A 72,089-nucleotide genomic window follows, 5' to 3' on the forward strand; every position below is an offset into this window, starting at 1 on the left:
CTGCCATTCCCACTGCCTAGCTACCCCCTTCTGGGATGCAAAGACACATGGAGAGTATGGTGGGAAACAGTCAACACATGTTCAGTAATGATGACTTTCTAAATTTTTCTTAGAGAATGAAAGAGAAAGTGAGAAAAAAGGAACCAAAACAGAGGCTTGGGAACCACAAGGTAATCTAAAGGGGTTCATGGGAAATCAAACTCCTGAGGCTTCACTGAAGACCCCAGGTTTTACCAGAAATTGTAACTTCTGTTTCAGCTTTAATACTATTTCATGACTCAACCAAAGTTGTCAGGAAATTGTTTACCATTGCATATGCAGGTGGGTTTACACAATAAAGCCTCACGTTAGCAAATGCTTATCACAGAATAAAAAACTGTATTTGACTTGTGAATGCTATATTGTTTCAAAGCTGTTGCTTTATAAATAAATGTTTTACTTCCGCATTTTACATTAGCTAACATGCCTTGGTTGCATCTGAAGAAATGTGAAATTTAAAGAAATGACAAGCACTTCAACTGAACAAAAAATCACTCCCACGGGGTATCTTAAATGGCAGTTCATACTGAGTCACTTGATTGATGTGACTCTGCCTATTGCCCTTCAAGTGCTATAAACAGATATTTATCCACTCCACATCCAGCACATTAGTTTGTGGAAAGGTACAATTATTTCTGCAAGTAAATCTACCAAATGTTAGAAATGAGTTAGGAGGCAGCAACATGGAGATTGAGTTCTGAAAGTTTTAGGATGGAAAAAGTTGGTAAAGAAAACAGCAGAGAGAAATAGAGAAGGAGCATTAAAAAATCTTCAACCTAAATCGTGATAGGCTCAGGGTTGGGGAGAAAAGCTGGGTTTTGCATTTTTCTGATAGCTCCTGGTTCTGATGCTGTCATTTGCATATCAGCTCACTTTTCCATTAGATCTCAGGACCCTGACAGGTCAGCACTGACGGTACAGGAGATGCAGCTGAACAAATATCCATTTTTTAAACAAGGTAAAAGAAATCTTTTAAACTGAAACTGCTGCCACTAATATCTAGCTGTGTTTCCACCAATCTGTGTGGTTACATCTTAATGCTTTCCTGTATTAATAGCCTTTCCTGAAATCCCCTGATGGGCTCTGTTTGGTTAATTCATTCTCCTTGGCCATCAGTGATCTAGAGAATTCCTGAAAGGTCATCTTGCCATTCAATGATGCTGTGACACAGACTGGTGCAGCGTCATTTGATGAATAGGAAGAGTCTTAGCCTCCATTGGTAGTACACCTATGGCTGCAGTGAAACCACAATTTTGCAAATGAAGCATATTTTTGCCTCTGGGAAAATGCAGGCATCAGCTGTCAGTTCATTTTGAGTTTACAAAATGAGCTAAGATTCAGGAAATTGTTTTATACCCTTCAGAAATGATCACAAAGGTGTTATCTTTGTCTCTTACATACTCAGGAAGACTTGTAAATGTCTTCCCCATCTAATCTTGTCCAATTATGTCTCTTTATGATAACCAGTGGGAAGGAAAAGTATTGCCCATCAGCACTTAGTGCTGAAATATGACTCAGCAAATTATCCTCAGTTGAATGATTCATTTCAATATCTCCTCAATTCATTTGAGTGATATTACATCATATGTGCACAACTGCAGGGTTAACTAGGTATTATTTGTTAAGCATTTATTATGTACCATGCACAGGACTAAACATTTTACATTCATTGACTCATTTAAGCCTCATAAATACAATTTGAGGTAAATACTATTATTATCTCACTTTATGGATATTCAAGAACAATATTTAGTAGAAGAATTAAAACACAAATTTGTCTTACTCCAGGCAGATATATAACTATTGTAGAATGATTCTAGGAGAGGCTAAGACTACAGATTCTAGGTCATCTCAACCACTGTAATGATGGGGTACAGGATATGCTACCCCAAACTATGATAACTTGGCATGTTGAATATTTTAAACTGAAGGAGTTTGGTAAAATCAAAGAGGCAGGAAGTTCACTCTGACCTTCTCCCTGTCCTTACCCCCTGAAACAGATCATATATCCCTTATGAGACGTACCCTCCCTATACCCAGAGGAAAGGAGAATCCTTTTCTTTGAAGACATAGGGACACAAAGAAGAATCCTAATGAGCAGGCCTTGATAAGTTCCCCGTATTTATTACAGTACCTCATACTCCTTAACCTGTACTATTTTCCCCTCACTGTCCACTCATTATCAAACCAAGCACAAAAATGCTCATGGCCAACTGTTTCTGTGGGTCATCACTTCCTTGTGAAGTCTGCCATATCACACAAAACTTATAAATAAGTGGGTGTACTTTTCTCTGGTTAGACTGTCTGTCAGTTTAGTTTTCAGACCCAGCAACCCTAAGATGGTCAAGAATAATGCCCCACTTCCTGCAGTGGTCCCATTTGATGCTAAGCACAGCACTCTACAGTGGACATCATACTATCATTTATATAAGGAAACTGAAGCCCCAAGCATTTACATGACTGGCCTAAGTTAGGGCTGTTAAATGGGGTGAAAACACAGGATATAGTTCAGATGATAGCAAAAAATATTTTAATATAGATATGTCCAAAAAATAATTACTTCTCTGAAATTCAAATTTAACTTCTGTTTGTGTGGCAACTTTAGGCTGAAGTACCAGTTCTGGTGTAACACGGGCTTCTCCTCAGAGCCCAGGGCTCTTTCCACTACACCATGGGAGGGGTCTACCCTCCCAACCCAGAGCTGCAAATGGACAGGTATAGAAACTGCCTCAGTCAGACCATCACATAGCCGTGGAAGCTAACATTTGGCACTAGAGCCACATCAACTTTGTAGATGGAATCTAATGCATACACCTTGGGGTCAAACATTACAACTTTTTTAAATAAGTCAACTTAGCTTTTGTTGTAAATCCTCCTTCTCCTAGGATAGTGGAAATACAGCTTTCTGACCCTCTCCCTGGATGTGCCAACATGAACACAGAAATACAATAGAAAGTGTATATTGGTCTGGGCCTCATTCCTGACACTGGGTTCCTAAAGCCCTGGGAATTTCCTGGATAATAGCAGCATCTTTTATTGTAAGTAGGTGGTTCTGGGAGGGCTCTGCTTGGGTGCCTGAGAGGCAGAAAGCCCAAGCCATGACTAGAAGCTTGGAATTTTCAGCCTCACCCCTCCATTCTGCAGAGAAAGGGTAACAGATAAAAACAGAGTTAATAATAGGTCATACCTGTATCTCAACAATTGGAGTTTGGAGAGATTCAAGGTTGGTAAACACATCCATGTGGTGTACTGGGAGTGTGATGAGTCCCAAACCCACAGGGATGAATGAAGCCTTCTGCTGGCCCAAGGGAGATCCCTCACAGTAACAAAAAAGTGTTAGAAACCATTTCTCACATGGGGTAGACCTTCTGTAACCTCCATTGATCATGGCACCAGCTTCACTGGGCAAATCGTGGAAGTCTTAATGAAAGGTAATGGATGTACCCCAGTTGGCTAATGCATTCATCTACTGAAGCACATCCTGATTTCCTTAGGTTTTTAGCCATTATGAATAGAGGTACTGTGTAAAATTGCATGGTGAATTTTGTTGAGACACAGTTTTTCAAAGCAGTTGTCTAAATAACAGCGATGCAATTCTTGGATCCTAAAGTGAGACTTATCTTTTCAATGGTAAGATAGTTTTTAATGGTTCTTTTTTGTTTTATGGATTTTTGTGTATCTTGAGTACAAATACTTTATAAAATATGTATTTGCCAACATTTTCTCCCAGTGCGTAATTTGTGTTTGGGTTCTTTGAACAAGATTTTATAGAGTAGAAATCTTAATTCTATAAATCCCACATGATGTATCCTTTTTCTTTTTTGTATAGGATTTTGGTGTTGGTGGTTAAAAGTCATCAGCAAGAGTGTATAGATTTTCTTGCTTTTACATAGAATTTTTATAATTTTGCACCTAAAAATTGTCTATTGAGAATGTTGAGTGAATTTTGGTGTAAGCTGTAAAGCTTGTGCGTACCTTCATTGCATTCTGTATGTTCTCCAACAAATTATACAAGTCATGGGAAATTCCTGCAAATTGGGGTTTGATTTTCCAAAATTTTGTGATTCATCAATCGAGCCACGAGGGGGCGACACCTTCCTCGAGCTGTGAGCCCTCGTCCTATATCACATCAAACTTAGAAATAAGTGGGTGTACTCCGCCCACCGTGGCCCTCAGGCGACGCCTTTGCCCTGTCTGTGGACCTGCGTGGCGCATGCGCGGTCAGGCCCCAGGACATCCTTCTGGCTCTGGCGGCAGCCGGGATTAGTCACGCTCCCGTGCAGCACCGTCCAGGACACTGCCGTCCGCGGCCGCCGTGAAAGCTCGGTTTTCTAAGGAGCCACGGGACAGAAAGGTGAGGAGAGGCTCCCCGTGCGTCGCCTGCAGAGCGCTCCCCTTCACGGGCCTGGGGAGGAAGGCCTGCGGCAGGGAAAGGGGTCTCAGTTGAATTTGGGGGAGCGGCTGACGCGACGGGTGGAGTTGAGGGGGCGGGTGAGTCCGGGACACAGCTGAGTCCGTGCCTGGGCGAGTGAGCCTCGCCCAGCTCGTCCCCGGGAGCCCGTGCGGTGGGTGGATTGGCCACACCGGCGGGAGGCCCTCCAGGCTCCAGGCGTCCTTCCTGACAAGGCTCTGAGATGGTAATGGGGCAGAGGGGACTTGGTTGCTGAATGCCCTGCTTACCTGGGGTTCAGGTCTTGCGGTGTGCTGAGCACACAGGGTGTTTTTCTGAGAAGAGTCCCCAGTGTGGGGTCCGCCTGGGAGGCTCCCCCCATCCTCAGCACGGCACTGACACAGCCCAGCTTCCCCAGGGCTGCCCCCCATCCGTGGCATGTGCCCGGGCCTCGTGTGCTGCCTCCAAGGGAAGAGCTGGATTGGTGAAGCAGAGGGCGCCCCATGTTCTGTTACCACACCCGCTTCTGCTTGGGAGCCACACGGGGTCTCGGTTGCTGCAGCACAGCATTGTAATGGGATGAAAGGGTGCCATGCTCCTGCTCCGCTTTCCCAGGACGGCTGTTTGGATGGGGTCCCGTGCAGTTCCACCAAGCCTGCAGGGTGTTTGCTTAGTTTCTGTGAGAAGTGCGATGGAATTTTGGTGAGGGTCGCAGGGGTTGTGCACATTGCTGTGTGTGGAGGGACTTGTAACAACCTAACTCTTCCCATCCACGTCTGCAGGGTCCACAATTTTCAGGTCTCCCACCTCCTCGGTTGTTTGTTCTTAGGTACCTGTAACTTCTGGAGAAAATTCCTGAACTAAATACCTTTGAGCCGAAATCAGTCAAAGGGAGAAATAAAGTGGGAGAAACCCATTTGTTACTTACTAGTAGTCATCCACTTCAGCTTGCCCGTGTCTGTCACAACCAGGCTTCAGAAGAAGGGGCCCCACCGAACTTCTCCAGTCCAAATATGCCCTCGCTCGCCCTCGTAATTACCTGTTGATAGAGAGATGGACTATTTCTCTCCACTTCTTGGAAGCACCTACTGATGTGGAGATGCACGAAGGCTAGGTGAGATACTTTGGAAATACTACAGTTTTTTCCACAGCACTTTAGTCTTATTTATTTATTTCCTTGTTATCATTAATCTACAATGACATGAGCAACATTAAGGTTACTAGTTTCCCCCCATTATCAAGTCCTCAGCACACACCCCATTACAGTCACTGACCATCAGTGTAGTAAGATGCTGTAGAATCACTAGTCTTCTCTGTGTTGGACAGCCCTCCCGATACCTCTCCTGGCACATTATGTGTGCTAATCATAATGCCTTTCCCCGCTTACCCTCCCTTCCCACCCTCCCTCCCCAGGGCCTTTCTCTTTGGTAACTGTTAGTCCATTCTTGTGTTCTGTGAATCTGCTGCTGGTTTGTTTCTTCCGTTTTCTTTCTTTATTCTTACACTCCACGTATGAGTGAAATCATTTGGTACTTGACTTTTTCCGTCTTTCTTACTTCACTGAGCATAATACCCTCTAGCTCCATCCAAGTTGTTGCAAATGGTAGGAATTGTTTTATTCTTACACAACACTTACTTCTTTATGATGCACTTGTAAAGGGCATTATTTTCTTAATCTCTGATGGTTCGTTATTAGTGAATACAAGCAAATGACTTTTATAAGTTGGTTTGGAATCTTAAAAGTTTACTGAATTCATTTTTAGTTCTAACAGGACTTTGTTGAAGTAGGGAGGGAAATTGGAATTCTAAAATTCCACTCTTTATACCCCAGGTCTTCCCAAAATCCAAGGCCAAGTGGCTGCAGGGGAACCTCCCACAGGCCTTCTAATGAGTCCTGGACCCCTGCAAGGTGCCATTTGTTTGAACTGGATGGAAGGGCTTGGCCTCTCTTGACAGGGTGTTATGTCTGCTGTGTTTTCTTATGGTTATTTTGCAAACTAATTTACTTTCCAGCAATTTAAAACCTACAGTAAACTTGTAGTGTCAGTACAGATTCACTTTATACTGAATTTCCTAGCATCTCACTTTACCACAGTTTCCACTTCACACGAAATTTCTGTGGTGTCTACCCCAAACAGGGACACGCTTCCAGGGAAACAACATCTGACTGCAAATGAGGGAAGTATTAGGGTCTCCACATGATAATCCAATGTACAGAACCACCACAGCTGTCACCATCCGCTCCAGCTGTGTGCACATGTCTTACTATCCTGATGCAGTTTCCTTTTTCTGGAACTGTTCCCGAGACTTTACCTCAGTTGGTTTCTCTGGGACCTTGAATAAGCAGGATCACATAATATTTGTCCTTCTTGGAGGGGCGCATTTCCATGAGCATAATGGCTTTGTGGGTCCATCTGTGCAGCAGGTTCTAGGACTCCTTGTTTACTCCACTGTGTAGTGACCACATTGCTTTCATCTGTCTGTGGACACCCGGGTCGTCTCCACCTTTTGGCTGTTGTGACTCATGCAGCTGTAAACAGAGGTGTGCAATATCTACGTCCCTGCTTTCCTGTCATTTGTGCAAATGCCCTGAAATGGAATTGCTAATTATATGTTAACTATGCTCGAGTTTTGGGGGACACTCTTCACACACAGTGTTTTCAAATCAGCTTTGGACCATTTTTCTTTATTTCTATATTTGGCAGAATAATGTAGTCTATGGATCAACCCTGTTTTGTTCATCTGTTCATCCCTTGATGGGCATTTGAGTTGTTTCTACCTTTTTACTGTGGTGAGCAGTGCTGCTAAGAACTCTTGGGCCAGTTTCTGTTTGAACAGCATTTTCATTTCTCTGTGGTATTTACCTAGGATCGGTTCTTTACCCACAATTAGGTAACTGTATTATATATTATGAGGAAATGCCAAGCTGTTGTATACAAGCTGCATGTTTTATATTTCCACAAGCCAAGGTTAGGGGCTTTAATTCCTATGCATCCTTGGTAACATGTGATTTTGAATTTTCCTGAGTATGGCCAATGCCATGTGCTTGCATTGGGTGGGGGTCTCTGTGGTCTAATTTGCATTTCCATAGCAACTGATGCTGTGTGAGACCTCTTCATGGGCTTGTTGAACATTTGTATGTCTTACTTGGAAACTTAATCCACTTTAAACATTTGTCTTGTCTTGTTGCCTTGTACAAGTTTGTGGTCTTTCCTGGTTTACAGGCTCTTTATAGATGTACAACGTGGAGATATTTCCTTTCCTTCTGTGACTGTTTTTCACTTTCTGGTTGGTGACTTTTAACGCAGAAAAGTTTTTAATTTTATGCTCTCTTCTGTTGCTTGTCCTTTGGTGTCAGATCTGAGAAATCATGGCTAAATCCAAGGTCATGAACGTTTATCCTCATGTTTTCTTCTAGACTCTGTTGTTTTTTAAATATTATGTAAGCCCTTTGTCTGTTCTGAGTTAATTTTTGTATGTGATACGAGTTAAGGGTTCAGTTTCATTAATTTGCATATGGACAGCTATTTGCCCAGCACCGTTTGCAAGGAAGACAATTCTTTCCCTAATTTAATTTTGTCCACCCTTGTCAGAAAGCAAGTGACTGTATATGGTTTGGGTCACTTCTGGGCTTTCCACTCACTTCTGTTGATCTGTGCATACAGTTGACCCTTGAACAAAATGGGGGGTTGTGTAGCTGACATCCCACAGAGTCAGAATATACATAAAACATCTCACTCCCCAAAAACTTAAGTATTATCCTAATCTCATTGCTTATTTTTACTGGAAGACTTACCAATAATATAAACAGTTAACACATACTTTGTACATTACACATGTTTTGTGCTGTATTATAACTGTAAGGTAAGCTAGAAAAATCAAGTGTTTCTAATTGTCTTAAGTCTTATGTGAGAGGTACCCTCCCTATACCAAGAGGAAAGGAAAATCCTTTTCTTTGAAGACAAAGGGACAGAAAGAGGAATCTTAATGAGCAGGCCTTGATAAGTTCCCCCTATTTACGACACTATTTCATACTCCTGAACCTGTCATATTTCTCCACAAATGTCCACTCCTTATCAAACCCAGCACAAATTGCTCAAGGCCAACTGCTTCTCTGGGTCTTCACTTCCTTGCGAAGTCTCCCATATCACATAAAACCTATTAATAAATAGGTGTGCTTTTCTCTGGTTAAACTTTGTCAGTTTCATTTTCAGACCCAGCAACCCTAATACGGTCAAGAACAACTCCCCCAGCCCTTGCAGTGTTCCCAGTTGATACTAAGCACAGCACTCTACAGTGGGCATTATTCTATCTCTCAAATAAGTAAATTGAAGCTCCAAGCATTTAGATGACTGGCCTAAGATAGGGCTGCCAGTCTTGGGGTAAAAACACAAGATATAGTTCAGATGATAGCAAGAATTATGTTAATATAAGTATGTCCAAAAAATTATTTGTTCTCTGAAATTCAAATTTAACTTGTGTTTCTATGGCAACTTTAGACCAAAGTCCCAGTTCTTTTGTAAGATAGGCTTTTTCTCTGAGCCCAGGGCTCTTTCTACCACTACAAGGGAGGGGCCTACACTCCCCACCCAGACCTGCGAATGGACAGTCATAGAAACTGCCTCGGTCAGACCCTCAAATAGCTGTGGAAGCTAATACTTGTCACTACAGCCATATCAGCCTTTTAGTTGGAATCTAATCCATACACGTTTGGGTAAAACATTATAACATTTTAAAGAAATAAACAGTTTTTGTTGTAAATCCTCCTTATCCTAGGATAGCAGAAGCAGAACTTCCTGACCCTATTCCTGGGATGTGCCACTGTGAACACAGAAATACAACAGAAAACATATTCTGGTCTTTGCCTCATTACTGATCCTGGGCTCCTAAATCCCTGGGAATTTCCTGGGTAAGAGAGTCTTTTATACTAAGTAGGTGGTTCTGGGTTGGTTCTGCTCGGGTGTCTGAATGGCAGAAAGCCCATGCCATGATTAGAAACTTGGAATTTTCATCCTCAACCCTCCATTCTCCAGAGAAAGGGGAAGAGATAACAATGGAGTTAATAATACATCATACAAGTGTCTCAAAATATGGATTTTGGAGAGCTTCCAGGTTGGCAAACACATCCATGTCATGTACTGGGAGGGCGATGTGTTCCCACCCCACAGGGAAGAATGAAGCCTTCTCCTGGCCCAAGGCCGAAGCCTTCATAATTACAAAGAAGCTGTTAGAAACCATTTTTCATGTGGGGTACACCTGTGAGCCCCAGTGATCAAGGCACCAGTTTCACTGGGCCAATCACTGTACATTTCACTGTACAAATTGTAGTGAAATATAATGGATATACCCCAATTTGCCAAAGCATTCATCTGCTGAAACGCATCCTGATTTCTTTAAGTTTTTAGCCTTTATGAATAGAGCTATTATGTAAAACTGCATGGTGGCTTTTGTTGGGACATAGTTTTTCAAAGCAGTTGTATAAATACTGGTGATGCAATTCTTGAATGTCATGTTGAGACCTTTTTTAATTGTAAAATATTTTTAATGGCTCATTTTTGTTTTATGTATCTTTGTATATCTTGAGTACAAATCCTTTATCAAAAATGTATTTTGCAAATATTTTCTTTTAGTTTGTGTCTTGTGTTTGGGTTCTCTGAGCAACGTCTTTTAGAGTAGAAATTATAACTCTATAAAGCACATGTGATTATTTTTCTTTTGTGGATAGGCCTTTGGTGTTGGTTTCAGCAAGGTTGTGTAGATTTTCTTGCTTTACCTAAAAATTTTATAATTTTGCATCTAAAATTTGACTATGAAAAATTTTTTTATGAGTGTACCACTAAAAATTTTTTTAAATTAAAGTATTATTGACATACACTCTTATGAAGGTTTCACATGAAAGAACACTGCAGTCACTACATCCGCCCATATTATCAAGTCCCCTCCATGCCTCATTGCAGTCACTGTCCATCAGTGTAGTAAGATGCCGCAGAGTCACTACCTGTCTTCTCTGTTCTACACTGTCTTCTCTGTGGTCCCCCACACCATGTGTGCCAATCATAATACCCCTCAATCCCCTTCTCCCTCCATTCTCACCTGCCCTCCCACACCCCTCCCCTTTGGTAACTGCTAGTCCCTTCTTGGTGTCTGTGAGTCAGCTGCTGTTTTGGTCCTTCATTTTTACTTTGCTGTTATACTCCACAAATGAGGGAAATCATTTGGCATTTGTCTTTCTCCACCTTGCTTATTTCACTGAGCATAATATCTTCCAGCTCCAACTATGTTGTTGCCTATGGTAGGATATCTTTTTTCCTATGACTAAGAAGTATTCCATTGTGTTTATGTACCACACCTTCTTTATTCATTGATCTCCTGATGGACACTTAGGTTGCTTCCATATCTTGGCTCTTGTAAAAAGTGCTGCAACAAATATAGTGGTGCATATGTCTTTTGGAATCTGAGAAACTATATTCTTTGGGTAAATTCCTAAGAGTGGAATTACCGGGTCAAATGGTATTACTATTTTTAGTTTTCTAAGGAACTTGCCTATGGGGAATTTCGAGTTAATTTTGGTGTAACTTGTAAAGCCTTTGCCTTCTTCATTTCATTCTTTTCACTCCCAATCAAAGTGGAGAAGACGCAAGAAATTTGTGCCCATTGTGGCTTGCATTTCCAAAGATTTGTGGTTCATCAGTTTAGCCACAAGGGGGCACCACCTGCCCTGAGCTGTAAGCACGCATCCTGCAATGCTCACCGTGACACGCAAGAGGCGCCTCTGCCCTCTTTGTGGACCAGCAGGGCTCATGCGCGGTCAGGACGCAGGCCTTTTCTCCCGGCTCTGACCGGTGCCGGTATTGCTCCGGATCCCCTTCAGCTCCGTGACACCGCGGGCCGCGTCCACAGGGGCACCTCGGTTTCCTCAGGAGCTGCAGTACGGAAAGGTAAGGAGAAGCTTTCCGTGCATCTCCTACTGAGCGCTCCTCTTTCCGTGCATCTCCTACTGAGCGCTCCTCTTCAGGGACCGGGAGAGGAAGGCCTGCGATGGTTAACTGAGTATTTGCGCAGTCTGGGCCACGACGGGTGCAGCTGAGTTCAGGGTGTGGCGTACGGCACTCAGGGAGAGTTCGGGCCCGGGCTGAGACCGGGCTGGGGCGGGTATGTGGTGTCCAGCGCTTCCCCGGCAGCCTGTGTCTCCACGCTGCGTGCCTCGGGCCCCTTGCAGTGGGTGGATTGTCCACACCTGCGGGACACCTTCCAGGCTGCAGGCATCCTTCCTAACAAGGCTCTGAAATGGGAGTGGGGGCGGAGGGGAGTTGGCTGCTTAAGCGGCTCGCTTACCTGTGCTTCAGCCTTTGATGAGCGCCCAGCACACAGGGTGGTTTCTTGCGAAGGGTCCCCGAGGTGGGGTCCTCCTGGGAGGCGCCCCTGGGCACAGCATGGCGCTGACCCAGCCTGGCTCCCTGAGGGTCGCCAACACCCACTGCCTGCGACCAGGGCCTCGTGAGCTGGTTCTTCATGCCGAGCAGGTTGGGGGATGAAGGGCACTTGGTGTTCTGTTTAGACTCCCGCTTCTGCTTGGGCTAAACATGGGGTCTCCGTTGCTACAGGTCCACAGTGTAGTGGGAGGTCAGGGCACGAAGCCCGGGCTCTGCTTTCTCTTGACGGCTGTGGGGATGGGGTCCTGTGTGGTTCTATCCAGCCTGTTGGGTGTTTGCTTCTTTGTGAACTGTGATGGAATTTTGATGGGGGGGTCCCACGGAGTCTGAAGGTTCCTGTTGGACAGGACTTGTAATAACCTAACCCACCCCCACCCCATCCTGGTCTGCAGTGTCCACAGTGTTTAGGCCTCAAGCTTCAAGTCTCCCGCCTCATTGGTTAGACTTCTCCTTAGGTACTTCATTCTTTACGATGCAGTTGTAAAGGGCATTGTTTTCTTAATGTCTCTTCCTGACGGTTGGTTATTGGTGAACAGAAGCAAACAACTTCTGTATGTTGATTTTGTATCCTGCAAGATTATTGATTTTATTTTTAGCTGTAACAGGTTTTTGGTGGAGCAGTGTGGAAATTGGAATTTAAAAATCCCAGTGTTCCACTCCAGGTCGTCCCAACACCCAAGCCCCGTGTCTGCAAGGGAATTTTACCACGTGCCTTGTAGTGACTCCCGCAGGCTAAGTAGTGGTCCACTTCGGGTGAAATGAATGAGGAGGGCTTGGCCTCTGTGACAGGGTGTGATGTCTGCTCTGCTTTTCTGGTGCAGGACCGACATGGTTGTTCTGCAAAGTAATTTACTTTCCAGCAATTTCAAGCACACAGAAAACTTGCAGTGTCAGTACAAACACTCTTTACACTAAATGTCCCATGGTCCCACTTTACCACACCTGCCACTTCACACAAAATTATCTTGGCCTCTACCCTAAATAGGGACAAGTTTATAGGGAGCCACCACCTGACCCTAAATGAGGGAAGTATTAGGGTCTCCACATGATAATCCAGTGCACAGACCCAGCACAGCTGTTTCCATCTACCCCAGCTGTGTGCAAATGTCTTTCTATTCTGATCACATTTCCTTTTTCTGGAACTCTTCCAGGGACTTTAGCTCAGATGGGCTCCACCAGATCTCACGTAAGTGGGATCACATAGTATTCATCCTTCTGTGACTGGTGCATTTCACTGAGAAAATTGGCTTTAGGATCCATCCATGCAGCAGGTGCCAGGATGCCCTTGTTCACTCCACTGTGTGGAGACGACACTTTGTTCATCCATTTGTCTGTGGACACGTGGTTCTTCTCCACCTTTTAACCATTGTGAGTCATGCAGTTGTGAGCAAAGGTGTCCAAATATCTAAGTCCCTGCTTTTGGCAGATGCCCTGTGGTTTGGGCAGATGCCCTGAAATGGAATTGCTGCTCATATATTACCTGTATCTTCAAGTTTCTGGGGACACCTTCCCTACTCTCCACACCGTTTTCCAGGAGGCTGTGGACCATTTTCCTTTCTCTCTGTATATGGCAGAAAAAATCAGTTTATGGATCAACCCATTTTTATCCATTCATTCACCCCTTGATGGGCATTTGAGTTGTTTCTGACTTTTTGCTGTGCTGATCAATGCTGCCAAGAACTCGTTTGCCAGTTTCTGTTTGAACATCATAGTCATTTCTTTACTGTATTATCAAGGAGTGGATGTAGAACCACAATTAAGTAATTGTATTTTATCTTTATGAGGAAACAACAAGGTGTTGTACACAGGCTGCACGTTTTATATTTCCACAATCAAAGGTTAAGGGCTCCAGTTCTTCTGCATCCTTGGCAATGTGTGATTTTCAGTTTTCCTGAATATAGCCATTACCATGTGTGTGCAGGGAATTCTATGGGACACCTTTCCATGTGCTTGTTGGAGCATTTGTATGTCTGGGAGTCTCTCATCCATTTAAAAAGTTGGGATGTTGTCTTGTTGCACTGTACAAGTTCATGGTGTATTCTGGATAACAGGCTCTTGTCAGATGTGCAGTGTGCAGATATTTTCTTCTATTCCGTGACATTTTTCACTTCTTGGTTGGAATCTTTTGATGCAGAAAAGATTTTAATTTGGAGGAAATTAATTTATTCTTTCTCTTGTTGCTTGTACTTTGGTTTCAGATCTGAGAAACCATAGCTAAATCCAAGGTCATGAAGACTTATCCCCATGTTTTATCTATTACATGTAAGCCGTTATGTATTTTGAGTTAATTTTTGTATGTGATATAAGTTAGGATTCATTTTCATTCTTCTGCATGTGGACAGGAGGTTGCCAAGCACCATTTACTGGAAAGACACTTTCTCTCCATAAGTTAATGTTGTCCACCCTTGTCAGAAATCAACTGGATATTTCCATTCAGGTACGTTGATCTTTATATACAGTAGTCCCTTGTACAACATGGGGGCTAGTGGTGCTGACTCCCCCACAGAATCACAATCTACATAAAACATGTGACTCTGCCAAACCTTTGTTATCCTAAAACTGATTGCCTATTTTGACTGGAAGCCTTACCAATAATATAAACACTCGATTAACAATATTTTGTACATTATACCTACTATGTGCTACTTTCTTACAGTAAAGTAAGCTAGAGTAAATGTAACGTTTCAAATTGGTGACTTAACATTTTCCCAATATATTTGCGGGGAAAATCAGTTTAAGTGGACCTGTGGAGTTCACATGCCTACTGTCCAAAGGTTAACTGTGTATCTTTATGACAGTGTCACAGTGTTTCATTTACTGCTCACTTTGTACTAAGATTAGATTTTGGGAAGCCTGTGCCTCCAGCTTTGATTTTCTTTTTCAAGATTCTTCTCAAGGGCTCATAGTGGTCCCTTGCAATTTAATATGTGACAGGATCAGCAGGAGCAATTCTTCCCAAAAAGCTTTGGGATATTTTCATAGGAACCACATTGAGTCTGTAGGGTGCATTTGTGCCATTGCCATCTTAGAGATATTAAGTCTGCCATCACCACAGCAGGACCTTACATTTATTTTGCTTTTCTTTATTTTTCCTATTATCAATGTTTTATTATTTTAAATGCAAAATACATGCACTTAAATTAAGTCTGTTCCATTGTATATTATTAATGTTGACATTATTTAGTAGAGAATTTAAAAATTCCTTTTTTGATTATTCATTGCTAATGTATACAAGGAAAACATGTTTGTGTAATGTTCTTTTTTCTTGTAACTTTGCTTAGTTAATTTAGAAGCTTACATTTGGAATTTAAGTGTTCAGAGCATTGAGATTTAAGAATTTAGATATTTAGGATTAAAATAATACTGCCTAATATTTAATAAATGGAGGATTGGAACACAGTGAAGAGTAGGGTTTGTCGTAGGGGTTTTGTTTGAAATAAGACAATAGGAAGAGAAATGGTTAGAACTATGGATAGGGTACAGGAACGGGTTAGGGTACGGGAATGGGTTAGTGTTAGGGTTAGGGTAATGTGATAGAGTGAGGCTATCAAATACAGCTAGGAGGCTTCAAACAAAATCCAGCCCTTTTCGACATCTTCCTCAGACTTTGCAGGCATGAAAGTGGTCTCATGCTGCCTGGTAGTTCTGCTGGGTTCAGAACCCTAGGTGGGAAATCTTTCTGGCCACCCAGATTTATTATCATCTGCTCTCCAGTGCTGCAGTGGACAAGTCTGAGGTCGTTTTCCTTGATATTTTGCATGTTTTTGTCATTTTCTTCAGTGCTAATATTTTAGGTATCTTACTCATGTTTATCCGAGAAATTGTTGGTGAATTAACCACAATGTAAACTATTTTTCCTTCATTGAGTTGAGTGCTCAGTGGGTCCTTACAAACTAAGAATTATGTTTTTGAGTTATTTAATATGTTCTTATAGTATTTCCTTTGAAGATTTTCTCCTTTTTCCCTTTTTTTTGACTGCATATTAATTTTGGTATAAAACTTTTTAACATTGACTTTCCAGTGTTCTTACCTTTTTTTTTGTATTGTCCCCTTCTCTAAATTTTTGTTCTCCTTTCCGTGAGATTTCTTTAACCTCTGAATCCTTCCCTTGATTTTTTTGTTTCTTTTCCATTCTTCCTGATTTTTTTCTTTTTAATAATAGGCTATTATGTGATGAATGCAGCATCTTAGCTCAATGGAGATATTAAATATGATTTCTTTGCAGTTTTCTTCTTTTACCAGTATTGTCTGTTTCCACTATTATACTTTTTTTCACGTTATTTTGGTCTTTTCTCCTAATTATTGTGGGCTTACTCAGATGTCTGGTGATCCTTCTCTTTCGCTTATTTAAGAGGTGAGGCACTGGAGATCTATCAAGAAATGGAGTGTGCCCGTTTGTGCAACGTGCGCCTATATGTCTGTGGGCTTGTTTTCTGCCAGACTTTGTAGGGTGACTGGGTCCCCAGGTGGCATTCTCATTGCAGATACTGATAGTTTATCTGTAAGTCTTTTCAGTAGATGGGTTAATTTTCCCATAGGATGGCCACTTGGTCTCTTGTTTTGGGAATATCAGTCCAGATACTGGAGTTCTTGACCTGTGTGGATAGAGTTCCTGTAGGCCTGGAGGATCTCGTGCTCTGACATGCACATGTGTACTTTCTAACCTGGTTTTCACCCCTATTTTCTTCACTGCTGGTGTTACGACATTGTTTCTCTACAAAAAAGGGGAAAGTGAAGTAGACTGGGAGTCTTACTGCTCCTTGCACAGGCTTTCAAATGGTCTCCCTGTTTCTGCCTTTGCCCACAAGCCACCTTCACAGGTCGTCCTGCAGCCTGTTTATGTTGATGCTGCCTCCTCAGACACTGAGGTTTGGCCATCCTCTGTGTCTCACATTCATCAACATTTCAACATACATTTTGCATATGTTGTGTATCTAGATGTCTCCTACTTTTGCTTTAAAAAATGGATTTCAGTATTTTCTAAAGGCTTGTTCTGTTGACTTTTCAAGAAAATAAAGGTGGTAGAGACATCTTTGCTCTATCATCATAAAAGTAGAAGCCCTTTGAACAGAGGAATTTCAAAGGATTTTGAGTAGAGAAATGTATTGAATGAAAAGAGAATGTAATGTTATGAAAATTCTCTGTCCTTACTTTCACCTCTTTGTGACTTTCTAAATCTCTGTGCAGCTTTGCCCTACAGTATCTGTGGGAGTTTGTTCAGATAGACTGGAAGCTGGTTAGAGGCTTTCATATTGACCGAACTGTGCCAGATAAATGGCATATTTTCTGCTTGGGTATTGTTAGCCCCATAATGCTGGGGTGTACACACTGTCCTTACTCTGTTCTGGCATGAGTTTGGAAGACAGTGTCTGCTCTGATCAAGGTCAAGCAGGTTTGACAGATAAAAGCAAAAGGCTTAGAGGGCAACTAACCATGGCCTCATTCATTCCACCTGCTTTTGTGCAGCTTGGTTAATCCATGATGGTCTATGACTAGTCTTATCAGGTGATAATGTGTGGAAACCTACCACATCGCAAGTGGCAGAATCCAGTCAGCATGAAGATTCTGTTTCGTGCAACTCGCTGGAAACTTACTTATTTTAAACGGAATGAGCTAGACCTGAAGTCATAAATGGCTACTAAGCTCCTTGGTATCCACTGTGGAAAATTGCCTTCTCTCTGTCCTCAGCATTTGAATATGCTGTCTATTGGGAGGAATTCTCCACTGAAAAGAAGCTCCCTGCTATACCCATTCGGTTCTTCCCACCCCAGAATCTGAACACTGAGGGAACAGCACAGAAACACAGGACCAGTTGGAGGTGGTAGTAAGTGCACAGGGGTGATGGGCTGATCCTGGGGTAAGGCAAGGTGTGTTCTTGGGTACAGTCATGGAAATTCCTTCTAAGTAAACTGGTCCTCTGCCTTTAGTGTGAATTCTGTGACCTCCTACTGTACCGCCACGGTTTCCTTTCCCTTTTAAGTTGCCAATGTTCATTTCTGTTGTTTGTAGTTAAGAACCGGATTGGCACAGACTGGTTGATCTTGCTATTTCCCTCTGGTGACCCACCGTGAGCTATATTTCTCTCTTGAAATGGTGTCCCAACACCTAGTCTTTTCTGAGGAGCTTTAGTGACTGATTCGGTCTTTAGGAAGCTCAGGTCCTCATGTTCAAGGTTTTTAAACTTTGTTGTTTCTCTGTGGAACTCGTATGTGTGGAATGCACCAGAAATTTAAACACAAACATCTACTACACAAAAGGAGAATATTTTCTCCCCTTTCTTTCCTTGTCATACCTTTTCATTGAAGAAATGATGTGGGTTTCATTAAATGTTTTTTTAATTTTGTTTTTCATTAAAAATATTTCTTGTGGTAAAAAAATATTACAGAATTTACTATCTTAACTGCTTTTAATTGTACATTTTAGTAATGTTAAGTTTATTCACATTGTAAAACACAGTTCCAGAATTTTTTCACGTAAGTCTTGTTTGATTATAAAGAGAGGAAGGCTCAGTTGAGAGAAAGGAGACTGTTATTATAGAAGAATAATCTTTTGGCCATTTTCCATGAAGCAACTTAAAAGATTTTTCATCTTTTAAATCTTTTGAATTTTTGTAATTTTAGATGATACTTGTGGAGTATTAAGTGTGTACCCAAGCATTAGTTATACTGGTAGCCCAATAAGTTTATATAAAAGTTTCCTTCTGTAAGTAATAATTTGGGGCCAACTGTGACAACATTTCCCCATTTTACTTTGTTAATTGGAGCCTGAAGTAGACTGGAGATGGTTGCAGCTGGTCTTGAGGAGGTGCAGAAAGGCTCATTACCCAGCAGTGTTTCATTGTGGCATCTCTTCTCCTTTTCTTTTCCATGAATGGAGACAAGATGTATTAGCATATTGTTACCACTGGTGGAGGCTCAGAAGTGCACCACAAAATCTGCTACGTTTTTTGAAGCTGCGTTATTCCCAAGTGAAGTGTTTATGTAAGACTTTTGGGAATATCATTGTGAGGGATATATTTAGTGTATTTGGGGTTGTCTTTTGAAGCATGAGGGACCAACTCTCTTAATTAGCAGATTTTCAAATCCCTGATTCACAGATATATTATTCAAAAGAAAGAGTTATTCATATGTATGTGTGGCACACACACACATACCCACACATAAATATATGAAATGCTGTTTAGATAACGGTCTCACAGGAAGTTGTTAGAAAGGGTTATTTAAAGTTTTCAAACTGAACTGGTTACTCAGTGGTCTTTTTGTCATTATTTCATTTTCCCAGCACTAAAATGAATATGAAAGCAGTGAATATTAGAAAAATGAGAATGAGAAAGAAGAGTGGGAGTAATCAGTTTTATCTTTCAAGGAAGACAGCAAACATTTGGTCTTTGTGTTTTTTAAATATGAAGGTATTACTGATATACACTCTTATGAAGGTTTCACCTGAAAAACAGTGTGTTTACTACAATCACCCATATTATTGAGTCCCCCCAAACATCTTTTTTTTTGGATCATTCTGTATTTACCATTTTGTGCCCTCTTTTGTTGTCTAACAAAAATAGTTTCCAAATACAGGTAACTTATTTTTAGATACATGTCATTTCTTTAAAGGATTATTATTGTTAATGTAATCATTTATCTGCTATAGGCTCTTTTGTTTGTTACTAGCCATATTAGTTTGCAACTGGCAAGCTATTCCAAAGAGTTTGTTAAATTGAATGTCATTTTAGAAAGTACATTTTCATATTAGGCTATTTCACTGTTTGTTTTAGTAATCTGTCAAAAAAAATACTTTGGGGCATACTGTTGTCAGGCTATGATGGGTTATGTTGGTGGCCACGGATGAGTTCATGGTCAAGAAATAGTCACTTGGTGAAATGGAAACTAGGAAAAGTTAAGATGATTATTATCTGTGTTGCTGGCAAAACCATAATTGTTTTTCTCAGGGCCTAGGACTTCCCAAAGTCACAGAATAAAGATAGCTCTCTGCCCAGAGCATCCATTTGACTTGAGGATTTTCAATACATTGTGAAACATAACAAGTTTTAGTAGCAAGACAAACACTGATATATTGTGAGGCAGTATGCCTTGACTGATTTCCCTGAATTTTTAAGATTAAAATGCCATATTCAATTTAAGAAATTAAATATTTAATTAATTTTACATTAGCAAGGGCTACTTCAAAGTATATCCTCAAATCCCCTATATCATGAGTTGGGATATTTGGTGAATACTTTAGACATTGTGTGCCACATAGTTCCCTCCTGCATATTCTGTTTGGTTGTTTTGTTTTGGTTTCTAACCCTTTAAAAATGACAACAGCACACTTGCTCACAGGCTCCTCCATTGCTGACCCCTGCTGTAGACAGTCCATTCACATTTCCTGCTACCTCCTGGGGCTCCTCAGTGATCACACTTGAGAAACACAGGCTTGGCTGTTCCCAAACTATCTTTCATGAAAATTAAGCATATATTTAGGCAGAATGGAAAAGAATGTAGTGATGGACAGAAATTTTGACCTATGTTGAAGCCCAACTGGGTGCAGCAGTTATGTGCTAATAGAACTCTTCAGAGACAAAAAGGGAAGCTAAAGTTCCAAATTTCATTTTTGTTCACAGGATATTTTGCTCTGTCTTTAAAATGTAGACATTATTAATATAGGGTTAATGGCTACATCTACAGAGTGAAGCCCTGCAAGTAGCCCCACCCCATTTGCCTCACCTCATTACCCAGTTCGTTGGCAAATGCTGTCTTTTCACCTCCTGCATAAGTCGGTACTGTTTCTGTCTCAAAACCCAATTTGAGCAGGCCTTGTTGTTGATCTTCCTCTAATTGACCAGGACTCTCATTATTTCTCTCTCCCCCGTGCCCAGAAAACCTTATTACTCTTAAGACATTTATTATCTTGGAGTGTTTTTTTTCGTGTCTTTGCCTTCAGCTAGGCTCTGAGTGCCTTGTGCTTGTCCTCAGCTGGCTCTGTGGTGTCTTTACTGTAGTGTCTCTCACCTGTTGTGATGCTAGGAACACAGAATGTACTCAACAAAAATTGTTATGTGAAGGGGCAATAGCTACAGGTGTTTTCAGCTGAGTGTGTGTAACCAGTTCTTTTGGGTTTCGCCTCATCCAGCAATTGCACACTTGTTCTAATAGCAGTCAGAGCCAAGTGTCTCCAAAGCAATCTTACTGAACCTTCTGGTTTTTATGATGAAACCGGTTTGTGAAATTGCCTCAATTAGAAGCTCGCATATCCTGCAGTTAATATTTTCTTAGGAAATTTGATCTGAATTTAAAAATCAGTATTATTCTGTTAAAACATCACTTACGTAATCAAGGAGGTCTTCACTTCTCTTACCTTCTGTCCGAATGTTTAGTCTTCCATTTTCACTTTACTTTGATGTCTTCCACAGTGTTCTACAGTGATGAGGCCCTGGGGCATGTCTTTCTTAAAAACAATGGCTTGTGCTGTGAGTATTGAAAGGCCACCCCTGTTGTGCTTCCAGCCATTTATCTTATGTAATCCAAACTGGTGATTTTCTTTCCATTAAAATTTTTCTCTGATTCTTAGCTTTATGCAGCAAAGTTAATGAAAAGGAAACAGAACGCTTAAGATTCTAGGGCCATGTTAATACCAATGTTCAGACAGTAAAGCCTGTTGACAGGAATGTCAAAAGTTATGAGTAAGTTTTCCTCTGCCCCTATTTTCATGTGACCTCTCCCAAGTCCCCAAGATGTATCTTTTTATGAGGTTCTGCTTGCAGTTTTATGATCACCCTGTCCCTCATACTAGTGTCTATAATCCTTGATTTTAAATTAGGACAGTATTTACTTCTTTCTTAAATAGATAACTAATTTGCATTCTTAGAACTTCTCTCATCTCACCCATTTCATTCTATAAACTTAAAATTGTTAGTTTTTAATTCTCATTATCTTCTGTAACTAATAACTACTATAAAGTAAAAATACAATACATGTTATATTTGTACTGTTTTAGACATGGAAATACTGTTCTCTACAGAGCTGTTCAGTTGTGTGAGCAGTGAGAGGAGGGCAAATAATCCTATTTTACTAAATTACTGTGGTTTAAGAAGGACATAAATGTCAATAGCCAAGAGATTATCTTTCTTAATTAATTTTGTTCTTTCCACTTACTCCTCTGATATTTCTTAAAATTTTATTACTGGTTTCTTTTCCTGTTGAGCAGAAGAAAGCTTTTCCCATGCAATTTCAGTTGGTGCTTGTAGACCCACCTGCTTGCACTTCCTTCTTCTACCAGTAGGGTTTGAATTGGGAATTTAAAATCCTCAGCAGCATATTCTTTTTTTTTGTATTTCGCATAAAAATTGCTGAATGAAGCTGTTTCAGACAACTGCATTGCACATATCCTACCAGGATTAGAACTGCCAACTATGTTTTCCTTCTATACTCAGATTCCCCAAAATGGAATATAGCATTAATGGTCCTTATCCACTAAATGAGGAAACTGCCCAGGGGCTACCCTCAGGCTTAAAAGACTTTTTTATAAGGAGCCTGTGGTCATTTTCCACAGCTGCAGCAACTCATAGTCTTAGAAAGAATGTCTTTAAAAAATTCTGTTGGAAACCAGATTTGCTGTGGCTCACTGAGAACCTGTGGCTGCCACTGTTCACTCGGGCCTCATGCTTTTCTTGCTCCTTGTACTGTTCTGTCAGTGAAGTGTCACGAGAGAGCATGGGTAGTGGGACAGCCTTCCAGTGAGCCTGCTGTGGGCCCTCCTCACTGCTCCTGGGGCACTGGGTGGATGGAGCACGTCCCCGTGTCTGTCTGAGATTTTTTTTTTGAGCCCATGACCATCCCATTGTAGAACCTGGAGTTCCCTAGTGAGCTCTGAAGAAAGGCTCTTGTGGGCTCTGCCAGTTGTAGATTTTATCAGGAGCTTATGAATGTCTCTCACACTGGTTCTCACTGGAACACAAGCAAGTACAGGTGAAGTAAGCTTTTTTTCTTTTCCTTTTCAACAGCTGTTTAGCTTGCTTTATTCTTAAAATTGTAGTGTTTCAGTAAATGTGCCATTAGGAAAAGTGTCAGTTATGCTGATATCTATATAATTCAGAAATTTTCTTTTCATAGGCAGTTGGCACTACAAGAAAAGTGAATTTATCATCCCTTTTCCTAAATGAAATAAAAATGTATTGTCTTCTGAAATGGGGCAAATTTATCTTGAATACACTTTGTGTGTCTGTGCCTTCTCAAAAGACATATTATCTGATCATTGTTGTTATAGTTACAGAAGGTTGATTGTCCAGAATGTGCAATTTGCAGGTGTGAATTTACAAGCACTTCAGAGACAGTATCTTTGACCATAAGATATTCAGCAAGCCTATCTAGAGACTTAATAGTGAGGTTTCAAAGTATTGTATTTTTAACTTTCATAGTATGAACTCTAATATATATATTTAAAAATAGATGCCTGATAAGTGAAGTGAATATAAGAAAACAGATCTTCCTCTTTTATTGGGGAATGCCTCAGGACAAAATATAAGAATGTATATCTTAATAGGTTGTGATTTTTAAATTTCTATTTTAAACTATTTCACATCATACTGTATGTTATTATCTCTGAAAAGAGGTATTAACTATTAATAAATCATAGATTTTAGATTATCACTCCCATACTCAGCTTAAATGTGACAAAAAAAAATTTAACCTCTTATTTCAGATTCATCAGTACACTCAAAAACTTTTGAATGTCAGAAAGTTTTTTTTTTACACAATTCTTTAAAACCTGTAGTTAATAGAGTAGAAATTGGATTTACTCAAATTATGTTACTATTATGAGGTTAATCTAAAGCATGGCACATTGGAGAGGGGTGGAAGATGGCGGCGTCAGTAGAGCAGTGGAAATATCCTCCCAAAACCACAAATATCTATGAAAATATAACAAAGACAACCCCTCCTAGAATAAAGACAAGAGGACACAGGACAATATCAAGACCACATCCGCAGCAGAGAGAACACAGCGCCTCATGAATGGGGTAAGATACAAGCCACAGCGCGGTGGGAGCCAAGCACCCATCCCCCCAACTCCCGTCAGGAGGAGAATAGGCAGAGCGGGAGGGAGATGGAGCACAGGACTGCCAAACACACAGCCCCAGCCATCCGGGCCAGTGTGCAGGGCCCTGGATACTAGGAAAACAAGGCAGCAAGAATAGTGAGCGTTCACCAGAGGCCGGGCCCCAGAGGACATAAGAAAAGCGAGCCAAATTTTGTTTTTTTCTGCTTTGTTTTGGCTAGCGCTTTTTGGAAGTCTTAAAGAGATAGGGTCCCCAATGCTAGGGAAAGAGGGCAGCAAGACCGGTGAGCAGATGCCTGAGGCTGGCACCAGAGAATAAAGAAAAACGAGAGGCCACTTTTTTTTTTTATTAAAATTTTTTTTGTGTGTTCGTTGTTTTGTTTCAGCGGGTGCTTTTTGGAAGTCTTAAAGGGGCAGGGCGAGACACTATATCCAGAGGTAAGGAATCTGGCAATCGCAGGGCAGTCTAACCCCTAGGCTGCAGGGAATAGGGAGGCACCTTACAGAGATAAATTGTCTCCATGCCCCTCCCCCTCCAACGCCACTTCACCACTTTGGAGCAGGGGCCCGAACCAGGCCACGCCCACAGTCACATTGGAGATAAACTCCATAGCAGCCAGGCAGGAAGCAGAAACCCTGTCTGCTCGCAGCTGCCCAGCACAAGCCACTAGAGGTTGGTTTTCTCCCAGGAGAGGAAGGCCACAAACGGACAAGAAGGGAAGTTCTTCCAGCCGTCACTTGTTCCAGCTCTGTAAACTATTCCTATCACCATGAAAAGGCAAAGATACTGGCAAAGATCACAGAGACAAAACCAGAGAAGGAGACAGACCTAACCAGTCTTCCTGACAAAGAATTCAAAATGAGAATCATAAACATGCTGACAGAGATGCAGAGAAATACGCAAGAGAAATGGGATGAAGTCCGGAGGGAGATCACACATGCCAGAAAGTAGATTGCAGAAATGAAACAAACTCTGGACGGGTTTATAAGCAGAATGGATAAGATGCAAGAGGCCATTGATGGAATTGAATCCAGAGAACAGGAACGCATAGAAGCTGACAGAGAGAGAGATAAAAGGATCTCCAGGAATGAAACAATGTTAAGAAAATTGTGTGACCAATCAAAAAGGAACAATATCCGTATTATAGGGGTTCCAGAAGAAGAAGAGAGAGGAAAAGAGTTGGAAAGTATCTTAGAAGAAATAATTGCTGAAAACTTCCCCAAACTGGAGGATGAAATAATCGAACAGACCACGGAAATACACAGAACCCCCAACAGAAAGGATCCAAGGAGGACAAAACCAAGACACATAATAATTGAAATGGCGAAGATCAAGGACAAAGAAAGAGTTTTAAGGCAGCTAGAGAAAAAAGGTCACCTATAAAAGAAAACCCATCAGGCTAACATCAGACTTCTCGACAGAAACCATACAGGCCAGAAGAGAATGGCATGATATATTTAATACAATGAAACAGAAGTGCCTTGCACCAAGTATACTGTATCCAGCACAACTATCATTCAAATATGATGGTGGGATTAAACAATTCCCAGACAAACAAAAGCTGAGGGAATTTGCTTCCCACAAACCACCTCTACAGAACATCTTACAGGGACTGCTCTAGATGGGAGCACTCCTAGAAAGAGCACAGCACAAAACACCCAACATATGAAGAATCGAGGAGGAGGAATAAGAAGGGAGAGAAGAAAAGAATCTCCAGACAGTGTATATAACAGCTCAATAAGTGAGCTAAGTTAGGCAGTAAGATACTAAAGAAGCTCACCTTAAACCTTTGGTAACCACAATTCTAAAGCCTGCAATGGCAATAAGTACTTATTTTTCAATAGTCAACCTAAATGTAAATGGTCTTAATACACCAATCAAAAGACACAAAGTAACAGAATGGATAAAAAAAGCAAGACCCATGTATATGCTGCTTACAAGAAACTCACCTCAAACCCAAAGACATGCACAGGCTAAAAGTCAAGGGATGGGAAAACATATTTCAAGCAAACAACAGCGAGAAGAAAGCAGGGGTTGCAGTACTAATATCAGACAAAATAGACTTCAAAACAAAGAAAGTAACAGACAAAGAAGGACACTACATAATGATAAAGGGCTCAGTCCAACAAGAGGAAATAACCATTCTAAATATATATGCACCCAACACAGGAGGACCAGCATATGTGAAACAAATACTAACAGAACTAAAGGGGGAAATAGACTGCAATGCATTCATTCTAGGAGACTTCAACACACCACTCACCCCAAAGGATAGATCCACTGGGCAGAAAATAAGTAAGGACAGGGAAGCACTGAACAACACAGTAGAGCAGATGGAGCTAATAGACATCTATAGAACTCTACATCCTAAAGCAACAGGATACACATTCTTCTCAAGTGCACATGGAACATTCTCCAGAATAGACCACATACTAGGCCAAAAGAAGAGCCTCAGAAAATTCCAAAGATTGAAATAGTACCAATCAACTTTACAGACAACAAAGGCATAAAACTAGAAATAAACTGTACATAGAAAGTAAAGAGGCTCACAAACACATGGAGGCTAAACAACACGCTCCTAAATAATCAATGGATCAATGACGAAATCAAAATGGAGATCCAGCAATATATGGAAACAAATGACAACAACAGCACTAAGCCCCAAGTTCTGTGAGATGCAGCAAAAGCACTCTTAAGAGGAACGTATATAGCGATCCAGGCACACTAGAATGAGCAAGAACAATCTCAAATGAGTAGTCTAACATCACAATTATCAAAATTGGAAAAAGAAGAACAAATGAGGCCTAATTCAGCAGAAGGGTGACATAATAAAAATAAGCGAAGAAATAAGCAAAATTGAGAAGAGTAAAACAAAAGCAAACAACAATGAAACCAAGAGGTGGTTATTTGTTAAAAACAAAATAGATAAGCCACTAGCCAAAGTTATTAAGGGAAAAAGAGAATCAACACAATCCAACAGAATCACAAATGAGAACGGAAAAATCATGACAGACTCCACAGAAATACAAAGAATTATTAAATAATACTATGTAAATCTATATGCCAACAAGCTGAAAAACCTAGAAGAAATGGACAACTTCCTAGAAGAATACAACCTTCCAAGACTGACCAAGGAAGAAACACAAAAGTTAAACAAACGAATTGCGAACAAAGTAATTGAAACTTTAATCAAAAAACTACCAAAGAACAAAATACCCGGGCAGGATGGATTTACTTCAGAATTTTATCAGACACACAGAGAAGACATAATACCCATTCTCCTTTAAGTTTTCCATAAAATAGAAGAGGAGGGAATACTCCCAAACTCATTCTATGAAGCCAACATCACCCTAATACCAAAACCAGGCAAAGACCCCACCAAAAAAGAAAATGACAAACCAATATCCCTGATGAATGTACATGCAAAAATACTTAATAAAATATTAGCAAACCGAATACAAAAGTATACCAAAAGGATCAAACTCCACGACCAAGTGAAATTCATCCCAGGGATGAAAGGATGGTACAACATTCAAAAATCCATCAACATCATCCACCGCATCAACAAAAAGAAAGACAAAATCCACATGATCATCTCCATAGCTGATAAAACATTCGACAAAATTCAGCATCCATTCAAGATAAAAACTCTCAGCAAAATGGGCATAGAGGACAAGTACCTCAACATAATAAAGGCCATATATCATAAACACACAGACAACATTATACTGAACAGCGAGAAGCTGAAAGCTTTTCCTCTGAGATCGGGAACTAGACAGGGATGCCCACTCTCCCCACTGCTATTTAACATAGTACTGGAGGTCCTAGCCATGGCAAACAGACAAAACAAAGAAATACAAGGAATCCAGATTGGTAAAGAAGAAGTTAAACTGTCACCATTTGCAGATGACGTGATATTGTACATAAAAAAGCCTAAAGACTCCACCCCAAAATTACTAGAACTGATATCGGAATACAGCAAATTTGCAGGATAAAAATTAACACACAAAAATCTGTAGCTTTCCCATACACGAACAATGAACCAATAGAAAGGGATATCAGGAAAGCAATTCCATTCACAATTGCATAAAAAAGAATAAACTACCTAGGAATAAATCTATCCAAAGACGTGAATCACCTATACTCTGAACACGACAAGTCACTCTTAAGAGAAATTAAAAGGGACACTTACAAATGGAAACTCATCCCATGGTCGTGGATAGGAAGAATTAATATCGTCAAAATGGCCATCCTGCCCAAAGCAATATACAGATTTAATGCAATCCCTATCAAATTCACAGCAACATTCTTCAATGAACTTGAACAAATAATTCAAAAATTCATATGGAACCAACAAAGACCCCAAATAGCCAAAGCAATCCTGAGAAGAAGAATAAAGTATAGGGGATCTCACTCACCAATGTCAAGCTCTACTATAAAGCAATAGTAATCAAGACAATTTGGTACTGTCACAAGAACAGAGCCACCGACCAGTGGAATAGACTAGAGATTCCAGACATTAACTCAAACATATATGGTCTATTAATATTTGATAAAGGAGTCATGGATACACAATGGCGAAATGACAGTCTCTTCAAAAGATGGCCCTGGCAAAACTGGACAGCTACATGTAGGAGAATGAAACTGGACCTTTGTCTAACCCCATATACAAAAGTAAATTCAAAATGGATCAAAAATCTGAATGTAAGCCATGAAACCATTAAACTCGTGGAAAAATACATAGGCAAAAACCTCTTAGACATAAACATGAGTGACTTCTTCTTGAACATATCTCCCCGGGCAAGGAAAACAACAGCAAAAATGAACAAGTGGGACTATATTAAGCTGAAAAGCTTCTGCACAGCAAAAGAAACCATCAATAGAACAAAAAGGAACCCTACAGTATGGGAGAATATATTTGTGAATGACAGATCAGATAAAGGCTTGACGTCGAAAATATAGAAAGAATTCACACGCCTCAACAAGCAAAAATCAAATAATCCAATTAAAAAATGGGCAGAGGAACTGAACAGACTGTTCTCTATAAAAGAAATACAGATGGCCAACAGAAACATGAAAAGATGCTCCACATCACTAATTATCAGAGCAAAGCAAATTAAAACTACAATGAGGCATCACCACACACCAGTAAGGATGGTTGCCATCCAAAAGACAAACAACAACAAATGTTGGCGAGGCTGTGGAGAAAGGGAACCCTCCTACACTGCTGGTGGGAATGTAAACTAGTACAACCATTGTGGAAAGCAGTATGGAGGTTCATCAAAATGCTCAAAACAGACTTAACATTTGACCCAGGAATTCCATTCCTAGGAATTTACCCTAAGAACGCAGCAATCAAGTTTGAGAAAGACAGATGCACCCCTATGTGTATCACAGCACTATTTACAAAAGCCAAGAATTGAAAACAACTTAATGTCCATCGGTAGATGAATGGATAAAGAAGATGTGGTACATATACACAATGGAATACTACTCAGACATAAGAGGGCAAATCCTACCATTTGCAGCAACATGATGGAGCTGGAGGGTATTATGCTCAGTGAAACAAGCCAAGCAGAGAAAGAGAAATACCAAATGATTTCACTCATCTGTGGAATATAAGAACAAAGGAAAAACTGAAGGAACAAATCAGCAACAGAATCACAGAACTCAATAATGGACTAACAGGTACCAAAGGGAAAGGGACTGGGGAGGATGGGTGGGTAGGGAGGGAGAAGGGGGGGCAGAAAAAGAGGGGTATTAAGATTAGCATCCATAGCAGGTGGGGGAAAGGGGAGGTCTGTACAACACAGAGAAGACAAGTAGTGATTCTACAACAGTTTGCTACGCTGATGAACAGTGACTGTAAAGGAGTATATAGGGGGGACCTGGTATAGGGGAGAGCCTAGTAAACAAAGTATTCGTCATGTAAGTGTAGATTAATGATTAAAAAAAAAAGGCAGTTCCTATGTGGTGACCTCTAATGAGTTCTACACAATGATATAAAGGGCATATAAAAGTGTAGGCAAAGGGTCTGTGTGTGTTTATACAGAGGATCAAAGCCTAATTTGGCTTCCCCGAAAATGAACTAAGATACAATATGAAAAAGAACTTCCAACATCAGCACTCTCGGGAAGACTCATAACATAAGATGATCAGCAAAAAAAAAAAAAAACTCCAACAAAGATCCACGCACTGTCACAGGTGTAGATGCACTCATCCCACCAGTTCCTGGACTTGCCATGGGAATGATGAAGGAGATATCTAAGCTGGCCTGTGCATACAGTATAACAAAAAATTGGACTGGATCTATACTGTTAGAACTCAACCAAGAATTAGGAGAAGTGCAAATTGTAGCACTCCAAAATCTTACAACCGCAGACTATTTATCGTTATAAGAACATATGGGATATGAACAGTCCCCAGGAATGGGTTGTTCTAGTTTATCTGAATTCTCTCAGACTGTTTAAGTTCAGTCGGACAATATCCACAATATCATAGATAAGTTTTCACAAATGCCTAAAGTGCCTAACTGGTTTTCTTGGTTTCACTGGAGATGGCTGGTAATTACAGGTATGCTTTGGTTAGGCAACTATATTCCTATTATGTTAATGTGTGTGCAAAATTTAATTAGTAGCTTAAAACCTATCCATGCTGAAGTTACTCTACAGGAAGATATGTCAAAGAAATAATCAATCTTCCCAGGTTTTCTTCTGCCTGCTACTTCTATAGCTTTTCTTCTTCCTACCTAATCACAACCTTTAAATAGAACTCGTGCCACATGTCGAATTTACCGAGTATCATAATTCTTCCAAGTGGTAAAGACACCTCAAGACAAATGCTGGGCATAGAAGCCACAGGGCATAAATATGCAAAGAAGTAAAAAGCTAACCTTTTCAAACAATAAGGCTTCTCTCTCACTTACCAACTTAACATTTCCCTGTATGGCCCCGGAAGATGACTGGTTAGCCAGAGACGGGTAAGATTCCTCAAGGGAGGTACAACCTAAGACAGGCACAGTCGCAGGGGGCCATGTGTTGAGAAAATGGGGAGCAGCAGAGGTGAGGCTTAGAACCTCCCCCCTCATATTCTGAGAGAAATCTTCTGCATACATGGATGTTTATTGCCCTCGTCTAGCTCGGATTAACACATAGTCTACAGGCGCACACCTGATCATCTTCATTTGCTCTCTTATAACACTAAACTCTGTTTTCTACCTTTATCTCGTATCTACCTACCACTTCAGCATTTTATTAAAAATAATAATAATAGAGAAATGTGGTATCCACATATAAATCAAGTTTAAAAATCAAATGAATATTCATATTTGAACTGACTGTGTATAGATCATAATGCATGAACAAAACCAAAAGCTTCTGTGATGACTGCCCTTGCACTGTTCACCATGTAACTTATTCACTATATAAGAATTTGTACTCCATGTAAGAATTTGTTTGTTATGCATCAGAAGATTGGAGACAGACGAAAATTAGGCTTGGGGGGTGGATTAATGATTGTGCATTGAGTATTGAACACCTATACAGAAATTTATTGTGGTTAACAACTATTTGATCAATAAATATGAGAGATGCCCTCACAAAATATATATATATATATATATATATATATATATATATATATACATATATATAAACACACTTCCAATTGTAAAATAAATAAGTAACCGGGATGTAATGTATAGCATAAGGAATATAGTCAAAATATTGTAACAACTTGGTATGGTGATAGCTGGTACCTAGAATTATCATGTATATAAATGTTGAATCACTGTGTTGTACACCTGAAACTAATGTAATGCAATACTGTTGTCAACAACCCTTCAATAAGAAAAAAAAAAGTAAAGAAAAAAAAAAGATCAGCATGCATAGGGGGTGGGAGAAAGGGGAGGGCTGTACAACACAGAGAAGACAAGTAGTGATTCTTCAACATTTAGCTATGCTGATGGACAGTGACTGGAAAGGGGTTTATAGCGGGGATCTGGTATAGGGGAGAGCGTAGTAAACATAATATTCTTCATGTAAGTGTAGATTAAAGATAACAAAAAAAAAGAAAAGGGGGATTATTCCATGACAGGATAAAACTAACTGTAAATCAACAATTAATGCATGGTTTAAATATCCTTAACTTTGATCACTTAAAGTGTGTCAGATGATTGGCTTTGGTGGTACACTTTTACGATAATATACATTTCTCTTTAAAAAAAAAGCAGTTCCTGTTTGGTGACCTCCAATGTGTTCTACACAATGGTATAAAGGGCAGATCAAAGTGTGGGAAAAGGGTCTGTTTGTATTTATGGAGAGGATCAAAGCCTAATGTGTCTACCCAGAAAATGATCTAAGATATGATGTGAAGACGAACTTCCAACATTACTCTCTGGAAGAGTCATACAAGAAGTTAATGATCAAAAAACCTCAACAAAGACCCAGGCGATGCTGCAGTTGTAGCTGCATTCATCCCACTGGTTCCCGGACTTTCCATTGTAATGAAGAAGGAGATATCTAAGCTGGCCTGTGCATACAGTAAAACAACAAATTTGACTGGATCTACACTGTTGGAACTCAACCAAGATTTAGGAGAAGTGCAAGTTGTAGCGCTCCAAAATCTTACAACTACAGACTATCTAGTGTTAGAAGAACATATGGGATGTGAACAGTTCTCAGGAATGGGCTGTTTTAATTTGTCTGATTTATCTCAGACTGTTCAAGTACAGTTGGACAATATCCATCATATCATAAACAAATTTTCACAAATGCCTAGGGTGCCTAACTGGATATCTTGGCTCACTGGAGATTGCTGGTAATTGTACATCTGCTTTGGTTATGTAACTGTTCTCCTATTATGTTAATGTGGGTGTGCAATTTAATTAGTAGTTTAAACCTATAATGCTTAAATTACTTTACAAGAAGATATGTCAAAGAAATAATCAATCTCCCCATGTTTTCTTCCATCTGCCTCCTCTACATCTTTTCTTCTTCCTTCCTAATTACAACCCTTAAATAGAATTCATGCCTCATATCAAATTTACCGAGTATCATAATTCCTCCAAGTGCTAAAGCTACCTCAAGACAAATGGTGGGCATAGAAGCCACAGGGCATAAATCTGCATAGAAGTAAAAAGCTAACCTTTTCAAACAATAATACTTCTCTCTCAATTCCCAACTTTACATCTCCCTGTATGGCCCCGGAAGAAGACTGGTTAGCAAGAGACGGGTAAGATTCCTCAAGGGAGGAAAAACTTAAGACAGGCCCAGTCACAGGGGCCCCATCAGGTGAGAAACTGGGGATCAACAGAGGTGAGGCTTAAAACCTCTCCCGCCCTGTTTTGAGAGAAATATTCTGCATGCATGGATATTTTATTGCCCTTGTCTTGCTTGGATTATCACATAGTCTACAGTCACACACCCGATCATCTACATTTGCTCTCTTACAACAGTTATCTATGTTTTCTACCTTTATCTTACATCTACCTACCACTTCAGCATTTTATTTAAAATGATAATAATAATAATAATAATAATAATAATAATAATAATAATAAAGGGAGATATGTGGGATCCACATATGAATCAAGTATAAAAATCAAACGAATATTCATATTTCACATGATTGTTTATGGTTCATAATGTGTGATCAAAACTGAAAGTTTCTGTGATGACTGCCCTTGCACTGTTCACCGTGTAAGAACTTATTCACTATGTAAGAATTTGTTCACCATGTAAGAACTTGTTCATTATACTTTAGAAGATTGGAAACTGTTGAGAATTAGGCTTCGGGTTGATTGATGATTGTGCATTGAGTCCCCTATGCAGAGTTTTATTGTTGTTAACTACCATTTGATCAATAAATAAAATATATGCCCTCTCAAATATATATATTTATTACATCAGCAATTTCTCTGGAAGCTGATGATCTATAAAAAGTGGATCCTAGTATTTAACTTAGTTTTCTTGATTTCACTTGACCATTCAGAAACAGAAGCTCCATGGGGGTACCCATGGATTCAGCCTACCATTTTCCGGTGTCTGAGATGTTCATCCTGAGCCAGGGTGGAAGTCCATGGGGCAGCGTTTGAGCCTCCCATTCAGAACCATTCTGCCTTATCCCATCTTGTTCATTTTTTGTCCTGGAAATCGCTCACTCTGAGCCTGCCCTGTGAGGCCCAGGCAGCACTCGCAGCTACAGGCTCTGAAAGGTGGAGCCCCTTTCCTACCCTCCCTGCAGTACATACACGTGAGAGGGCCAGAAAGCCCACCCAGAGACAGACACAGATAGCATGAGTGTGCATAATTGACCCTACACAGGCAGGACAGAGCATCTCATGGCCTGCAGGCCCAGTGTGGGCATGGGGCAGTTCTCAGAAGTGGACAGGGCAGGAGGTAGCTGGTCACAGAACACAGGCCATATTGGCTCTGGGTGTTTGTCTGGCACAGAATTCTAAAGTAATTTAAGTGGGTTGCTTTTATTTAAAATACAGATTGCTCCCTTTTTTGAGAAATTTTAAGGCAAGGAAACCCTGGCAGGACCCACTTCCTCTTGTGGCTGGTTGGCCAGTAGTGGGCCCACCATGTTCCTACCCAAGAGAAAAGGAAGCCTTTTCACTCATAATTTTCAGGAAGAAAATCATCAAGTGTGTTACTTTGGTAGATTCAGGAATTGCCAGAAATAAAAGTTTCTACTTCCCTGCCTTTCAGGGGGAGAATCAAGAGACAAGACAACTGGTAAATCCTGTCCTGGTCCCAGTAGCTAGCAGCTGACCATGGGCCACCCTAGGGGTGGCCGGTGTGCTCCTCGTCTGTGTCCGTCCTCCGCTGGCCCTGAGTAGGGCGGCCCACAAACACCTGCCCCGCCCCTGAGCCCACGGAAAGGCACCTCTGAGGAGTCAGCAGGGGTTGGAAATGAGGTTTCCTTTCCACTTTTACATCTGTCAGGTCAGGAAGGTGAGATTTAAATCTGGCCTCTGGGTTAAGGTTATCATTTTATTTTGATTCCCAATATCTCTGTTCATTACATTTACAATGGTACTGCTAATGTGAATTTTCTCATCAACACAATCCAGTAACTGACTTTTTAAAAAATAAATAAGTGGAACCTTAGGGAAAACAAGTGGAAGATGATGTAGGTGCATGTTGGAGCTTCTGTGGTACTCAGCACACACCTGCGTACCTGGTGTGTCACTGGGACAGAAACCACATGCACCACCGGTAACTTTGCTTGCTGTTAAAAGGTGTTTTTGGTAGACATGGGAATAGTAGGACTGCATGATTGCTTTCAACCAAATCAGGACTGTGTTGGGTTTTTTATTTTTATTTTTATTTTTATTTTATTTTTTGTAGACAATTATTTTTTATTGAAGGGTAGTTGACACACAGTATTACATTAGTATCAGGTGTACAACACAGTGATTCAACATTTATATACATGATAATTCTAGCTACCAGCTATCACCATACAAAGTTGTTATAATATTTTGACTATATTCCTTATGCTATACATTACATCATAGATACTTATTTATTTTACAATTGGAAGTCTGTACTTTTTATTTTTTTTTGAGAGGGCATCTTTCACACTTATTGATCAAATGGTTGTTAACAATAAAAATAAAATTCTGTATAGGGGGATCAGTGCTCAATGCACAATCATGAATCCACACCAAGCCTAATTTTCGTCAGTGTTCAATCTTCTGAAGCATAACAAACAAGTTCTTACATGGAGAACAAATTCTTACATAGTGAATAAGTTACATGGTGAACAGTACAAGGGCAGTCATCACAGAAACTTTCGGTTTTGCTCATGCATTATGAACTATAAACAATCAGTTCAAATATGAATATTCGTTTGATTTTTATACTTGATTTATAGGTGGATACCACATTTCTCTCTTTATAATTATTATTTTAAATAAAATGCTGAAGTGGTAGGTTGATGCAAGATAAAGGTAGAGAACAGTTTACTGTTGTAAGAGAGCGAGTGAAGATGATCGGGTGTGTGCCTGTAGACTATGTGTTAATAAAAGCTAGACAAGGGCAATAAAATATCCACGGATGCAGAAGATTTCTCTCAGAACAGGGGGGTTGAGGTTCTCAGCCTCACATCTGTTGATCCCCAATTTCTCACCTGATGGCCCCCCTGCGACTGTGCTTGTCTTAGGTTGTTCCTCCCGTGATTAATCTTAACCGTCTCTGGCTAACCAGTCATCTTCCGGGGCCATACAGGGAGATGTAAATTTGGTAAGAGAGAGAGAAGCCTTATCGTTTGAAAAGGTTAGCTTTTTACTTCTATGCAGATTTATGCCCTGTGGCTTCTATGCCCAGCATTTGTCTTGAGGTATCTTTAGCACTTGCAGGAATTATGATACTCGGTAAATTTGATATGAGACAGGAATTCTATTTAAGGGTTGTAATTAGGAAGGAAGAAGAAATACTATAGAAGTAGCAGGCAGAAGAAAACATGGGAAGATTGATTATTTCTTTGACATATCTTCTTGTAGTGTAACTTCAGCATGTATAGGTTTTAAACTACTAATTAAATTGCACAGACAAATTAACATAATATGGGTACAGTTACATACCCAAAGCAGACCTATATTTAACAGCCATCTCCAGTGTAACCAAGAAAACCAGTTAGGCACCTTAGTCATTTGTGAAAACTTCTCTATGATATGGTGGATATTGTCTAACTGAACTTGAACAGTCTGGGAGAAATCAGACAAATTAAAACAAACCATTCTTGGGGACTGTTCCTATCCCATATGTTCATTTAACAGTAAATAGTCTGTAGTTGTAAGATTTTGGAGTGCTACAACTTGCACTTCTCCTAATTCTTGGTTGAGTTCCAACAGTATAGATCCAGGTAAATTTGTTGTTTTACTGTATGCACAGACCAGCTTAGATATCTCCTTCTTCATTCCCATGACAAGTCCAGGAATTGGTGCAATGAGTGCATCTACACCTGCTTTTTTTTTAAATCATTAATCTACACTTACATGATGAACACTTTGTTTCTTAGGCTCACCCCTATACCAGGTACCCCCTTTACAGTCACTGTCCATCAGAGTAGCAAAATGTTATAGAATCACTACTTGTCTTCTCTCTGTTGTCCAGCCCTCACCTTTCTCCCACCCCCCAATGGATGCTAGTCTTAATACCCCCTTTTTCCTCCCCCCCTTATCCCTCTCTACCCAACCATCCTCCCCAGTCCCTCTCCCATTGAAGTGAGTGTTGTGTTGAAGTCTCCTAGAATGAATGCATGGCATTCTATTTCCTTCTCTAGTTCTGTTAATATTTGTTTCAGGTATGTTGGTGCTCCTCTTTTGGGTCCATATAAATTTAAAATGGTTTTGTCCTCTTGATGGACTGAGCCCTATATCATTATGTAATGTCCTTCTTTGTCTTTTGTTACTTTTTTTATTTAGAAGTCTGTTTTGTCTGATACCAGAATTGCAACACCTGCTTTCTTCTCTCTGTTGTTTGCATGAAATATCTTTTTCCATCCCTTGACTTAAAGTCTGTGCATGTCTTTGGGTTTGAGGTGAGTCTCTTCTAAGCAGCATATGGATGGATCTTGCTTTTTTATCCATTCTATTACTCTGTGTCTTTTGATTGGTGCATTCAGTCCATTTCCATTTAGGGTGATTACTGAAAGGTATGAATTTGTTGCATTGCAGGCTTTAAGGCTGTGGCTACCAAAGGTTTAGGGTTAGCTTCTTTACTATCTTACTGTCTACCTTAACTCGCTTTTTGAGCTATTGTAAAAGCGGTTTGATGATTCTTTATTTCTCTCCCTTCTTATTCCTCCTCCTCCCTTCTTCATATGTTCGGTGTTTTGTTCTGTGCTCCTTTTAGGAGTGCTCCCATCTAGAGCAGTCCCTGTAGGATGCCCTGAAGAGGTGGTTTGTAGGAGGCAAATTCCCTCAACTTTTGCTTGTCTTGGAATTGTTTAATCCTTCCTTCATATTTAAATGTTATTTGTGCTGGATTCAGTAGTCTTGGTTCGAGGCCCTTCTGTTTCATTGCATTAAGTATATCATGCCATTCTCTTCTGGCCTGTAGGGTTTCTGTTGAGAAGTCTGATGATAGCGTGATGGGTTTTCCTTTGTACTTAAACTTTTTTAATCCTCTGGCTGCCATTAATACTTTGTCCTTGTCTTTGATCTTGCCATTTTAATTATTATGTGTCTTGGTGTTACCCTCTTTGGATCCATTGTCATGGGAGTTCTGTGTACCTCTGTGGTCTGAGAAGCCATTTCTTCCCCTAGTTTGGGGAAGTTTTCTTCAATTATTTCTTCAAAGACACTTTCTCTCCCTTTTTCTGTCTCTTCTCCTTCTGGTATTCCTATAATGCCTATATTATTCCTTTTGATTGGTCACTCAGCTCACTTAAAGTTCTTTCATTCCTGGAGATCCTTTTATCTCTCTCTGCATCAGCTTCTCTGTGTTCCTGTTCTCTGTTTTCTAGTCCATTAATGGTCTCTTGCATCTCATCCATTCTGTTTTGAAGTCCTTCCAGAGCTTTTTTTATTTCTGTATTCTCGTTCTGTAGTTCTTGCATATTTCTCTGCAAGTCCATCAGCATTGTTATGACTTTTGTTTTGAATTCTTTTCAGGAAGACTGGCTAAATCTATCTCCCCAGTTTCCTTCTCTGGGGAAGATGTAGCAGTTGCCAAAGCTGTCTGTGTTAGTCTTGTCTGAATCATGTTTTCTTCCCTTTTCATGTTGACAGGTGATATTGACTGTGGGTTGGGAGGGCCAAACTTTTCGCATGCTACTGGCCTTTCTTTACTGGGACAACTGCGACCCCTAGTGGCTTGTGCTGGGTAATTGCGTGTGGACTGGGTCTTTGTGTCTTGCCTGGCCAGAATGGAGGAACTTCCCTTTCTATGGGCCTTTTGCCTTATGCTGCTTCTCTGCTTTCACAGCGCCCAGAGGGTAAATGGACGGGGGGCTGTTTGGCGGTTTACCTCCGTGAGGTGTCTCAGAGCTGCTTCCCAGGGGGTTGGTGTGCCTGGATTTCCCTGTACATTCCATCTGCTGGGCTGTGGCCTGTGTTGTTTCCGTCCAGCTGTTAAGTACCTGTCCCTTTAAGACTTTCATAAAGCCCCCGCTTTTTTTTGTCACAGGTGCATCAGCTTCAGCACGTGCTCAGAGGTCTTGCTGCCCTGTTTCCCTAGTTTCCAGAGATCCCACGCATGAACTGTCTCTGTGCTCTCTTGCGGGTGGCTGGGGCTGTGTGTTCAGCAGTCTTGGGCTCCGTCTCCCTCCCGCTCTTCCTATTCTTCTCCCGCCAGGAGCTGGGGGGAGGTGCACTCGGGTCCCGCTGGGCTGGGGCTTCTATCTTACCCCTTTCACCAGGCACTGGGTTCTCGCTGGTGTAGTTGTAGTCTGGCTGTTGTCCTGTGTCTTCTGGTCTGTCTTTTAGGATTAGTTGTATTTGTTGTATTTTCAAAAATATATATGTTATTGGGAGGAGATTCCCAATGTCCTACTCATGCTGCCATGTTGGCTCCACCCTGCAGTTTTATTTTCTGTAGCTCCCTGACCATGCTCCTGATGTTTATTTTGAGATCTCTTTCTCAGGAAGATTGATTTGAGTGTAGTTACCAGGTTTCTTTGAAGGTTCACATTTGTAGGTGGCGCCCTCTAGCTCCCAGAAGCTTTACTCTCTGGAGATGCTCAGCCCTTGGGGGGATGGCAGGCGCCCCAAGGGTGTGGTGCCAGTGCCCAACCCGCCGGGATGAAAGAGGACTTTCCTGCTTCCAGGCCAAAGGGCCCGTCTCCACTGCCAGGGCCAGTTTGTGGAGCACGCAGGGAGAAGCTGCCGTAGGTGGGGGCGGCCATTTTGCAGGCTGGTCCCGGCAGGGACGCAGTCCGTGTACCAGTCACAGGATGGTAAGGGGCCTCAGAACTGAAAGGCCAGCCAGGGGGATGGAGTGCCTGGAGCTCCTGAAAGCTCACCCTCCTGCCGGGCTGAGTGCACCCAGGCAGTTTGGTGCAACTGTCCTTTATCCTGAGCGGCAAGCCCTGTGGAATCTTTGCCCCTTTAGCAGTTCTCTTGCTGTTAGGAAGTCTCACAGACTGTCCGCCTTTCTTTTGTCCCACATCGGCTGGATGTGGATCCCTGTGTTGTCCCACAAGTGGGTGGAATCTCGTCTCCCGAAGTCTCCTGCCTGTCTTTGCTTTCCAACCCCACTGGTCCTCCAGAGCGCAGCACGTTTATGGTAGGTTCGTGCTTCCAGAGCACATATCCAGGACTGTATGTCACACTTCTCCTTGAGGTGACAGTCTGGCGCAGAAGCTTTCTTCCCTGCTGCTCTTCCAGGATTTGGTCTAGTTGTTCTCTTTACATATGGTACGTATGTATGTGGTTTTCGTTTTGGTAGGAGGATTCCGCCTCCCCTCTCACGTGAGCCGCCATCTTTAAACCCATCAGCACATCTATTTTTTTTTGCAGTTTCACTTGTCTAGGGTACCTGTCACCACCCCCTCAATTTGTAGTTGGTCTTCGCCCTTTCATCTCAAGTGAGTCTCCTGTAATGGAGCACATAGGTGGTCTTGTGTTTCCATCCCTTCTGTTAACCCTGGGTCTTTTGATTAGAGCACTCAGATCCTGTCCTTTTCTTCTGACAATTGAGAGCTGTGTACTTATTACACTTAAATAATTTTTTTGTTATCATTAATCTACAATCACACAAAGAACATTATGATCACCAAGTACACCAAGTCCCCCTCAAAAACCCCGTTAGGGTCGCTGTCCATCAGCGTAGCTGAATGCAGTTGAACCCTTCACCATGTCCCCCCACACACACCCCGTTACAGCTGCTGTCCATCAGCGTGTAGTAAGGTGTTGTGGAATTTCTACTTTTCTTCTCTTTGTTGTACAGCCCTCCCCATGCTCCCATCACGCCATACATTTTACATGCTTATCCTAACGCCCCATTCATTCCTCCCCGCCCTTATCCCTCACTTCCCACCCACTCTGCCCAGTCCCTTTAACTTTGGTAACTGTTAGTAAACTCTCGGGTTCTGTGAGTCTGCTGTTGTTTATTTCCTTCAGTGTTTCTTTGTTGTTATACTCCACACAAGATTGAAATCATTTGGTACTTGTCTTTCTCTGCCTGGCCTATTTCACTGAGCATAATACCCTCTAGCTCCATCCACGTTGTTGCAAATGGTAGGATTTGTTTTCTTCTTACTGCTGCTTACTGCACTTTTTAAACTGGATTTCTGTCTTCTCTTTTGTCTGTAGTTTCGCTAGGTGCTTTCACCATTGCTCTCCTTGTTATGAACAATAGCTTTCTGTTAATCGATATGTACCTATATCTATCTATCCATCTTTCATTCTATCTATCTACGTATATAACTGTCTGTCAATCAATCAATCATCTTTTTGTATGCCCATCTGACCTTGTGTACAGAACAGTTAAAAACGTAGATTATGTCACTTCCCTACGTTATGCTTCCAAAAATCTTGCAAGGTAACTAGGCCATAGGGAGAGCACTTGGTTCACCGACACACTTGCAGGTCATGTCAGCCGCGTGTACATACAAAACCAGGAAATGGTGGTACAGGGACTTGAGCCTGTGTCTCTGTACTCTTTTATCTTCTTCTCACATGCTGACTGTATTTAGACACATTCATTGACTAAGTGCTCCCTGAAGACATCAAGTATTTTTCCTCTGGGCCTCTTGTCCACAGAAAGTAAACTTGGTGCTTTGCTCACCACCATCTTTGAGGGACATCAGCGTGATTACCGCTGATAGGAGGGAGGGACAAATAAAAAGGAACACCAATTTCTAAACAGGTGCAGTTGGGAGCAAAGAATGGGTTGTGGAGTGACTTGTTTATTTGAGTGTCCAAACTTCCCTCTTTATCTGGTTATTACTTCTTTACATTCGTGAGCGTCATAAAACCCACTGATTTCAAAGGACCAGACGCATATTATTACAGCAATTCAGTTGTTGAGGTGAGAGAAAATGAGAAGGATATTCCTGCACCACTAAATCCATGGATGGGCACTGCTGAAACCAAACAAAAAGAATTCACGGTGGCCAGATAGAGCTATTTCCTACTGACTGACTCTGGTAACTCAAACATAATCCATTTGTTTTATTGTTTGTTTTTCAGTTTCACTGTGTAGGGTACCTCTACCCACCCCTTTGGCTTGTAGTTTGTCTGTGTCCTTGGATCTCAAGTGAGTCTCCTGTAAGGGAGCACATAGCTGGTGTTCTCTTTGGAGCACTCAAAGCCTGTCCTTTCATTCTGATGATTTAGAGCAGTGCCCTTATTGCAATTAAAAAAAGTTTTTTTGTTATCATTAATGTACAGTCACGTGAAGAACAGTATGTTTACGCTCCTCCTAACTTCACCAATACCCCACCAAAAACCTCTTACAGATTCTGTCCTTCAGCATAGTTGTATGCTGTAGAACCTTTCAACATGTCCCCCCACACACACCCTGTTACAGTCGCTTTCCATCAGCATTTAGTAAGATGCTGTAGAATCTCTACTTGTCTTTTCTGTATTGTACAGTCCCCCCCATACCCCCTGAGGACACATATTATACATGCTAAACCTAATGTCCCCTTTCTTTCTCCCCACCCTTATCCCTCCCTTTCCACCTACCCTGTCCAGTCCCTTTCTCTTTGGTAACTGTTAGTCCACTTTCGGGTTCTGTGAGTCTGCTGCTGTTTTTTTCCTTCAGTTTTTCTTTGTTGTTATACCCCACACATGAGTGAAATCATTTGGTACTTGTCTTACTCCACCTAGCCTATTTCACTGAGCATACTACCGTCTTGCTCCATCAGCATCATTACAAATGGTTGGATTTATTATCTTCTTATGGCTGCTTACTGTCTTTTTAAACTGGATTTCATTTTCGTTTTTGTCTGTAGTTTCGCTATGTGCTTTCACCATTGATATCCCGGTTATGAGCAATAACTTTGTGTTAATCGATATGTATCTGAATCTATCTATCTGTCTGTCTGTCTCTCTATCTATCAATCTATCTATCTATCCTTCTACCTTCTTATCAATCTATCTATTTATCTTCCTTTTATCTATCTATCACGTCTATCATCTATCTATCATCTGTCATCTATCTATCTATCTATCTATGAATCACTCATCTTTTTGTCCTCCCATTTATACTTATGTACAGAATAGTCAACAACATCGCCTATGTCACTTCCCTACATTATGTTTCCAAAAATCTTGCAAAGTAACTAGGCCGTAGGGAGAGCACAAGGTTCACTGAGACACTTGCAGGTCGAGTCAGCCGAGTGTGCTTACAAAACCAGTAAATTGTGGTGCAGGGACTTGAACCCGTATCTCTGTCCTCTGTCCTCTTTTACCTCCTTCTCGCTTGCTGACTGTATTTAGCCACATTCATTGACTAAGTTCTCCTTGAAGACCACAAGTATCCTTCCTCTGGGCCTGTTGTAGACAGAAAAGTAACCGTGGTGCTTTGCTTACCAACGTGTTTGAGGGACATCGGTGTGATCACTTCTGATAGGAGGAGGGAAAAATAAAAATGAACACCTTCTTCTAGACAGAAGCAGTTGGGAGCAAAGTGTGTTCTGAGGTGTGACATGTTTATTTGAGAGTCTAAACTTCCCTCTGTATGTGGTTATTACATCTTTACATTCGTGAACATCATAAAACCCTCTGATTTCAAAGGCCCGGACGCATATTATTACAGCAATTCAGTTATTGAGGTGAGAGAAAATGAGAAGGATATTGCTGTACCACTAAATCTATGGTTGGGCAATGCTGAAACCAAACAAAAAGAATTCATTGTGGCTAGATAGGGCTATTTTCTACTGACTGCCTCTTGGGATTCAAACAGAATCCATTTGTGTGTTTGTTTGTTTCTCAGTTTCACTTGTGTAGGGTACCTGTACCCGCCCCTTCAGCAAATTTCCCTCGGTATCTGGTTATTGCTTCTTTACATGCGTAAACATCATAAAATCCACTGATTTCAAACGCCCAGACACATATTATTAAAGCAATTCAGTTGTTGAGGTGAGGAAAAATGAGAAGGGCCTCGCTATACCACTGAATCTATGACTGAGCACTGCCAAAACTGAACAGAAAGCATCCACGGTGGCAGGAAGGGCTATTTTCTACTGACTGTCTCTCTGGGCACTCAAGCAGTATCACTTTTTCTTTTTTGGTGTCAGTAATGTACAATTACATGAGCAACATTTCGTTTACTAGACTCCCCCTAATCCCCCCTCCCAACATTATGAAGTCTGCTCCCCGCACCCCATTACAGTCGTTGTCCATCAACGTAGTAAGATGCTATGGAAACACTACCTGTCTTCAGTGTGATATACTGCAATCCCCATGGACCCCACACCCTACATTATGTGTGTGGATCGTAATGCCCCCTTTAAACCCTTATCCCCACTTCCCACCCATAATCCCAGGGCCCTTTCCCTTTGATAACTGTTTGTCCATTCTTGAGTTCTGTGAGTCTGCTGCTGTTCTGTTCCTTACCGTTTTTGCTTTGTTCTTATACCTCACAGAGGAGTGAAATAATTGGATACTTGTCTTCCTCCACCTGGCTTATTTCACTGAGCATAACACCCTCTAGCTCCATCCGTGTTGTTGCAAATGGTGGTAGGATTAGTTTTCTTCTTATGGCTGAATGATATTCCATTGTGTGTATATACCATCTCTTCTTTAGCTGTCGGGAGATGTAGGCCATAGAAACAATGGTCTTACACTTTCTGCCTAGGCCTCTAGTTTCTTTACCCTGCAACGTTTATGAAAGATCAATTGATCCAGCTTGTGATTAGACCGCTGGGATACAGATTAAGCAGCTGCCGTGATAACATCTCCTCCTTAGTTAAACCTTCTGTCTTTTCTCAGTAATCCCCCACCCATGATCTTTTCCAGAGAACATTCTTCTGTTAGGTATCCTAGCAAACTAGATAATCCTTGCCACTTCAGCTGGGGCTGTTTCCCCCTCCTAGATCCTATATAATCTTCCTTGTAAGAATAAACTTTGAGACCTTGATCAGACTTTCGACTTGTTCTCCTTCTTTGTGTCTGGTTTTTCTCTCATCCAGGATAACTTCCCCTCGAGCCATTGTTGACCTCCCCACCGGCCGGGGCATGTGGCGTCCAACGTGGGGCTCGAGGTACGAAGCCTGATCTGGACTTCGCTCATATGGACGGCTGTTCTTCTTTTTTTGGATCACCACCCCAGCGGTGAATGAAGATCCGCATGAAGATCACCACAGGAGTACACGCCTGTGACACAGATTGATAATGGTAAGGAAAGCGACGCATCATGGGGCAAACACTAAATAAGAATGAGTTATTTGTTAAGGGACTTAAGGCTTCTCTCAAGACACGAGGGATACGGGTTAAGAAAAAAGATTTAGTTTATTTTCCTTATCTTGCTAGAGGATGTCTGCCCATGGTTACCCAAGAAAGGAACTATAGATGAAAAACAGTGGCAAAAAGTGGGCAACTGCCTCAATGATTATTATCATTCCTATGGCCCTGAGAAGGTCCCAGTACAGGCATTTTCTTATTGGAATCTCATGAACGATGTGTTGCAGGTCTGCCACTGTCACACAGATGTTTCAAAGATTGTTGACGATAGTGAAAATTATCTGAAGGGAAAGTTTAAAACCAGTCAGACTTCTCTCCACAAAAAGGAGGTCCCCGAGGAACTTCGTCCCTCCTCCCCAGCCTCTTATTGTCCCTCTGTCTCCATTCCCATGCCCGAGGTTAAGAATGATCTGCCATCTAGCGGACCCCCCAAAATCTATTTACCCAGTCATATCCGGTCTCAAGTCCAACATCCCTGATGATGATCACCTCTATCCTGAAGAGGAGGCCGAAATAAAAGATGCCGCCACTAAGCTGCATAATCTTGATTGGCCCCCTCAATCACCTTTAGGTGCAGGTCCACCTCCCTATAACATAACACGCCCTATAACATACCACACCCTTTAAAAAACCACTGTTAAACTCTCTCGGGAGGTGCAGTCCCTTGAGGCACTGCTTCACATCAAAAGGGAGATATCACAAATGCTTAGGCATTTACGTGTCCTTGACTTAGAAATAAGCTACCCCCCGTCCCCCCTGTTCAGAAAATAAAAGTAAGTTCCCCTCTGCTCCCCCCGTTCAGAAAGTTAAAACCGAAACTATAACACTTCATGTCTTCCCGGTGAACCGATCCCAAACTAGACCGACCGAGGGAGAACCGACTGAGGGAGAGTCAAATGAGGCTGAACCACGAGAATCAGAAGGGACAGATACCGATGCAGAAGAGCCTATAGCTCAGCCTGAGTCAGAAAACACTTAGGGAGAGGATGAGAATGCAACTTCAACCATTAGGACTCAGCTGAACCGCCGCCTTAAATTTAAAAGTATAAAAGATTTAAAGAATGCTGTTTCCTCATATGGCCCTGTTGCCCTCTTTACTATTTCATTGTTAGAGTCTCTAAGCGAAGACTGGCTTACAGTTAATGATTGGGGCATGTTAACTAAAGCCATCTTAAGAAGAGGTGACTTTCTCTTATGTAAAGCTGGTTACACTGAAAGATGCCAGGATACTGCCCACCGCAATATGGCTGCCGGCGGTCCTTCCAAATCCTGGACATTAGACAAACTTCTGGGCAATCGCCCCTATGACACAAATGAAAAACAGGCTAAGTTTTCTCCAGGCTTACTCACGCAAATTCAACATGCAGCCCTTAAGGTCTGGAAGAGCCTCCCTTCTAACGGGTCGGCTGTCACCTCTGTTGCCGAGGTTAGACAGGGGCCACAGGAACCTTACAGTGAATTCATAGGCCGCCTTACAGAGGCCGCCAAACGCCTCATGGGAAGGGAGGAAGCAGATAATGAATTCATTAAGCATCTTGCTTTTGAAAATGCTAACACAGCTTGCAAAGCGGCGGTTATGCGTCATGATCGCCGCAGCAAAAATGTCTCTGTTTTTATAAAACTTTGTGCCAATGACCGAACCTCTCGCAATACCGGAATAGCCATAGGAACAGCTCTTAAAGAGTTTACTCAGGGAGTCAGGCCCAAGACTTACTTTAATTGCAAGCAACCAGGTCATTTTTCAAGGGAGTGCACAGCCCCTAGGACTGAACGATCGCTCCCATCATTCCTGTGCCTGCGATGCAAACGGGGTAAACATTGGGCCTCCGAATACCGCTCCAAGGCTGATATACAGGGTAATCCTCTGCCTCCGAAGCAGGGAAACTTGTTACAGGGCCCACCCCAGGGCCCAAAATAACTACCCAGAACAGAACCCTGGAATCGTCAGGTTCTTCTCCCAGTCAGTCAAAAATCCATCGTCACTATCCTCTCTCGAGCAACCACCGGTAGCGCAGGACTGGACCTCTGTTCCACCTCCCAGTCAATATTGACCCCAGAAATGGGGAGTCAAATTCTTTCAACGGGGATTTTTGGCCCTTTGCCACAATTCACCTTTGGTCTTATTCTGTGTCACGCCAGCTCCACTCTTCATGGCCTCACTATTTCTCCAGGAGTCATTGACAACAATTATACTGGAGAAATTGAACTTATGGCTACAGCCTATCAGGGACCAATTACCATTTCCTCTGGCCAATGGATTGCTCAATTAATATTACTCCCCCTCGATGAAAAAAATCCTTGCTATAAGCAAAAGAGAGGCCCCCATGCTTTTGGATCATCAGATGTTTATCGGGCTCAAGAGATCACTCAAAAAAGACCCCTTCTTAGTTAAAATTAAAAGGAAAATCCTTTGAAGGCCTTATAGATACTGTCCCAGATGCCACAATTATTTCCATTAAGGATTGGCCTACATCTTGGCCTCTCACCGCTTACATGACTCGCCTTGGAGGTATTGGACAGACCTCCAACACCCTACAGAGCTCCAAAGTTATTCAATGGGAAGATGAAGAAGACAATAACGGTACTATCCAGCCCTACGTGGTTCCAGGCCTACCTATCAACCTCTGGGGCAGAGATATTCTCTCTCAAGTGAAGCTCATTATGTGCAGCCCTAATGAACTGGTCACTCACCAGATGCTCAATCAAGGCTATCGCCCTGGACAAAGGTTGGGCAAACACTCTCACGGCCCAATAGAGCCAGTCCCGGTCACCATAAAAACTGATCATGCTGGAATTGGCTATGAAAATTTACCCTAACGGCAGTTGACATACCTGTACCCCATGCAGATAAAATATCCTGTAAACAACAGAGCCTGTATGGTTTGACCAATGGCCCTTAACTTCTGAAAAACTGGCTGCAGCCACAATGTTAGTAAAGGAACAACTTGCTGCAGGCCATATCGAACCCACGACCTCACCCTGGAATACTCATATTTTTGTCATAAAGAAAACATCAGGAAAATGGAGGTTACTTCAAGATCTTAGAGAAATTAATAAAGCTATGATACCTATGCGGGCCCTTCAAACAGGCCTCCCCACTCCTGTGGCAATTTCTGGGGGATAATGTAAAATCATTATTGACCTAAATATCGCTTTTTCACAAACCCCCTACATTATAAAGATCGCAAGCATTTTACATTTAGTTTTCCGGTGATTAATTTTTAAGGCCTGATGCCGAGATTCCAATGGAAAGTTCTGCCCCAAGAAATGGCAAACAGCCCTACGCTGTGCCAAAAATTTGTAGCTCAAATTATAGACCCATTTAGACAAAGATGGCCTTCTACATATTTAATTCATTACATGGACGACATCCTCATGGCTGGTACTAAACCCACTGAACTCCTTGCTTATTCCCAAGAGCTTTCTAGGGCCCTTACCAGAGCTGTTTTCAGATAGCCCCAGATAAAATTCAATTAAAAAACACTTACTTGTTTTTAGGCTTTGAAATCTTTCATAACAAGATTCTTTCACAAAAGGTTCAACTTAGAACCGATTGCTTAAAAACTTTAAATGATTTTCAAAAATTTCTAGGAGATATTAATGGGTTCAGGCCTTATCTCAAGCTAACAACTGGAGAGCTTAAACCCTTGTTTGATATACTTAAAGGGGACCCAGATCCTACTTCCAGTCGCTCATTAACATCCCCCGCTCTAGAAGCCCTAAAGGCAGTGGAAGCCGCAATTCTAAACCAAACGGTCACCTTTATCTCTTACGAGAAGCCTCTTCTCCTAGTCATTTGTGCTACTGATTTTACACCCACCAGAGTGTTCTGGCAAGAGGGGCCCCTTTTCTGGGTCCATTTACCTGCCTCCCCACCCAAAGTCTTATCCCCTATACCTCCTGGGTGGCTGAACTGATAAATATCGGACGCCACCACAGTAGGAAAATATTCGGTAAAGACGCCGACAAAATTATCCTACCCTTCCCAAATCCAGTGGTTGATAGAGAATTACGATGAATGGGCAACATCCTGCACCTCTTTTCAGGGAACCCTTGACAATCATTACCCTGCTAAGAAGATTCTCCATTTTTTAAGGACCCAACCATTTGTTGTCCCTGCATTGACCTCCTCCCAGCCCCTTCCTCATGGCCCCCTAGTTTTCACTGATGGCTCCTCCAACGGAGTGGCAGCCTACCCATAGATAATCGAACCACTTCCCTTCAATCCCCATTCCACTCCGCTCAATTGGTTGAACTCTTTGCAAGTTTACAACTTTTTCAACAACTCCCAAATACTCCATTTAACCTATACACTGACAGTGCTTATATTGCTCAATCCATTCCCCTTTTAGAGACCGTGCCTTATATAAAACCCACTAGAAACGCCAACCCTCTGTTTTTTTCCATCCAGCAGTGCATACATTCCAGGCAACATCAATTTTATATAAGCCATATTCGTGTCCATTCTGGTCTTCCTGGAACTCTAGCCACAGGCAATGCTGTGACTGATAAAGCTACCCAACTTGCCCTTCTCGCTGAGCTTGTCCCTGCGGCTCAAACCAAAAAAAGCTCACTCTTTACACCACCTTAATGCTCAAACCTTACGTCTTCTTTTAATAATTTCTACAGAACAAGCCAGTCAGATTGTTAAACAATGTGCAAATTGTGTCACTCTCCTGCCTGTTCCTCACTTGGGTGTGAACCCTAGGGGCCTAGTTCCCAATGAGATCTGGCAAATGGATTTAACACACGTCCCCTCATCGGAAATATTAAATATCTTCATGTTACTGTAGATACCTTTAGTGGATTTATTTTTGCCAGACTCCATGTTGGAGAAGCTTCAAAAAATGTTATTGCTCATGTACTCAATTGTCTTAGTGTCATGGGTAAAATCGAGATTATCGAGACTGATAATGGTCCTGGATATACTGGAAAAAATTCCAAGAATTTTGTCGCCAATTACAAATTAAGCATGTTACAGGCATACCATACAATCCCCAAAGTCAAGGGATTGTTGAACGAGCCCGTTTAACTATTAAAGATACCTTCCACAAATTAAAAATTGGAGATTTATATCCCATGAAAGGTTCTCCAAGAAATATTCTTCATCATGCCTTGTTTATTCTTAATTTTCTAACTCTGGACGCTCATGGCAAATCTGCAGCTGATCGCCTTTGGCACCCACAAACTGATAAAACTATGCCACTGTCATGTGGAGAGATCCCCTCACTTCCCATTGGAATGGCCCCGTTCCCATATTAATATGGGGCTGGCGATCTGCCTGTGTTTTCGTCACCAGAGAAGGAGCTGCTCACTGGCTGCCAGAGCGGTTGATTAAACCAATAGATTTACCAGAAGATTTTTAAAAATCTTATCCAAATGTTCAGTGTGGTGACACCCCCCGAGATATCCTTTTTCTTCTCTCCATAGATTCTGGCCGCCAGTTTAGTCCTTTCCTGTATCTTAGGCATAGGACTCGCTGCCTCCACCCCTCCCCAGTGGACCCTTGTACAGCAGACTATTCTTGTTACCACTTACTGGATCCTTTTTGGCATATTCACACTTCTTAAAAGCACCTTATAAAAAGATGTAGCCCATCAACTCTCACGTTTTCACCTTCTTCGCAGAACCTTACAAGATCTTCAAGACCAAATAGATTCCCTTGCAGAAGTAGTCTTACAGAACAGGCGTGGCCTAGACCTTCTCACCACGGAACAAGGCGGAATCTGCTTAGCCTTAGAAGAGAAATGCTGATTCTATGCAGTCAAGTCCGGAGTAGTTCGTGACAAAATAAAAAGACTCCGAGAAGATCTCGTGCAAAGAAAGAAAAAATTGTTTGAAAATCCCCTATGGACTGGGATGAGCGGGTTTCGTCCTTATCTTCTCCCTATACTAGGACCCTTCCTTAGTCTCATGCTTGTGCTCTCCCTTGGAACTTGGGCCTTCCAGAGAATTACCACCTTCATTAGAGAACAGATCAATACTGCCCTCTGAAGACAGATACAAGTCCACTATCACTGGCTTGACCTGGCGTACTAAGGCTAAGATGTGCCAGATGACGCCCCTCCTTTAGAAGCTGCATAGGATTCAGACCTATGCATATCGGCTCACAATAAAGTGAGTGCGATATGGGCACCAATGTGGGTGCGAAGGTAAGCATCGCAAGGGAAGTTCCGTGAACCGCCTCTGAATTCCCTGAGAGAAAAACCTAATTTGCATGGAGGTTGGTATCTAAAAAAAATATGCCGTTCGTCCCCTAAACAAAAAATACCAAGGGTCAACGTTGACCCCCGTCAATGGGGAGTCTCGGAGGAGCCAGGTCACTACTCCCCCAATTGGTTAATGCCCACCGCTAAATAGCAGGCCTCCCCCTCTTTTGTATAAAAGAAGGGAGGAGATGTCGGAACCGTAGGCTATAGAAACTATGGTCTCGCCCTTTTCACCTAGGCCTCTAGTTTCTCAAGCCTGCCCCGTTTAGGAAAGATCAATTGACCAGCTTGAGATTAGACACTGAGATAGAGATTAAGCAGCTGCTGTGATAACATCTCCTCCTTAGTAAAACATTCTGTCTTTTCTCAGTAATCCCCCACACATGATCTTTTCCAGAGAACATTCTTCATTTAGGTATCCTAGCAACCTAGATAATCCTTGCCACTTCAGCTGGGGCAGTTTCCTCCTCCTAGCTCTTATATAATCTACCTTGTAACAATAAACTTTGAGACCTTGATAAGACTTTCGACTTGGTCTCCTTCTTTGTGTCTGGTTTGTCTCTCACCCAGTTGAACTTCCCCTCGAGCCCTTGTTGAACTCCCCACTGGCCGGGAAATTTATCCATTCATCTCCTGATGGACACTTAGGTTTCTTCCATTTCTTGGGTATTGTAAAGAGTGCTGCGATCAACATAGGGGTGCATCTGTCTCTTTCAAACTGGGCTCCTGCACTCTTACGGTAAATTCCTAGGAGAGGAATTTCTGGGTCAGATGTTATTTGTTCTTTTTTTGGGGGGTAGTCCTACATACTGCTTTCCACAATGGTTGAGCTAACTGACATTCCCACCAGCAGTGTAGGAGGGTTCCCCTTTCTCCACACCCTTGCCGACATCTGTTGTTGTCTGTCTTTTGGGTGGTGGCCATCCTAACTTTTGTGAGGTGATACCCCATTGTGGTTTTAATGGGCATTTCTCTGATGGTTAGCAATATGGAGCATCTTTTCATGTGCCTGTCGGCCACTTGAAATTGATTCTGTGGAGAATTGTCTGTTCAGATCCTCTGCCCATTTTGTAATTGGATTCATTTGCATTTTGTATGTTGAGGTTCGTGAGCTCTTCATACATGTTTTCGATGGCAATGCCTTATCAAATCTGTCATCAGTGAATATATTCTCCCATGCAGAAGGATGTCTTTTGGTTCTACTGATGGTGGTCAAAGAGAATCTTACTAAACCCCCTACCACTTCATTCCAAATCTAACTAATTTTTTTTTAACACCAACGAACCGAGAAAACTGGAACGAAGAGAAGCTGTGATGCAGGAACATCTAGCGTAAAACTGAGAGGTGAGGTTTTGTGGAGACTGGTATGTTGTATCTTTCCATGTGCTGCTTTCAAGGGTCATAGGTAAAAAAAATTGCCAAGGAGATGAATCCCGGGGTGTTGATTTCACCTGGCATCGGTGGAGCCATGTAGCCTCCAGCCTTTGATGGGAAAGCTAGCACACGGCACTATTGTCTTTTCTGCGGAGATAGACGTGCGGCGTCCCCCCTTTGAAGTTCAGTCAGAGCCCATGTGGGAGTGTCCTGGCACTGGCCGGGGTGGACCCGAGATCTGTGCCATTCCTGCTCTGCAGTCGCAGCACCCCTCTCAGAACAGGGCCTCAGCAGCGCTCCTGGGAGAGAGGGAGAGAGAGAATTTCGTTCGAGTGACATTGACTGTTTTATTTTCTGTAGCTCCCTGAGCATGCTCCTGATGTAAGTTTTGAGATCTCTTTCTCACAAAGATTGATTTGAGTTCAGTTATCACGTTCCCTTGAAGGTTCATATTTGTAGGTGGTGCACTCTAGCTTCCAGAAGCTTTACTCTCTGGAGATGCATAGCCCTTGGTTGGATGGCAGGGGTCCTAGGGGCGCGGTACCGGTGCCCAGAACCGCCGGGGGGTAAGAGGTCTTTTCTGCGTCCCGGCCGCAGTGCCCATCTCCACTGCCAGGGCCAGAGTGCAGAGCATGCAGGGAGAAGCTGCCGTAGGTGGGGGCAGCGTTTTGCAGGCCAGTGACGGCTAGGAGGCCGGCCATGTACCAGTTACAGCACAGTAAGGGGCCTCAGAGCTGCGAGGGCAGCCAGGGGGATGGAGTGACTGGAGCTCCTGAAAGCTACATCGCCTGTTGGGCAGAGTGCACCCGTGCAATTTTGCGCACCTGTCCTTTCTCCTGAGTGGCAAGCCCTGTGGAAGCCTTTGCACTTTAGCAGTTCTCTCGCTGTTAGGAAGTCTCTCAGACTGTCCACCTTTCTTTTTTCCCACAGCGGCCGGATGTGGATCCCTGTGTTGTTCCACAAGTGGCTGGAACCTCAAGACTCTCGAAGTCTTCTGCCTCTCTTTGCTATCCAACCCCACCAATCCTCCTGTGCGCACCACATGTACAGTCAGTTCGTGCTCAGAGAGCACATCTCCAGGGCTGTACATCACACTTCTCCTTGAGGTGACAGGCTGCCACAGCAGCTTTCCTCCCTGCTGTTCTTCCACGATTTGATGTAGTTGTTCTATTTCCAAATAGTACATATGTATGTGATTTTGATTTTGGGAGGAGGTTTCCGCATCCACTGTCATGTGAGCCGGGATCATTAATACCATCAGCACATCTTTTTTCTGTTTTTCTTTTTCAGATTCACTTGTCTAGGGTACCTGTTCCCACCCACTCAACTTGTAGTTATTCTTAGTCCTTGGATACCAAGTGAGTCTCCTGTAAGGGAGCACGTAGGTGGTCTTGAGTTTTCATCCCTTCTTTTAACCATGTGTCTTTTGATTGGAGCACTCAGAGCTTGTCCGTTTATTCTGACAATTGAGAGCTGTGTCCTTATTGCACATAAAATATCTTTTTTGTCATCATTAATCTACAATCACGCGAAGAATATTATGATCACCAAGTACACCAATTCCTTCCCCAAAACCCTGTTATAGTCGCTATCCATCAGCGTTGTTGGATGCTGTACAACCCTTCAACAAGTCCCCCCACACACCACGTTACAGTCGCTGTCCATCATCGTGTAGTAAGATGCTGTAGAATCTCTAATTGACTTTTCTGTGTTGTACAGCCCTCGGCATGTGCACCCGCCCCCACATATTATACATGCTAATCCTAATGAACCCTTTCTTTCTAACTGCCCTTATCCTTCCCTTCCCACCCACTTAGCCCAGTCACTTTCACTATGGTAACTGTTAGTCCACTCTCGGGTTCTGTGAGTCCGCTGCTGTTTTTTTCCTTCAGTTTTTCTTTGTTGTTATACTCCACACATGAGTGAAATCATTTGGAACTTGTCTTTCTCCGCCTGGCCTATTTCACTGAGCATACTAACGTCTATCTCCATCCACGTCATTGCTACTGGTAGGATTTGTTTTCTTCTTATGGCTGCGTACGGCAATTTATAAACTGGACTTCATTCTAACTTTTCACTTGTAGTTTTGCTATGTATTTTAACCATTGATCTCCTGGTTATGAGCAATAGCTTTGTGTTAATTGATATGTATCTGTATCAATCTATCTATCTCTATGTCTGTCTATTTATCTTTCTATCTATCTGTCCTTCTATCTTTCTTTCTATCTGTCTATCTATCTTTCTATCTATCCATCCTTCTAAATTTCTTTCTATCATCTATCTATCTATCTATCTATCTATCTATCTATCTATCTATCTATCTATCTATCTATCTATCATCTATCTATCATTTCTATCATCTATCTATCATCAGTCATCTATCTATCTATCTATCTATGAATCAATCATCTTTTTGTCTGCCCATCTATCCTTATGTACAGAACAGTTAACAACATCGCCTTTGTCACTTCCCTACATTATGCTTCCAAAAATCTTTCAAGGTTACTAGGCTGTAGAAAGAGCACTCGGTTCACCCTAGACACTTGCAGGTCGAGTCAGCCACGTTTACCTAAAAAACCAGTAAATGGTTGTGCAGGGACTTGAACCTGTGTCTGTATCCTCTATTATCTTCTTCTCACTTGCTGACTCTATTTAGCCACATTCATTGACTAAGTGCTCCGTGAAGACCACAAGTATTGTTCCTCTGGGCCTGTTGTCCACAGAAAGAAAACTTGGTGCTTTGCTCACAACCATGTTTGAGGGACATCGGCGTGATCACCTCTGATAGGAGGGAGTGACAAATAAAAAGGAACACCAATTTCTAGACATGTGGAGTTGGGAGCAAATTGTGTGTTGTGGAGTGAAGTGTATATTTGAGTGTCCAAACTTCCCTCTTTATCTGGTTATTAATTCTTTACATTTGTGAACATCATAAAACGCACTGATTTCAAAGGCCCAGACGCATATTATTTCAGCAATTCAGTTGTTGAGGTGAGAGAAAATGAGGACGTTGCTGCACCACTAAAACTATGGCTGGGCACTGCTGAAACCTAACAAAAATAATTCATGGTGGCCAGATAGGGCTATTTCCTACTGACTGTTTCTGAGGAATCCAACGGAATCCATTTGTTTGTTTGTTTTCAGTTTCACATGTGTAGTTAACCTATCCCCACCCCTTCGGCTTGTAGTTTGTCTGTGTCCTTGGAAATCAAGTGAGTCTCCTGTAAGGGAGCACATAGCTGGTCTTGAATTTTCATCCCTTCTTTTAACCCTGTGTCTTTTGTTTTGATCACTCAAAGCCTGTACTTTTATTTTGATGATTCATAGCTGTGCCCTTATTGCATTAAAAATTTTTTTTTGTTATCATTAATCTACAATCACGTGAGGAACATAATTTTTATGAGGCTCCTCCTTCACCAATTCCTCACCAAAATCCTTTACACATGCAGTCCTTCTGCATAGTTGAATTCTGTAGACCCCTTCAATATGTCCCCCGACACGCACCCTGTTACAGTCGCTGTCCATCCGTGTGTAGAAAGATGCTGTAGATTCTCTACTTGTCTTCTCTGTGTTGTACAGCCCTCCCCATGCCCCTGCGACCACACGCATTATACATGCTAATCCTAATATCCCCTTTCTTTCTCCCCGCCCTTATCCCTCCCTTTCCACCCTCCCTGCCCAGTCCCTTTCCATTTGGTGACTGTTAGTCCACTCTCGGGTTCTTTGAGTCTGCTGCTGTTTTTTTCCTTCAGATTTTCTGTTTGTTATACTCCACCCATGAGTGAAATCATTTGGTACTTGTCTTTCTCCGCCTGGCCTATTTCAGTGAGCATACTACCATCTCGCTCCATCCCCTTCATTGCAAATGGTAGCATTTGTTTTCTTCTTATGGCTGCAAACTGCAGTTTTCGAACTGGACTTCATACTTCCTTTTTTTTTGTAGTTTCACTATGTGATTTCACCGTTGATCTCCTGGTTATGAGCAATAGCATTGTGTTAATAGATATGTATCTGTATCTATCTTTCTATCTATCTTTCTATCTATCTTTCTATCTATCTATCTATCTATCTATCTATCTATCTATCTATCTATCTATCTATCTATCTTTCTATCTATCTATCAATCTATCTATCTATCTATCTATCCTATCTTTCGTTCTATCTATCTGTCTGTCTATCTATCTATCTTTCTATCTATTTATCCATCCTTCTAACTTTCTATCTATCTATCTATCTATCTACCTATCTATCTATCTATCTATCTCTCTCTCTCTCTCTCTCTCTCTCTCTCTCTCTCTATCTATCTATCTATTATTTCTATCATCTATCTATCATCTGTCATCTATCTATCTATGAATCAGTCATCTTTTTGTGTGCCCATCTATCCTTATGTACAGAACAGTAAACATCATCGCCTTTGTCACTTCCCTGCATTATGCTTCCAGAAATCTTTCAAGATAACTAGGCTGTAGAAAGAGCACTCGGTTCTCCGAGACACTTGCAGGTCGAGTCAGCCACGTGTACCTACAAAACCAGTAAATGGTTGTGCAGGGACTTGAACCTGTGTCTGTATCCTCTATTATCTTCTTCTTACTGGCTGACTCTATTTAGCCACATTCATTGACTAAGTGCTCACTGAAGACCACAAGTATCCTTCCTCTGGGCCTGTTGTAGACAGAAAAGTATACTTGGTATTTTACTCACCAACATGTTTGAGGGACATCGGCGTGATCACCGCTGATAGGAGGAGGGAAAAATAAAAAGGAACACCTATTTCTAGACAGGATCATTTGGGAGCAAAGTGTGTGTTGTTGAGAGACGTGATTGTTTGTGTGTCCAAACTTCCCTCTTTATGTGGTTATTACTTCTTTGCAATGGTGCACATCATAAAACCCACTGATTTCAAAAGCCCAGACGCACATTTTTACAGCCATTCATTTGTTGAGGTGAGAAAAATTGAGAAGGATATTGCAGTCCCACTAAATCTATACCTGGGCAGTGCTGAAACCAAACAAAAAGAATTCACGGTGGCTAGATAGGCCTATATACTAGTGACTGTCTCTGGGAACTCATACAGAAACCATTTTTTTCTTTGTTTCTCAGATTCACTTGTATACGATACCTGTCCCTGCCCATTCAGCTTGTAGTTTGTCTGTGCCTTTGGATCTCTCCAGTAAGGGAGCACGTAGGTGGTCTTGAGTTTCCATCAGTGCTTCTAAACCTGTGTCTTTTGATTGGAGCACTCAAAGCCTGTACTTTTATTCTGATATTTGAGAGCTGTGATCATACTGCACTTTGAAATTTTTTTTGTTCTCATTAATATACAATCACATGCAGAACATTATGTTTACTAGTCTACCCCCTTCACCAAGTCCCCCCCAAATCCCAGTTACAGTCGCTGTCTCTCAGCATGTACTAAGATGCTGTAGAATCACTACTTGTATTCTCTGTGTTGTACAGACCTACCCATGAAACCCCACTCTACACATTATACATGCTAATCCTGATGCCCCCATTCATTTTCCCCGCCCTTATTACTCCCTTCCCACAAATCCTACCCAGTACCATTATCTTTGGTAACTGTTAGTCAACTCTCGGGTTCTGTAAATCTGCTGTTGTTTTTTCCTTCAGTTTTTCTTTGTTATCATACTCCACACATGAGTGAAATCATTTGGTACATGTATTTCTCCGCCTGGCCTATTTGACTGAGCATAATAACCTCTAGCTCCATCGACGTTATTGCAAATTATAAGATTGTTTTCTTCTTATGGCTGCTTACTGCACTTTTAAAACTGAATTTTATTCTTCTTTTGTATTTGTAGTTTCGCTATGTGCTTTCACCATTGATCTCCTGGTTATGAGCAGTAGCTTTGTGTTAATCGATATGTACCTATATCTATCTATCTGTCTGTCTATCTATCTATGAATCAATCAATCATCTTTTTGTCTGCCCATCTGTCCTTGTGTGCAGAACAGTTAACCATATAGCCTATATCACTTTCCTACATTATGCTTCCAAAAATCCTGCAAGGTATCTAGGCTGTAGGGAAAGCACTGGGTTCACCGAGACACTTGCAGGTCTAGTCGGCCGCGTGTACCTACAAAACCAGGAAATGGTTTTGCAGGGACTTGAACCCGTGTCTCTATCCTCTGTCCTCTTTCATCTCCTTCTAACTTGCTGTCTGTATTTAGCCACTTTCATTGACTAAGTGCTTCCTGAAGACAACAAGTATCCTTCCTCTGGGCCTGTTGTCGACAGAAAAGTAAACTTGTGGCTTTGCTCACCACCATGTTTGAGCACATCGGCGTGATCACCACTGATAATACGGAAGGTCAAATAACAAGGAACAATAATTTCTAGACAGGAGCACTTGGGAGCTAAGAGTGTTTTGTGGAGTGACGTATTTATTTCAGTGTCCAAACTTCCCTCTTTAGGTGGTTATAACATCTTCCCATTCGTGAACATCATAAAACCCACTGATTTAAAAGGCCCAGATGCTTATTATTACAGCAACTCAGTTGTCGAGGAGAGAGAAATAGAAGTCCGTTGCTGCACCACTAAATCTATGGCTGGGAACTGCTGAAACCAAACAAAAAGAATTCACGGTACCCAGATAGGGCTATTTTCTACTGACTGTCTCTGGGGACTCAAACAGAATCCTTTTGTGTGACTGTTAATTTTCCAGTTTCACTCGTGTAGGGTACTTGTCCACACACCTTCGGCTTGTAGTTTGTCTGTGTCCTTGGTTCTCAAGTGAGTCTCCTGTAAGTAAGCACGTAGGTGTCTTGAGTTTTCATCCCTTCTTTTATCCCTGTGTCTTTTGTTTGCAGGACTCAGTGCCTGACCTTTTATTCTGATGATTCAGAGCTGTGCACTTATTGCACTTAAAAAATTTTTTTATTATTAATCTAAAATCACGTGAAGAACATTATGTTTACTATGCTCCTCCCTTCACCAATTCCCCCAATAAAACCTCTTCAGTCGCTGTCCATCGGCATATTTGGATGCTGTGGACCCCTTTACCATGTACCCCCTAACAGACCTCGTTACAGTCACTGTCCATCAGCGAGTAGAAAGATGCTATATGATCTCTACTAGTCTTCTCTGTTTTGTACAGTACTCCCAATGCACCCTCGACCCCACGCATTATACATTCTAATCCTAATTCCCCCATTCTTTCTCCCCACACTTTTCCCTCCCTTCAGATCCACCTTGCCCAGTCCTTTTCCCTTTGGTAACTTTTAGACAACTCTCGGGTTCTGTGAGTCTGCTGCTGTTTTTTTCCTTCAGTTTTTCTTTTTTGTATACTCCACACATGTGTGAAATCACTTGGTACTTGTCTTTCTCCGCCTGGCCTATTTCTCCGATCATACTACCATCTATCTACGTCCACGTCATTGCATATGGTAGTATTTGATTTCTTCTTAAGGCTGCTTACTGAACTTTAAAAACTGGATTTCATTCTTCCATTTTGTTTGTACTTTAGCTATGTGCTTTCACCATTCATCTCCTCGTTATGAGTAAAACTTTGTGTCAGTCGATATGTATCTGTATCTATCTATCTAACGGTCTGTCTATCTATCTATCTATCTATCTATCTATCTAACTATCTATCTTCCTCTCATCTATCTATGGTGTCTATCATCATTCAATCTATGTACCTATCTATCTATCTTTCATCTGTCATCTATCAACTTATCTATGAATCAATCATCTTTTTTCTGCTCATCTATCCTTATGTACAGAACAGTTAATAACATAGCCTATGCCACTTCCTACATTATGCTTCCAAAAATCTTGCAAGGGAAATTGGCCGTAAGGACAGCACTGGGTTCACCGAGACATTTGCAGGTCGAATCAGCCACGTGTGCTTACAAAACCAGTAAATAGAGATGAAGGGTCTTGAACCCATATCTCTGTCCTCTGTCCTCTTATACTTCCTTCTCGCTTGGTGACTTTATTTAACCACATTCAGTGAATAAGTGATCCCTGAAGACCACAAGTATCCTTCGTCTGGGCTTGTTGTTGACAGAAATGAAATGTGTATTTGGTTCTTTGCACACCACCATGTTTGAGGGACATCGGCATGATCACTGCTGGTAGGAGGAGGGACAAATATAAAGGAACACCTATTTCTAGACAGGAGCAGTTGGGAACAAAGAGTGTGTTGTGGAGTGAAGTGTTTATTTGAGAGTCCAAACTTCCCTCTTTAGGTGGTTATTACTTCTTTACATTCGTGAGCATCATAAAAGGCACTGATTTTAAAAGCCCAGACGCATATTATTACAGCAGTTCATTTGTTGAGGTGAGAGGCAATGAGAAGCAAGTTCCTGCACCACTAAATCTATGCCTGGGCACTGCTGAAAAAAAAAACAAAAAGAATTCACTGTGGCTAGATAAGGCTATTTTCTACTGACTCTCTCTGGGGACTCAAACAGAATCCATTAGTTTGTTTGCTTCTCAGTTTCACTTGTGTAGGGTACCTGTCCCCGCCCCTTCATCTTGTAAATTTTCTGTGTCGTTGGATATCAGGTGAGTCTCCAGTAAGTGAGCACGTAGGTGGTCTTGAGTTTTCATAAGTTCTTCTAAACCTGTGTCTTTTGATTGGAGCACTCAAAGCCTGTACTTTTATTCTGATATTTGAGAGCTGTGCTCTTAATTCACACTGAAATTTTTTTTGTTATCATTAATATACATCACATGAAGAACATTATGTTTATTAGGCTACCCCATTCACCAAGTCTCCCCCAAATCCCCGTTACAGTCCCGGTCCTTCAGCAAGGTTGGATGCTGTAAATTCCTTCACCATGTCACCCCACAGACCCCATTAGGGTCGCTGTCCATCAGCATGTAGTAAGATGCTGTAGACTCACTACTTGTCTTCTCTGTGTTGTACATCCCTCCCCAATAACTACCACCCCACACATTATACATGCTAATTCTAATGCTCCTTTTTCCCCCCACTCTTATCCCTCCCTTCCCAACCACCATGCCCTGTACCTTCCCCTTTGGTAACTGTTAGTCCACTCACAGTTTCTGTGAGTCTGCTGCTGTTTTTTACCTACAGCTTTTCTTTGTTGTTATACTCCACACATGAGTGAAATCATTTGGTACTTGTCTTTCTCCGCATGGCTTATTTTACTGAGTATAATACCATCTAGCTCCATCGACGTCATTGCATATATTACGATTTTTTTCTTCTTATGGGTGCCTACTGAACTTTTTAAACTGGATTTCATTCCTCTTCTTTGTTTGTAGTTTCGCTATGTGCTTTCACCATTACTCTCCTGGTTTAAGAGCAACAGCTTTAATTGATTGATATGTAACTATATCTATCTCTCTATCTCTCTCTCTACCTCTCTATCTATGTATCTATCCATCTATCTTCTATTATCTTTCTGGCTAAATATCAATCATTTATATTTTTGTATGCCCTTCTGTCCTTATGTACAGAACAGTTAACAACAGAGCCTATGTCACTTTCCTACATTATGCTTCCAAAAATCTTGCAATGAAACTAGTCCATAGGGAGAGCACTGGTTTCACCCGAGACACTTGCTGGTCAAGTCAGTCGCGTGTACCTACAAAAACAGGTAATGGTGGTGCAGGAATTTGAACCCGTATCTCTGTCCTCAGTCCTCTTTTATCTCTTTCTCGCTTGCTGACAGTATTTAACCACATTTATTGATTAAGTGCTCCATGAAGACCACAAGAATCCTTCCTCTGGGCCTGTTGCAGACAGAAAAGTAAAGTTGGTGCTTTGCTCACCACCATGTTTGAGGGACATCTGCATGATCACCGCTGATATGAGGAGGAACAAATAAAAAGGAACACCAATTTCTAGACAGGAGCAGTTGGGAGCAAAGATAGTGCTGTGAAGTGATGTGTTTGAGTGTCCAAACTTTCCTCTTTATGTTGTTATTACTTCTTTACATTCGTGAACATCATAAAACCCAAAGATTTCAAAAGCCCAGACGCATATTATTACAGCAATTCAGTTGTTGAGGGGACAAAAATGAGAAGGATGCTGCTGTTCCACTAAATCTATGGCTGGCCACTGCTGAAACCAAACAAAAAGAATTCACAGTGGCTAGATAGGGCTATTTTCTTCTGAATGTCTCTGGGGACTGTAACAGAATCCATTCGTTTGTTGGTTTCTCAGTTTCACTTCTGTAGGTTACTTGTCCCTGCCCCCTTGGCTTGTAGTTTGTCTGTGTCCTTGGATCTCAAGTGAGTCTCCTGTAAGGGAGCACGTAGATGGTCTTGAGTGAAAGATAGCTTTGTTTAGTATGATGCTTTCCTATGTACCTAACTCTTTATCAATCTATGTAATCTATCAACCTCTCTATCAATCTGTCATCTATCTATCTATGATCTATCATGTATCTACTATCATCTGTGTATCTATCTAATTAACCTATCATCTATATGTACATATATCAGTCCAACCTATGTATCAACCATCTGTCTGTCTATGTGTCTGTTTTCTCACTTTTGTCAACATTCTGTCACTAGGTGCACTTTGATTCCTCTGTGTTCTTCTTGGTCTCAATTCCTTGTGTTTGTGTATGTGAGTAAGCTGTGTGTTTGGGTATTGAGAGGAGTGGCCTTGGGTGGGAACTTCTCCTGCGTAGGTGGCACGAGAGTGATGTGTGTGCATGGTGTGTTTGGCAGACTTGGCTCTTGATCTGTGCGAGGCAGGGACCTCCGACTGCTCTGCCCCAGGTCCGTTCCTGCTGTGGCTGCTGCATGAGCTGCGGGGCATATCCGAGGCCCCACACAGGGTGCACCTTGGCTGGCCTGCGTGTTCCGAGGCAGGTGCATGACCAGTAGGTCTTTTTGCCTGTGCACTGATGTCACCTCGGCAGCCATGCTTGTTGTCCCATCTCCAGAGAACATGCGTATAGTCACTGGTTAAAGGTAATGACTTTTGGTGACATGCGGGGCTCTTGTGGGCCCATGGCCCATGGGCTTGCTGAGGTGGCAGGCCAGCAAACTTGTGGGGAAACTGCTCCCGTCCTCTATCATGGTGGAAGTGGAGTTACAGTGCATTCAGGCATTGAGATGTGAGTGAGGTCTATCTGAAATGGAATAGTAGTGTTGAGAGCTATGTTTCCGTACGTATGTAAATGGTGCTGAGCATTAAGTGTTGGGTGATGGTGGCAGGTATTCTAGGAATTTTTATATCCCCACACTTATTTATTTTCTGTTAAGGGAGGTGATTCTGAAGTAACTTTATACTCACGGATGAAGGTGGTGCATAAGATCATCCCACGTCAGACATGGTGAGATGAAGTGGTGTTGTAGAATTAAAGCCTGTACACATTGGCCTGATACATATGAGAACACACAGTAGGTGCTCTTTGATGCTCTCCTCTCCTGGCTTATTACCTTAACTAACTTGATGGTTCAGAGTGGTCCCAGCAAAATTTCCAGCAAGATCTTTCTAAAATTGCATAGAAACACTTGGCAAAGTTATCCCCAGAGGCTAGTGGAAAAAGTTACTCTTTCTGGTCAGAGTTTGCAAGATGTTTTCCCTATCTTGCATTCCTTTGTTATTTTTGCATCTCCTGTGATTGTAGACCAATAGCAGCAGTGGTGTACACACACACACGCACACGCACAGAAACACACACATGGCTGAGTGTTAACGGAGACCCCAGGTATTGGAAACTGCAGCCCACACTTTAAAAATGAAACTTGCATAAGTTGTGCTCCTGGTGTTCCAACATAGGGAGCAGACTTCAAAGTGCAGAGTTGGTTGGACACATGTACCTATACAGACACCTAAGAACAGATATCTATGCGTAGGCTCTCCACATCCATTGTCTAAGTGCATCTCTGTTTACATACATATCTATGTTAGTCTACTCAAGGTGATAACCAGAGTGTCATTTAGTGGGGAATTCATCCATAGACACAGATTTCTCGCCATTCTGGAATCAGAAGTCCAAGACGAAGGCAGGTTCAGTTCCTGGTGAGGTCCCTTCTTCTGGCTTGCATACGGTCACATCCGTGCTGTGTCATCACAGGGTCAAGGGAGATAGCTCTGTCCTGTGTTCCTCTTAACAGCACTGACTGCATAATTGCAGCTCCACCCACACCCTCATGATATCTTCCAAACCTGATTACCTCCAAAGGCCACATCTCCAATTACCATGTCATTGGGGGTTAGGGCTTCAACCCTGACTCAGTTCAATTATGAATTGTGCGTGTGTGTGTGTGTGAGTGTGTGGTGGTGACAGGGGGTTAGGAGTAGCGGAAGATGGTGATGTGAGGGCCCAAAAATTAAGTTCATAACTCTGTATCTATCTATCATTTATCTGTCTAATATAACCTACCTATATCATCTATCCTATCTAGTCTATCATCTGTCCTCTACATATATCTTATCAATCTGTCATCTCTGTCAATCTATTCGCCTAATCTATGAATATCTAGCATCTGTCTAATGTATCTATTTCTAATCTATCATCTATCACCTGTCATCTCTCTGTCATCTACCTGTCATCATCTTTTTGTCTACCCATCTATCCTTATGAACAGAACAGTGTAAGATAAATTGTAGCTCAAATAAGCAGGTGGAGGGAAGCAACAAAGAGCCCGGTAGTTTATTTGAATGCAAATAACCGGGAGAGATTTCCCCAGTCTATAGAAATGGAGGCTGGGGAATTCACACTTAAATAGACAGGCAGCGAGATTTTAAAGAAGGTAGGAGGAGTCTGAACTTAGATATACAGCAGCGTGAGGATTGGCTAGCCCAAGGCATATTTTTCAGGTTGGGAGGGGCAACAGCCAAAAACTTCGGCACGTCATCAGTGTTCCATGTGGGAGGGGACAGCAGCCGGAGACATTGGCACATCATCGGTGTCCGACGTGCTCACTCCTCCCATCAGTTCCCCCAGCCTTACAAACAGTTAAGAACACGGCTATCTATCTGTCTGTCTGTCTGTCTATCTATCTATCTATCTATCTATCTATCTATCTATCTATCTATCTATCTATCTATCTATCTATCTATAACTATCTTTTATCCTATCTAATCTATCATCAATATATCTATCTGTCTATCTGTCCTATCTGTCTATCATCATCTTTTTGTCTACCCATCTATCCATAGGTACAGAACAGTTCACGAGATGGCTTATATGTCACTTCCCTACTTATGTTTCCGAAAGCCTGCAAGGTAACTAGGCCCTAGAGACAGACAGCACTGAGTTCATCGAAACATTTGCACATCGAGTCAACAGTGTGAGACTACAAAAGTAGTAAATGGTGATGCGGGGACTTCAACCCATATCTCTGTCCCAGGACTTCTTTGCTCTCCTTGCTGACAGTATTCTAGCTGCATTTGTTGACTGACTGCTCCCTGAAGACCACAAGCATCCTTCCTCTTGTCTTTTTCAGTAATTTATCCCATTGTATGGAATGCTTTACCCTCAGATACCTGGTTCTGTCACCTCCTTCTAGACTGTTCAAGTCCCACCTCCTTGGTGAGGCTTACCCTGTCCACTGTTTATTTTGAAAGCCCTGCTTCTCTCTGCCTATAATCTCAGTCCTCCATAACCTGCTTTTTATTCTTCATAGTGTTTGTTACCGGCTAAGCTACCGGAAAAATTACAGATGTTCATTGTCTTTTTCATCCCCTCCCACTAGAATGGGGTCCCCACAGGTTAGGAATTCTGCGTGTATTAAGTGTGTTGTAGACCATGCAGACTTTAGGGTCAGCGAGAAGTGGGCACAGTTGTAACTCAACGTTGTTTGACATGTTAGCAGTTTAGGTTAGAGTCAGGCCAGGCAGTCATTAAAGCGGACCTTTTCTGATATTACTAAGCTACTTCACAAATTCTAAGTAAGCTTAAAAATTTTTCAATACTCACATAGTAGGCAGAAGCACTTCCTTCTGTCGTTGCTCCAGCCTGGAGGTTATGGATGATAAATCCGTTCTCACATGGGGAAGTGGGAATGTGTGAGGATGATCGGCCAAAGTCTTAAGTTACACAAGGCACACACATACAGAATTAAACATGTTTAAAATCCAAAATGAAAAAAGGGGTTTCCTGTGTCACAGCAGGGATTCCCTAGCCTCCAGTGAGCTCAGAGCAGTCTGAGAAGAGAGGGAAGGGGCCACATAAGCCTAGCCGGTCTCCTTCCTCTGGACTTGCCTCCCCCTGGGTTGTCATCCATTAAACGCTCAGCACACAGAAATCGTGGTGAGCATGCACAGTCATAAAACGCGGCTACTTCCACATCCCAGTCACTGAGGCATGGAACATGTTGCATAGTTAAGTGTGGCTCAGAACATTATCCCTCACATATGTGTGTTCTTCCCCTGTCGTCAAGTCAAACAGTAAACAGAACAGAGGCATACTAGCAAGAGCAGGGTGTAGTGTGAATATGTAATAAACAGACATATAGTGGGAAAGCTTTTCTTAAATGTATAGGAGGAAATAGGCCTTATCTGGAGCCGGGTGATACCTGTAGGTGCCTTTGGCAAGGGCTGTGGTGTATTTACCAGGTGGGAGGCCGAGTTAGGGGAAGGGCCGAGGCCTTCGGCTTTGCTTAACATGGCATCGTATGGGTCCAAGTCTGACCGGAGAATGACCACTTGCGCGGTGGGTGTCTGAGGTGAGCAGGAGGTCGGCGGTGGTGCCGTAGACGACCTCATGTGGGGCTGGGTGCGACAGGAAGTTGACGGCCATCGAGGTTGCTTTCGTGTCCATCGGCTCTTCTTGAGCATCAGCCTTCAATCTGGCGCCTGTGCAGCCCATGGACTTGTCCGGGAAAGGGGGAAGTTTCTGGTTCCTTTCCCGAAGGCGGAGGCTTGCCCATCGGGTCATCGTCTGCCTTGCGTGTAAGGCCGAGGCTGTCGTCTGTGCTTCCCACGGCATCATATGGGTCCAGGGGAGACCAGACGACGACCAACGGCACTGATGTTGTCTGAGGAACACAGGATGCCAGCGGTTGTGCTGCCCACGGGCTCGTGTGGGGCTGGGGAGGACTGGAAGATGATGGCCAGCGGTGTTGGTGTCGTGTTCATTGGCTCATCCCGAGCATCAGAGCCAGCCGTCGAGATTTCACTTGTGCTGCCCAAGGCCTTGTCTGTTGCCTGACTCTGGATGGCAGATTTGCAGAGGCAGGACACCTCGAGGCGGGCTCGTAGTGGTGCCCGTTTGCCCTACAGAGGAGGAGCTCTACTGGGTGGCCTCTCTCCAGCCGTCTGCTAGGAGCCTAGAATGGTCCAGAGGCCCAGGACTGTTCCCCGTGGAAGTGGTATCTCTGCTGGGAAAAGTGGGAAAAACCAGCAGGTAAAGGCACAAGATCCCGGTGGAACAGCCTGTGACCAGGGCAGCGGGCAGGTTTAGGGTGCTCCCTGGCAGGATGGATAGGGGGCAGCGTCCCGGGGATGGGAAGGACCGGCGGTCGAAGAAGGTGGGGCGGGGGGGCGGCGGGCGGTGTGGGGCACGAACCATAGGAAGGAGAAAATGGTCCACAAGGAAAAATGGGTTGTGGTGTGCGCCAAAAGATCCGAGGAAAGGGTCTGAAGGCTAGGGAGAGGGTCTCTATTTCCACTAACTCCTTCTCAAGCCTACCACGCACTGAGCTGCCCAGCTAGAGTAAGTCTGGTATGTATGTCAGCCAGCAGACGCATCACAAAGTGGCCTGAGCCGCTGTGACTTTACCCAGGGGCTGCATCACCACGCCCACACTGCCTTAAGCACACAGGCCCTCCTCAGAGGAGACCCTGGGCCAAGACCATGGTACGGCCCCAAGGCCAACCCCAGTAGAATCCCTAGCCCATATGACTGCCCGCTGAGGGCCATGCAGGTGTTCGGACCAACGAGGCCACCATGCAGACCGTCGAGGGCTGCAGTGCCCACGTCTGTCACAGCTCAGCCCGCCTGAGGGCTGGCTCTGAATGGGCTCGGCACCCGGGTAGCGGGGGGCAGCAAGTGCATTGCCCCCACTCCCCCACGCTCCCGGAGCACCGGGCCTGCTCACGGCCCGGTGCGGAGACACCCAGAGGATGCCCAGGGCACGGTCCAACATTTCCAGGTCCTTCCCAGCTTCTCTGTGACACCTGGAGCCAGCCATGCCTTCTTGGCCATGGCCAGCCACGCGGCTGACTTCTGAGGAGGGTGCAGACCCCAATACTTGCCTTTTTAGCTAGCAGGCAGGTTCTTTCTTTTCTTCTCACAGAATGCATTTGTCGGGGACCACCAGGAATCAGCATGACCACATCCCGCATTCTGACTGGGCCCGGCCACCCAGGTTTTCTCTCTGATCTAGTTTTGGGGGACTTTGTCTCATACGTGAATAACACAACACAGTAAACTGGGAAACACTTTTTATTTTTAAAATGCTTCTCCTTTAGACTCTTGGTCTCGATGGCGTCTCCGTTCTTGCCCGTCAGACAAGCTGGAAGCTTGCGGGGTGACCTCGCCTCCTCTCAGCCGTCAACCTGTCCTTTCCGACCCTGACTGTTCATCCTTTATGTTATAACCTGTGAAGCTCGTGTCCCGTGTCAGTAACCCTGTTTCTGGTTTCTCAGGTCTTTCCTGGTGGACCTAGGCCCTGCTTGCTCACTGCTTCACTGTGGGACCACTGACATTGATACAGAATAAAATGTGAAATTCTCCAGCCACAACTCACGGTCTGGCCTTCACTTTGTCTACATCTCCATCCCTATGAGCCAAGCTCCTTGCTGCTTGAAAAGATTCTGTCTCATGCCTTTTCTTCTGTGAATTATTTCCTCTGTGGGTTCCCACCTCTCGCCTCTGGTTTTTAAGACATTTCACCCCAGCAGTAGAACATGGATCGTTGAAGACCTACCTCTCTAGTCATCACCTCTTGGAGGCTTCCCGTGCAATCTCACATAGGCGTGCCCTCCTCTCCCTTCTCCGTACTTAGTGAGAACCTCCCTTATCAAATGTGAGTGTGTCAGCTCGTGCACATCACTCTTTGTGTCATGAGATCTGTTGAACAGTGGTGACAGTGAATAACTGGACTCGGTTTCAAAGCTAAGCTGCCCATTCATTGGTATGTGGTGCTGCTCGCTCCTTCGTGAAACGTTCATTATGTTCCAAACCGTGCGGAACATAAATGCAGGCAAGATGCCACCGACGACCCCTCATTCCCTGTTGTGTATGCCTTCAGGTGCTTAGGGAGAGGCCCAGCGAGCTGAGCCCACAACCTTATCTTTAACGGCGATGAGCGCACAGTGTGTGGGGCAGGCCCCAGCTGATGCTGCTGCTGTGATGACTCCTCTCTGGCCCAGTGGGGTAACATTACAGATCCCTTCTTGTTCTCTGCCTGTGCTTTCTCCATAGTGGTGTAGTTTTGTTGTATGGTGACGGCTGCTTTCGTGTCTCTGAAGGAATTAAGTATGGGTCTCAGAAGTCCCTTGTGTCAGTTTTCATTGTACTGTACCATCTTCTATTTCTACATCTTTGGGTTTTCTCCCGCTGCTACTGCTTTTGCTCTGAGACGACCTGCACAACAGGTCTGTTGTAGACAGAAGAGTAAACTTGGTGCTATGCTCACCACCATGTTTGAGGGACATTGGTGTCACCGCTGTTATGAGGAGGGACATGTAAAAAGGAATACCGAGTTCTAGATGGGCGCAGTTGGGTGGAAAGAGTGTGTTGTGGAGTGACGTGTTCATTTCAGTATCCAATCTTCCCTAGGTATCTGGTTATTGCTTCTTTACATTCGTAAATATCATAAAATCCACAGATTTCAAATCATAGATGCATATTATTACAGCAATTCAGTTGTTGAGGTGAGAAAAAATAAGAAGGACCTCGCTATACCACTGAATCAATGACTGGGCATTGCCAAAACCGAACAGAAAGTATCCACGGTGGCGGGAAGGACTATTTTCTACTGACTGTCTCTGGGCACTCAAACAGAATCCATTCTTTGATTGTTTTTCAGTTTCACTTGTGTTGGGTACCTGTCCCCACCCCTTCGGCTTGTAGTTTGTCTGTGTAATTGTAGCTCAAGTGAGTCTCCTGTAAGAGAGCACGTAGGTGGTCTTGAGTTTTCATCCCTTCTTTTAACCCTGGGTATTTTGTTTGGAGCACTCAAAGCCTGTCCTTTTATTCTGATATTTCAGAGCTATGCCCTTATCGCACTTAAAAAATTATTTTTATTATCATTAATCTAAAATCAAGTGAAGAACATTATGTTTACTAGGCTCACCCTTCACCAAGTCCCCCCAAAAAAACCTTTTACAGTTAATGTCAATCAGCGGAGTTTGATGCTGTAGAACCCTTTACCTTGTCAACCCACGCACACCCCGTTACACTCGCTGTCCATCAGCGTGTAGTAAGATGCTGTATCATCTCTACTTGTCTTCTCTGTGTTGTATAGCCCTCCCCATGCCAACCCGAACCCATGCATTATACATACTATTCCTAATGTCCCCTTTCTTTCTCCCCACCTTTATCCCTCCCTTCCCACCCACCCTGCCCAGTCCCTTTCCCTTTGGTAACTGTTAGTCCACTTTCGGGTTCTGTGAGTCTGCTGCTGTTTTTTTCCTCCAGTGTTTCTTTGTTGTTATACTCCACACATGAATGAAATCATTTGTTACTTGTCTTTCTCCACCTGGCCTATTTCACAGAGCATACTACCATCTCGCTCCATCCACGTCATTGCCAATGGTAGGATTTGTATTCTTCTTATGGCTGCTTAATGCAGTTTTTAAACTGGACTTCATTCTAATTTTTGTTTGTAGTTTTGCTATGTGCTTTCACCATTGATCTCCTGATTATGAGCAATAGCTTTCTATTAATCGATATGTATCTTTATCTATCTATCTGTCTGTCTATCTATCTATTTATCTATCCTACTATCTTTCTATCTATCCATCCTTCTATCTTTCTATCTATGTATCTATCCTTCTATCTATCTATCTATCTATCCTACTATCTTTCTGTCTATCTTTCTATCTATCCTTCTATCTTTCTTTCTATCTTTCCATCTGTCTGTCTATATTCCTATCGTCTATCTATCATGTCAATCATCTGTCTATCTATCATCTGTCATCTATCTATCTATCTATGAATCAATCATCTTTTTGTCTGCCTAAATAGCCTTATGTACAGAACAGTTAACAACATCGCCTACGTCACTTCCCTACATTATGTTTCCAAAAATATTCCAAGGTAACTAGGCCGCAGGGAGATAACTGGGTACACTGAGACACTTACAGGTCGAGTCAGCCGC

Source organism: Manis pentadactyla, chromosome X, assembly GCF_030020395.1.
Source record: "Manis pentadactyla isolate mManPen7 chromosome X, mManPen7.hap1, whole genome shotgun sequence".
Classification (NCBI taxonomy): Eukaryota; Metazoa; Chordata; class Mammalia; order Pholidota; family Manidae; genus Manis; species Manis pentadactyla.